The 69,447-nt window shown below is 39.9% G+C and overlaps 6 protein-coding genes across 9 annotated transcripts in view; 2 read left to right on the top strand and 4 right to left on the bottom strand.

Moving 5' to 3' along the window:
- Positions 1-11,829, top strand: part of rpn2 (ribophorin II) — a 13,708-nt gene extending 1,879 nt beyond the window's left edge. The window contains exons 3-18 of one of the 2 annotated variants that reach the window (XR_013808214.1): positions 320-415; positions 919-1,094; positions 1,184-1,259; positions 1,639-1,773; positions 2,402-2,578; positions 2,853-2,971; positions 4,253-4,358; positions 4,604-4,695; positions 4,786-4,900; positions 5,887-6,081; positions 6,170-6,256; positions 7,082-7,177; positions 8,137-8,212; positions 9,648-9,777; positions 10,209-10,318; positions 11,262-11,829. Coding sequence is in view for 1 of the 2 variants with exons in the window: in XM_079681388.1 (XP_079537514.1) it covers positions 320-415; positions 919-1,094; positions 1,184-1,259; positions 1,639-1,773; positions 2,402-2,578; positions 2,853-2,971; positions 4,253-4,358; positions 4,604-4,695; positions 4,786-4,900; positions 5,887-6,081; positions 6,170-6,256; positions 7,082-7,177; positions 8,137-8,212; positions 9,648-9,777; positions 11,262-11,277 (1,692 nt within the window). In the remaining variant the exon portion in view is untranslated. The remainder of the gene's footprint in view (positions 1-319; positions 416-918; positions 1,095-1,183; positions 1,260-1,638; positions 1,774-2,401; positions 2,579-2,852; positions 2,972-4,252; positions 4,359-4,603; positions 4,696-4,785; positions 4,901-5,886; positions 6,082-6,169; positions 6,257-7,081; positions 7,178-8,136; positions 8,213-9,647; positions 9,778-10,208; positions 10,319-11,261) is intronic. The other variant, XM_079681388.1, reaches the window with a different exon arrangement.
- Positions 11,830-14,408: 2,579 nt separating this feature from the next.
- Positions 14,409-18,814, bottom strand: ghrh (growth hormone releasing hormone). The gene is made up of 6 exons (XM_079683874.1): positions 18,692-18,814; positions 18,389-18,479; positions 16,167-16,262; positions 15,426-15,530; positions 14,648-14,773; positions 14,409-14,561 (listed from the first exon to the last, which is right to left on the bottom strand). The coding sequence occupies exons 2-6, from the start codon at positions 18,463-18,465 to the stop codon at positions 14,549-14,551; spliced, it is 417 nt and encodes a 138-aa protein (XP_079540000.1). The 5' UTR covers positions 18,466-18,479; positions 18,692-18,814; the 3' UTR covers positions 14,409-14,548.
- A 1,524-nt stretch (positions 18,815-20,338) lies between these two features.
- cdk5rap1 (CDK5 regulatory subunit associated protein 1) lies at positions 20,339-28,477 on the top strand. Its single transcript, XM_079684373.1, has 13 exons — positions 20,339-20,842; positions 21,087-21,190; positions 21,266-21,300; positions 21,947-22,047; positions 22,130-22,340; positions 23,310-23,430; positions 24,376-24,606; positions 24,859-24,956; positions 25,084-25,139; positions 25,544-25,674; positions 25,779-25,928; positions 27,362-27,502; positions 28,206-28,477. Exons 1-13 carry the CDS (start codon positions 20,563-20,565, stop codon positions 28,329-28,331), a joined length of 1,785 nt encoding a protein of 594 aa, XP_079540499.1. The 5' UTR covers positions 20,339-20,562; the 3' UTR covers positions 28,332-28,477.
- On the bottom strand, positions 27,997-38,179 carry LOC307041055 (bactericidal permeability-increasing protein-like). 2 transcript variants are annotated; one of them, XM_079684377.1, is made up of 17 exons: positions 38,123-38,167; positions 37,858-37,947; positions 35,072-35,179; positions 34,884-34,995; positions 34,585-34,713; positions 33,862-34,017; positions 33,699-33,762; positions 33,490-33,550; positions 33,319-33,410; positions 31,836-32,012; positions 31,695-31,754; positions 31,220-31,387; positions 31,068-31,135; positions 30,943-30,985; positions 30,799-30,862; positions 29,991-30,067; positions 27,997-29,839 (listed from the first exon to the last, which is right to left on the bottom strand). In XM_079684377.1, the coding sequence occupies exons 3-17, from the start codon at positions 35,172-35,174 to the stop codon at positions 29,798-29,800; spliced, it is 1,416 nt and encodes a 471-aa protein (XP_079540503.1). In that variant the 5' UTR covers positions 35,175-35,179; positions 37,858-37,947; positions 38,123-38,167; the 3' UTR covers positions 27,997-29,797. The 2 variants fall into 2 exon arrangements, with proteins under 2 accessions (XP_079540503.1, XP_079540502.1); XM_079684376.1 differs by lacking the exon at positions 37,858-37,947 and having other exon boundaries at positions 38,123-38,179.
- Positions 38,180-47,828: 9,649 nt separating this feature from the next.
- LOC307041054 (bactericidal permeability-increasing protein-like) lies at positions 47,829-57,029 on the bottom strand. 2 transcript variants are annotated; one of them, XM_079684374.1, is made up of 16 exons: positions 56,885-57,029; positions 53,850-53,957; positions 53,662-53,773; positions 53,286-53,414; positions 52,551-52,706; positions 52,388-52,451; positions 52,196-52,256; positions 52,025-52,116; positions 50,542-50,718; positions 50,401-50,460; positions 49,926-50,093; positions 49,774-49,841; positions 49,648-49,690; positions 49,504-49,567; positions 48,706-48,782; positions 47,829-48,554 (listed from the first exon to the last, which is right to left on the bottom strand). In XM_079684374.1, the coding sequence occupies exons 2-16, from the start codon at positions 53,950-53,952 to the stop codon at positions 48,513-48,515; spliced, it is 1,416 nt and encodes a 471-aa protein (XP_079540500.1). In that variant the 5' UTR covers positions 53,953-53,957; positions 56,885-57,029; the 3' UTR covers positions 47,829-48,512. The 2 variants fall into 2 exon arrangements, with proteins under 2 accessions (XP_079540500.1, XP_079540501.1); XM_079684375.1 differs by lacking the exon at positions 56,885-57,029 and adding an exon at positions 56,604-56,622.
- Positions 57,030-64,099: 7,070 nt separating this feature from the next.
- The window catches only part of LOC307041056 (bactericidal permeability-increasing protein-like), an 8,368-nt gene continuing 3,020 nt past the window's right edge, over positions 64,100-69,447 (bottom strand). Inside the window, exons 4-16 of the mRNA XM_079684378.1 lie at positions 69,374-69,447; positions 68,639-68,794; positions 68,480-68,543; positions 68,271-68,331; positions 68,100-68,191; positions 67,065-67,241; positions 66,924-66,983; positions 65,713-65,880; positions 65,561-65,628; positions 65,436-65,478; positions 65,292-65,355; positions 64,569-64,645; positions 64,100-64,428 (exon numbers count right to left, since the gene is read on the bottom strand). The exon at positions 69,374-69,447 is cut by the window's right edge and continues 55 nt beyond it. Of these exons, the coding sequence (XP_079540504.1) occupies positions 64,387-64,428; positions 64,569-64,645; positions 65,292-65,355; positions 65,436-65,478; positions 65,561-65,628; positions 65,713-65,880; positions 66,924-66,983; positions 67,065-67,241; positions 68,100-68,191; positions 68,271-68,331; positions 68,480-68,543; positions 68,639-68,794; positions 69,374-69,447 (1,146 nt within the window). The 3' untranslated portion in view covers positions 64,100-64,386. The remainder of the gene's footprint in view (positions 64,429-64,568; positions 64,646-65,291; positions 65,356-65,435; positions 65,479-65,560; positions 65,629-65,712; positions 65,881-66,923; positions 66,984-67,064; positions 67,242-68,099; positions 68,192-68,270; positions 68,332-68,479; positions 68,544-68,638; positions 68,795-69,373) is intronic.

Raw genomic sequence — 69,447 nt, 5'->3', positions numbered from 1 at the left:
AAAATGAGCTGATCAGATTTTGGCCACTTTATGATGTCATAACGATGTGTTGGCTTGTGTAACCATTAGCCAATCAGCAACCAAGGTAACCCCCCCCCCCCCCCCCCCCTTATCACCTGAATCTCCGCCTAGAGCACCATTGAGTTCTTTGTAACCAAATCTCTCTATATCTGAGACCTGTAATATATTGATGAGAAACAGTAAAATGAGGACCTTTTAAGACACAACGATAACAACTAGTCATTTTTTCTGATACTGTATTAAATATCCAATTGTGATCCTCCGTGTTTTTTGACTCATGACGTGCTTTTGTTTGCAGGGAGTCTGCCAGTTCATCAAGTCCCAGCTGGACCCCACTAGTGTTGACTCGCTCTTCTTTGCCTCTGAGACCAGTCAAGCCATTTCAGGATGTGAGGTAGGCCTACCTCTGAACTCTCTGCTGCTCTACATGTCATTTGCATGTGTCGAAGGGCTGGACAATGTGTTGCATACAAATGATAAAAACCTTCTTGTCACAAATCACAAATTCTTGTTAATGTTGTCATCATAGTCTCAGATGTTTAAGCAATTCTTTACATAAGAAAATTCCGAATTGAATAGTTGTTTACGAGATCATTGTGGATTTTAGTTTGACTTCTTATGTTTGTATACAGATCTTTATTTTATTTATTTTATTTTTATTGCATATTATTACTTTAATTGTGTATTATTTTTATCTTATATTGAACTAATTCTTACTTCTTTAGTTTATATACCTATCTGTATTTTATATTATTCTACATGTTCATGTCGCTTTCTTTATATAGATATCTTTACTCTATTTTTGGATTGATCTCCTATTTATTTCACTCTAAAACCGAGTCATGAAACCCGATTTCCCGTCGGATAAACACACGTTTCTGGTTCTGCCTTCCTTAGATCCCCGTGTCCAATGAGACGCGGGACATCCTGCTGGCGGCCGTCAGCGAGGACTCCTCCATGACTCAGATCCACCGAGCGGTCAGCGCCCTCAGCTCTCTGGGCCTTTCTCTGACCTCACAGGAAGTAGTGGGAGCTCTGACCGGCCGCATCAACAAGGAGGACAACGTCATGGCGTAAGTAGAGGGCGTCACCGTGCTGTGTCATTCTTACAATGCTTATCGGCAAGTTTCATTTACAACTAACGTACCTTCTCTCCGGACAGAATCACTTCGGCTCTGCTAACGGCGGCCCGTCTGTCCCAGGACGCAGAGCTCGGAGGAATCCTGGAGGAAATCGAGGTGAGTTTTTTTTATCAGTTAAATTCAAATAGCTTTATTAGCATGACCATAATGACATACAGTATGGACACACCTCTGTACTGTTGTGACATCTATACATAAACATTCATAAACCTTTTGAACAACAGCAAAAACAACATGTTTTCTTTCCATTAAAACAATATCCTTTTTGAACATGAACTATAACATTCATTTAAAAGTAGGGAAAACACAGAACAATAGAAAAGTTACGGTGAGTTATTGATTATTGTGCATTTTATGTTGTCTTCCTGTGTTTTGACTTAGCGAATGTCAAACACAATGGACTCTAAATGATGCACACAGATTAATGTATTGCTTTGAATAAATGAAACCTATTAATTTCCTGTTTTCCCCCCAGGATCTGACCGCTCGCTTGGATGATCTTGGAGGCATCTACCTGCAGTTCGAAGAGGGACTTGAGGCGACCGCCATGTTTGTGGCCGCTGCTTATTCCCTCTCTGATCACGTGGACATGGAGCCTCCACTGAAGGAGGTACGGTCCGCTCTGTGGAGGCATGTCAGGATACCCCATACATAATTAAGATCGATGATATTCGGTTATTTTAAGACCAGAAATGCCTCTGGTATAGTGATCATCAAATACAAGTACACCCTTTCAAAGAGATATTCACTTTTGAATCTTAAGAATATACAAAGAATATAAAAAGACTGAGAAAAGTGTATTTATTACTGAAGTTAAACCGAACCACGTTTGGTACAGGAGTAAAGTCATGTATTCCTTCAATCCAGTTTCTCCGTGGTTAGGAACGTTTAACATTATCCAAAGTGACTTAGGTGCAGCGGTATTTATTTTAAAGAAAGTGAAACGTACAAATAAATTAGTTTCAAGTTGGATATCCACTTTTGGTTTTGCCTTTTTTGAAACAAAGTCAAAAATACTGGCTTATTAATTTTTAACAAGCTCTTCACTCTCTGTCTTCCTAAACCCCAAAGCCCCCTGTTCCCCCTGAGCTCAGCGATGATTTGAGAGCATACAAACGGTCAATGTCATGTCCACACATCGCACCAACAGTAGTATAGATATCGTCACAGGCATACTGCGGTGGCTTTTCTCTCTGACCCTAACAGACGATGTGTTCCCCCCCCCCCCCCCCCCACAGGACCAGGTCATCCAGCTGGTGAACTCCATCTTCGGTAAGAAGTCCTGGGACTCTCTCTCCGAGGCGTTCAGCGTGGCCAGCGCGGCCGCCGCTCTCTCCAACAACCGCTTCCACGTGCCCGTCATCGTCAGCGCTCAGGGCCCGGCCACCGTGTCCCACAGCCAGCCCACCCTGCAGGTACACATGTGGAAACTAAACCCAGATACATTCATGTAAATGTGTTATCAATTTGCGTTGCAGTTTTGTTATGCATGACTGACAGCCAATTACATGTGAGGTTAAAGCCACGCCTCCAATGTGAGCTCCCTGTCTCAGATGCTTTATTTACTTTGGCAACACTTGGTAGTTTTAGGGTGCTAACAGAACGTCGAGCTTCACTCTGCTAACAATTCCTGTGTGTTTTTGTTCATTTAAAATGCGCTCACAGTGACGCTGTTCCTCTGATTCTCAGCTCCTCGTCACTGACATCATGTCTCAACCTCTGACCGCCGCCAACGTGCTGGTGGAGTCTGCGTACGCTGTGGCCTCCAAGAGCATCATCCTCAGCCAGACTGCTTTCACACTCAACGAGTATGTATCCTGAGAGAGATGAGGGGTGGCTTTGTTATATATTATGCCTGGTTCCTCTCTACGTGGAAATGATCCCAAGAGCTCAGTCACACACAAGCTTTTTATAACACGATTAATCCCATCACACAATGCACATTTTTGATTAATCAGTTTAAATTAAAGCATATTTTAGGGACCCATAATTAATCAACATTTTCTAGATAATCGCAATAGAGAGGCGAAGTCCCGCCCATCTACTTCCGACCCATGGACCCGGAAAAATTATGTATTGAATTCAATGGAGAGAGAAAGATTATCTTTCTATCCCGTTTGAATTGTGCAACGAATTACACACATGATGTTTGTCAATCTTAAAAAAATAATTTCCATGTCAAAAAAGTCACCGTTTGTCGTAAAACTGTTGAAATATAAGACTATGAAAAATACGCAACTAGAAAGACTACAAATCCCAGAATCCCCCGGTCCCGCATGCTGGCTCTTACGGAACCGACTAACTCCCCTTGTGTGTATGTACAGCTCTCAACAAACCCAGACTTGGAGTGATTTTCACCTCTTTTAATATTTTCCGCCTCATTCTGAAAGAAAGAAGTGAAATGTGCCAACGTGACGGCCGTCTGGGTGTGTGGTGCGAGACGGGAGATGTAGTTCATTGAGCGGTTTCACACAAAAAAGTGTTATTTCACAGTTTTACTACACATTTAAAAAAAAAAAATGTATCTTTTAAATTGACAAACATCATATGTGTAATTTGTGGCACAATTCAAACGGGATCGAAAGATAATCTTTCTCTCTCCATTGACTTCAATACATAATTTTTCCGAAATAAGGTCCCATGGAGCTCCCCCGGTAAGGGGAGGGACTTCCCCTCTCAATGGGACTAGTTCTAAAGACATGATATTTGTTAAAGGGTAAATATGTGTTAAAATGTCATTATGAATAAAGTATTATGTAGCCGTAGCGATATCTGGGTCTACAAATAATTGTCTGCAGAATTATAAGAAGCTATTGTGTTGGATACAGATCCTCTTAAAAACATCAAACTTTGATCATTTAATATAATTATCAAGGATAGTAAGAATTATGAATGAAAACGAATCAATCCCTACAATATCGTGAATAGTATTAAATTATATTTGTTCCCAACATTTGCTGCCCTATCTTATGTGTATCTAAGCACATTACATTTATTTTGTTTATTATGAATATTTTGAAGGCATTTCTTCAGAAGTACTTTGTTTTTGATAGAAAGTTCACTTATTTATATTTCTTTCCTATTTTCAGCGGCGTCTTTGAACTGAACTTCATGTCCACCCAGCCAGCCAGTGGGTATTACCAGTTCACTGTCGCAGTGACCGGGGACTCCCGTCTTGTGGCCAATCATGTTGAGGTGAGGGGGCGGTCTGAATGAAGGACATATCATTTAAACTTTGAAAACTGAAGTAGAACTGGATCAGACCGTTTTAATGCATGTAGTCATACCTTCTTCACGTGTCTTTTGGAGGAAGGGATGCAATTTAAAATGGGTGCCTTAGCTGAGTCTGAGTCAGAGGTCGCCTGCCCTTGTTGGTGGTCAATGTGAATATGAATGTCTGAGTATTGGTTTTTAATTGATGTGTCTCGTTCCACCTGCAGCTCAAAGTGAAGGTGTCCACCGAGGTGTCCGTCACCAGCATGGACCTCTCTGTGGTGGATAAGGACCAGAGCATCGGCACAAAGACCGTCAGGTGCGGGGACATGTTTTGATAAGTGAAGCCTCTTCTTCTCTGAGCATTAGTAACAATAGAATACTAAATGCTTCTCTTGTTTAAACTCAGGGTGGACTATCCTTCCAAAGCCAAGGTCTCCTTCACCGCAGACAGCCACCAGAACTTTGCCATGGCCTTCCAGCTGGTGGACGTGAACACTGGAGTGGAGCTGACCCCCCACCAGGTATGACACTCAAGGCTTTTATTGTCATTTGAACACAGCGTATATCTCACCTTCTCCTAACTGCATCTGTCGTCTAAATGATATATCCTTGTGTGAACCTGTCCTACCCCTTATTCCATCTTATTCATTGTGCTGCTCAATCACCTGAGTTCCCCTACGGTGGGTCGGTAAACATGTGTCTTAAGCTGCATCTCACTTCGGTTAAATGGAATCCTTGCGTCCCTCACTTGCGTCGTTTCCCTGCGACTAGTCCCTCCCACCAGGGAAGCATGGAGGGACGCAAGGAAACCACGAGAAGCAGGGAACTTAGTTTTAAGAGCAATGGGACGTCGTTTCCTCCGGAGCGTCACGTGAAGCGACGTCCGTTAGTGATGACGCCGCACAGCTGATCGTCCCACAGCAGCTAGATCAGTGCATGCGCCACATCGTCCAATCAGTGAGCGATACACAGTAAGGGGGCGGGGCGAGTGTCTGAGGATTTCACCGGAGGATGGTCTTGTGGTTCCTCGATCCTCGGTCCTGGGACGCTACTCAAGATGGCGCAGACAAATCAACTTCCGGTGATACCGAGCCCGAGGAGCGAGGAAATAAAAAATAAGAGAAGTGAGACGCAGCCTTAGCCACGAAGCCTGAAAAACGTAGTCTTACTCGATTACAGACAAGTATGCGATCACACTTTATATAAAACTCCATGTCTCAGAACATTAATCGGACTAACGGCATATAAATACTTAGATTAGGTACTTGTTGCTATCTCCATCTACCGTCATATTGATAGGAGTATTTTTGTCCTCTGATCTATTATTTGAGAACTTGTGGATGTGTTGATTACACCTAATACCCGGGACAAAATGGTTGCACTCAAAAATGTGTTTCTACTAAGTTCGGGGTGCAAATCATTTCCATGTTTGATACATTTGAACACAACTCTTTTGCTTTTGCCTACCCCAGACTCTTATACCCATTTCTCTTTGTCTCGTTCACAGACTTTCGTCCGCCTGCAAAATCAGAAGACGGGTCAGGAGGTTGTGTTCGTGGCCGAGCCCGACAGCAAGAAACTGTACAAGTTCGAGTTGGACATGGCAGAGCGCAAAACTGAGTTTGACTCCATGTCCGGCACCTACTCCCTCCACCTCATCGTCGGGGACGCCACCTTGGAGAATCCCATTCTGTGGAACGTGGTGAGCGTCCCATCGGACTCAGAGGCGGTAGTGAGGATTATTCACTGAAGGTAATATTGATTTCTAAAGTTCTTATCCCTCTCTCAAGGCTGATGTTGTTCTGAAGTTCCTGGATGAGGAAGCTCCGGTGGCCATTCAGCCCAAAACTCTCTATGTGCCCAAACCAGACATCCAGGTAACCCTTCAGCTCGCCTTCTACATCAGCCTCACTGCCTGAGGATGGAAAATCAAGCAGCATGCACAACAGCTGTTTAAAATCTTCCCCTGTCTCCTCTTGTCTCCTCTTGTCTCCTCTTGTCTCCTCTTGTCTCCTCTTGTCTCCTTCTGTCTCTTCTTGTCTCCTCCTGTCTCCTCTTGTTTCCTCTTGTCTCCTCCTGTCTCCTCTTGTCTCCTCCTGTCTCCTCTTGTCTCCTCTTGTCTCCTCTTGTCTCCTCTTGTCTCCTTCTGTCTCTTCTTGTCTCCTCCTGTCTCCCCTTGTCTCCCCCTGTCTCCTCCTGTCTCCTCCTCTCTCCTCTTGTCTCCTCCTGTCTCCTCCTGTCTCCTCTTGTCTCCCCCTGTCTCCCCCTGTCTCCTCCTGTCTCCTCTTGTCTCCTCTTGTCTCCTCCTGTCTCCTCCTGTCTCCTCCTGTCTCCTCTTCTCTCCTCTTCTCTCCTCCTGTCTCCTCCTGTCTCCTCTTGTCTCCTCCTGTCTCCTTCTATCTCCTCCTGTCTCCTCTTGTCTCCTCTTATCTCCTCTTGTCTCCTCCTGTCTCCTCCTGTCTCCTCCTGTCTCCTCTTGTCTCATCTTGTCTCCTCCTGTCTCCTCCTATCTCCTCCTGTCTCCTCTTGTCTCCTCTTGTCTCCTCCTATCTCCTCCTGTCTCCTCTTGTCTCCTCTTGTCTCCTCTTGTCTCCTCCTATCTCCTCTTGTCTCCTCTTGTCTCCTCTTGTCTCATCTTGTCTCATCTTGTCTCCTCCTGTCTCCTCCTGTCTCCTCTTGTCTCCTCTTGTCTCCTCCTGCAGCATTTGTTCAGAGAACCAGAGAAGAAGCCTCCCACGGTGGTGTCCAACGCCTTCACTGCTCTCATCCTGTCCCCCCTCCTGCTGCTGCTGCTCCTGGTAAGACTCCAATCTCCAATGTTTTCAATTCATTTGACATTACATTAAATCACAAGAAATATGGGGACATGTGGGGACATGTGGGGACATATGGGGACATATGGGGACATGTGGGAACATATGGGGACATGTGGAATGGGACCCCTAAAAGCTATCCAGAGCTTAAGAATAAGCACTCTTACTACTGTAGTGTACTACTTACGAAATATAGGACTAACACACCTAGAGGTTTGGAGAGTTAATACTTCTACTATACACAACAATGACGAGCTAAAAACCACCTAACGCTAAGCAAATATCCTGAAACTAATCTAACCGTAACTACTGAATGGTCCTAAAATATGACATGTTTCAGTCACACATTAGTTTAAAATAGGTAGAATATCACAAACATAGATATGAGACAAATAATAATAGTACAAATTAAATGAATTTCAGATTAAAGTAAGACTTATTTAGCCACCAAATGTGTTCAAGCTTTGAGGTATTTGCTTAACAACGCCTACCTGAAGCTCGTTGTAAAACAGAGTTGAGTTTATAGGATGCTTTCTCCTACTCTTAAACCAGTTGAAATACGCTCTTTCCTGTAAAGCAGCGTTTGGGTGTCCTATTTTAAAGCCCCCCTTTACACTAACCTACTTCCAGTATTACTCAGAAGTACGTGTTGTTATTGTTGCGTGTGCACACTTTCCACAGAAAAAGCTCTTCACTCGAAGCCTTCATAAAGCAGTGAAAGCGGCTGCACGAACATAATGCCGCTTTTAATTTGAAACCACAAAAGCTGTGGTGTGTCTCTACAGCGCTGAGTAACCGTTATTGTTGCGGTGAATCAGTGCATTGTGTGCTCGGCGGTAAACAAACATTCAGCCTCTTTGTTCGCGGCTCTTGCAGCGGATGAAAATATCATTGTGTGTGTTTTTTTTTAATTCCCCCCCCCCCCCCCCCCTCTCTCTCTCTAGTGGTTCAAACTCGGAGCCAACGTCTCCAACTTCAGCTGCACCCCCAGCACCGTCATGTTCCACGTGGGACACGCAGGTGAGTGCGAAATGTTCATCACACATTTGTTTAGCCGCCTCTTCATCCTCCATTCATCGACTGTTGTTCAGGATGATGGGCGAATTGCCCTAATGACTGTGGGTGACATTCCGCATTAACATAATGAATTACACACATGCATTATTCATACAATTCCACATGTACAAGCGCTCAACCCAGAACACCGAGTCACTTCGTCACAGCGACGGTTCAATCCACATTTCCAAAAAAAACTAACGGTTTTGACAACACATTTTTCCATCAGGTGCTTTTAATGTATTGTAGGAGAAGGGATGATGTCATTAACAGTGCAGTGTGCAAACCTCAGACAGTGTAAAATGCATATAAGTACATACAAAGAAGTTTGGTTTTGTTTGTTTGTTCCTTTAAGTGTTCTCATCGCTCCACACAGATCTGATGTGTTATCTATTATAATGTAGAGTGGTGCAGTGATGACGTAGCTTAGCAAAGGGTCCATTAACAAAAAGCATTGGGGAAAATGGGAGAATCTCTTCAACCACAGACCTTATTTCAGACGTGTAACTATAAACATGTGGACTGGAACCGAAAGTGGTTCAATGCTAACTTATATCCGGGTTTTAGGACTCATCACTGCACCACTCCTTGTAGCAGAAGCTTGTGTGATGTTTAAGTCACATGCTTCAACATTTATTAATGCAGTCTGTTTACATTGGTCGCATTTAGTTTGTATCTACACCTAAACGTGAATTCAGTCATTTGACTCCCTGTGCTTCGGCTCTGGTTTGAACCAATAGAAATCGCCCATTCAACCGGTGGTCGGCGTTACGTGCTTGCCTCCTTTAGGGCGGGGCGTAACAGTCGGAAAAACACTTACAGTTGTTTACCTGATGAATTATACAGGACTCCTTAAATACACACAATGCAGCCATTCATTAAACGAGTGCATATGAATAAGTATTTCATATACTTTTGATTAGGGCCGCTCAATTAATCGTATTTTAATCGCAATTACGATTTTGGCTTGCAACGATTACGAAAACAACGTAATCAAAATAAAAAGATTATTTATTTTATTGGTTTTTCAGTTGAATTAAAAAAAAAATAATACTCTTCACATACATTTTTTCAATAAATGGATGTTTTCAAAGTAAATGGATAATCGTTTTTAATAATCGTGATATCAATTATCGACCCAAATAATCGAGATTATGATTTTTGCCATAATCGAGCAGCCCTACTTTTGATATAACAAACCATTTTTAAATATAACATTGATTTCACTCATATTTAATTGATTGATTAAGATGACATGCAATGCTGGCCCTCTTTATATTCTTAAATCTCAATATTTGTTTCTTAGCTTTGGCTTATATCTAAGATGTTGATATGTTTCAAAAGGTAGTATGGCTTTAGATCTCGTGTGTGGATGTTAACGCCCCCTCTGTGTTTCCAGCCATCATGGGCCTGATGTACTTGTACTGGACTCACCTCAACATGTTCCAGACTCTGAAGTACCTGGCCATTATCGGGACCCTTACCTTCCTGGCCGGAAACCGCATGCTGGCACAGAAAGCAGTGAAAAGGTACGTCTCCTGATGGGGGGGGGGGGGCTCGGCACAAAATGACCCCCCAGAGAGTCCTTATTACCCCGAGAGAAAGATCCGAGTTTCTCAGGGGTCTCTCCGGCTCGTTCTTAACCTCAAAACTCTGGTAAAAGTGCGTTTAGCTCCTCAGCCGGTCCCCAGACGCTGATGCCAGGAGCAAGACCTCTAAGAGTGAGGCTCTAAAGTGGGCAATTTCCCCTCCATCAATATGTAGAGCCCTCAAGGGCCACAGGGAGCCATTTCCCCTTCTCAAGACGTCACTCTAATTGTTCTCCTTTACTTCTGACGGACCCTTTTGAAATCAATCTGACTATGACTGACTCCTCCTGTCCTGCTAGCCTCTGTCTCCTTTGCAACTGTGACTCTTTTTAACCCCCTCTCTCCTACACCTCTGTACTCCCTTTTTTCAGGATTGCCGCCGAGCAAAGTAGTAGGTTGGCAAAGTATAGGAGCCTTCGATAAAACCCCCCCCCCCGGCCCCAATTTGTAACTAAAGAGTCGGCCGTGCTTCAAAGCCGAAGTAAGGGCATCCTCCAGAAAACTGCATCTCCATCCTGGCTGCAGCGTGCATGGCTGAGCTGCTCCATCATTTTAACTCCGAGTGTTCACGTGTACTTGAAGCCCCCCCCCCCCCTCCGTCTGGTTTGCCTCTCACTCATCCCACCTCGATCATGGCCGCTTGGTGATCCCTCCATTGTGGACTAACACTCATGGTTCTGGTTGTGCCGTTTACATCGAGTGACATGTTTTGTGTGTGTTGGATCTTAAGAGGTTTCTCCGTGTTTCCCGCCATTACACATTGTTTGATGTGCATTTGAACGCATGATACAGCCTGTGTGTGAACTGTTGAAGATCAGCTGTTAAAGGAATATTTCACACTCAAAAGGACCATTTTGATATCAATATATCAAAACCTAGAATTCCTCCAGAAACATCTCCTATGCCACCGGGAATGAAGAATCCAAAGTGTGAAATAAATGGAAATGAATTGATAGACACATCAAAACTTTATTAGAACAACTGTTTACAAACGCTGACACAACTCATGCAGCTTAAACCAAGTCTCACTTATTTCACATACGGATGCATTTTGACTAAAAACCCTTTTTAATATTTAATAACGTAACGGTGACTCACAAGGATGGGTAGACTTTGCAAGAGTGAAATGATATGCGGTACTTGTGTTCAGGAAGTATTTAGCATACTGCAAGATAAAGTAAAGATTGTAATCTTACTACAAGAGTTTGTTTACTTACGATTGGATGTACGGTATGTGTGCTTTTATCAAACACTGCCCCGCCCTAATTGACTTGGATTCGTTCATTTGAAATTCTTTGTTCACCTTTTGGGGAGTTCAAACCGAATGACCAGTTTGTGGGTGAAATACTCCTTTTGAATAATGTCACAAAGGTTTTCATTCATCTTGATTTTATTAATGATTACTCTCTCTCTTTCTTCCACAGACTCGAAAACAAATAGAGCAAGAAAATTCAAAGAAGACACCGACGAAGCATTTTTTCAATAAAGTAAATTCAATAAAATCAGACTTTAAAAAACGTCCCGACCAACAGTTTAACATGTCCTCCGTGTTAATGAGAGGAAGAAATCCCACGAGGACAAGCGCTCAGCGACAGGTCCTTACTGCAAAGCTACTGATCACTGCACTTCCTGTGAGATTCTTTTTTCTGATGCCGTGTTTTCTGAGTCAGCTGGGTTTTTTATTTGTGGTTCATTGATGGGTTTATTTGTCATTTTTTTTTTGTACATTCCTCTGTTTTCACACCCCGCCCGTTTCACCTCGCCACAGCTTGTTTCCTCTGATTAAAAAAAAAAAAAAAAGAATCAAACATTGGCAGTGGCACTGATATGTTGACTAACGATGAATGTGTTTGCCTGTTTGCTGCGTCAGACGTGTCCCCCTTATTTGATTTGTGTGGCCGGAAGAAAAACAAATGATAATGAAATGTGGGCAATTTGAGAAAAAGATATGTTTTTGTAATGAAGAAGAGGAAATAAAGAATTAGAGGTGAATCGTGGTGTCTTTTTTTTTATGTTGATAGATTGATTAAATCTTAAGTATCCCTTTTTGGATGAATGAAAAGCGACAGGAAAAAAATGTCGTAATCAAATTGTTGAAAGTATTCAGATTCTTAAACCCTAATCTTTGAAATATCAAAAGGGCTGGAGTTAAATTGAGTGTCATTAGAAGGAAAGTCTTTCTTTGTTTCCCTTAAAGTGATTTCTGTGTAGGGTGAGCTGTTCTCATGAAGAGAGAATTTATTTGTTTTATTTGAATCCCAATTTCTATCAATAAAATACATCTAAACTAATAATTTATTTAGAAAAAGCCACTTCAACTCACGCTGCTAAAACCGAAAACATGACTGGATTGTTCTTTTGTGTTTTCCTTATTTCTGAAACCCGTTAAGACATAACTCTTCTGGTTGGTACGAAGCGAAACATTAAAATACATATCACATTTTTAGATCATTTCAACATTTGAGCAGAAGAGGTACAAATAGTTTAAGAAGACATTCTGCTGATGTTCAGATGTATATCAGTAGTGTCTCTACTTTAAAGAGTCCTCTCCTGCTGATGTTCAGGTGTATATCAGTTTGTAGTGTCTCTACTTTAAAGAGTCCTCTCCTGCTGATGTTCAGGTGTATATCAGTATGTAGTGTCTCTACTTTAAAGAGTCCTCTCCTGCTGATGTTCAGGTGTATATCAGTATGTAGTGTCTCTACTTTAAAGAGTCCTCTCCTGCTGATGTTCAGGTGTATATCAGTATGTAGTGTCTCTACTTTAAAGAGTCCTCTCCTGCTGATGTTCAGGTGTATATCAGTTTGTAGTGTCTCTACTTTAAAGAGTCCTCTCCTGCTGATGTTCAGGTGTATATCAGTATGTAGTGTCTCTACTTTAAAGAGTCCTCTCCTGCTGATGTTCAGGTGTATATCAGTATGTAGTGTCTCTACTTTAAAGAGTCCTCTCCTGCTGATGTTCAGGTGTATATCAGTATGTAGTGTCTCTACTTTAAAGAGTCCTCTCCTGCTGATGTTCAGGTGTGTATCAGTATGTTGTGTCTCTACTTTAAAGAGTCCTCTCCTGCTGATGTTCAGGTGTATATCAGTATGTAGTGTCTCTACTTTAAAGAGTCCTCTCTTGCTGATGTTCAGGTGTATATCAGTATGTAGTGTCCTTACTTTAAAGAGTCCTCTCCTGCTGATGTTCAGGTGTATATCAGTATGTAGTGTCTCTACTTTAAAGAGTCCTCCTCCTGCTGATGTTCAGGTGTATATCAGTATGTAGTGTCTCTACTTTAAAGAGTCCTCTCCTGCTGATGTTCAGGTGTATATCAGTTTGTAGTGTCTCTACTTTAAAGAGTCCTCTCCTGCTGATGTTCAGGTGTATATCAGTATGTAGTGTCTCTACTTTAAAGAGTCCTCTCCTGCTGATGTTCAGGTGTATATCAGTATGTAGTGTCTCTACTTTAAAGAGTCCTCTCCTGCTGATGTTCAGGTGTATGTCAGTATGTAGTGTCTCTACTTTAAAGAGTCCTCTCCTGCTGATGTTCAGGTGTATATCAGTATGTAGTGTCTCTACTTTAAAGAGTCCTCTCCTGCTGATGTTCAGGTTCATATCAGTATGTAGTGTCTCTACTTTAAAGAGTCCTCTCCTGCTGATGTTCAGGTGTATATCAGTATGTAGTGTCTCTACTTTAAAGAGTCCTCTCCTGCTGATGTTCAGGTGTATATCAGTATGTAGTGTCTCTACATGTCTCCATGCTTTAATGTTCAAAAAGCTCTTTATCTTCTCATACTGCCTGTGCTGCAGCACCTCTTTTCACCCTGTGGGTGTTTCTCAATGTCGAGGACGCTTGCTTGGTAACACATATCTTCCGATTCACTTCCTTCAGAAGCGAGGCAAGAATCCTTCCTAGCCTCGGAAAACGAAGAATGGTGGAAAAGGCTAACAGGTGTGCGTCATATGCGAGGCCCCGCCTTAAATGGAGCGCGATTTCCGCCAACGATTTGGAAATTGGTCCGTGCGCAAAGCATTGTGGGGATTTTAAGACCGCGGAGTCTACACATGTGCAGCCTAGAAATTTCCCGCAACGAAGTACGCCGGCCTCGGTAGAATTCCAAGTATCCTGGACATTGGAACAGTCCTTCGGCGGGACTCGATGACGTAGCATGCTTGAAATAGTGGCTCTAGAGGAGCCTTCCTCGACATTGAGAAACACCCTCTGTCTGAAACCAGAGCCCAGTCTACTCTGATTGGTTATCTGGTCAGCTCTGTTGTGATCAACCGCTCAGAGATGTCCCGCCCCTTAGCCTATCACGCACAATGTGTTACATAATGATTTCACTTTGTCATGGAAGTAAACAAATTAGTCTAATGGAGGATTTTCCGGCAGGGGGGGGGGGGCGGCCTTTTGAGAGAACACAGTGAGTTTAGTCTTTGAAGACCGTTTACATGCACTAAAACCTATAGAACACACGACAGGAAAGGGCCCCTTTAAAGCAGCAAAAAAACATTTGCATAGAAAACAATATGTAACTATAACAACGCACCATTTATCCCAAAGGCATGAACTGAGCTGCAGGTTTTTTTAAAGCTTTAATGGGAACTCAATAAAAGACAATAAACTTTACATCTTTAAATAAGAAGGTAAGGGAAAACAAGCGGCGGTGGTTATGGAAAGTGAAGTTTGCGAGGAGTGGCAGGATTCAATCTGTCCGATCCACCAATCTTAACTCAGCAGTCTGTGGAGAGCAAAGACTCAAGCTTAGCGAGAAATAAACACAACGTTATAATTTCATAGAACTGAGAGTGTGTAATATTTGTTGACCTGGGCCTCATGATGATCCCGTGCACTCCTCTGTATCTCTGGTTGCTCTGGATGGAGGTTAGATCTTCTTTAAAGATCCCTTCGTAGATGTCTGACTGACGCTTCACGTAGCTCTCACTTTTATCTCTGTGACAAAACAACGACACTTGTGTTCATTGTGTATTTCCGCTAAAAACACACACAAGCAGTGTGACATCATGGAGCGTTCAGTGATTTTGAAGATAGATTAGTTAGTTAGCATATCCAGCAACAGAAAGCAATGGGAATTTTCCATTGGATATTGCAGAAAATAAGCAATGTGGCAAACACACATTTATAATACTTTCATGTTTTGTTCAACAAGATAAACTCTACATATTTAAACAAATTGTAGGATTTTTAAGTGTTAAATTGGAGTAAAAAGCTAGCATTATATAGCATCTATAAAGGAACTACATCACGGTCACATGGCTACGCATAAACACCGCTAAGCTAACGGCGGCTAATGTTCGGCAATATGGCGTTAAGTAGTCTAATTTAGCCACTTGTTAGCATCTGCCGTTTTTAGGACACATAGAAGCTTCGGATATTCATGAGTGGGGTAACCTCTGATGTATTTTATGTCGTAGAACAAAACTTGGTCATCTCTTCAGCTTGTGTTAAGCACAGACCTTACTTCAGGATTGTTCCAAAAATTATTGATCCCGAGGGGAGCGAAAGTGCTCAAATGCTAACTCATATCCCGGGTTTTAAAACTCATTCCTGCACCACTCTCTTGCTCTCCTCTCGAGCTACCCACCCCCGCCGTTTGCCCATGATTGTCTGAAGGAACTTCCTGGCAGAGACTTGTCCCAGGACCTTCCTGTAGCTGTTGGTGAATATGGCGTCAGCGTGGCGTCCCGAGCTAAAAACACAAAGAGGACAAGGAGACCGTTGTTACGCTGCTGTCGTCTCGAAAAGCTAATAAAGTGAGCAACATGAAAACCACACATCTGTTCTACAGTCCAGTTACAAACAAGCCGAGCAGATGGTTCAGATTTTACCTTTCTCTGGAGCCACTAAAAACTGTTCAGAGCAGGTCTGTAAATTGTTCACAGTGACCTTTACACCTGTATCTGAAGGCATATGCAGATGACTGTTGGTCTGTTGACCTCTACTGTGTCGGGGTGGAGGCAGACATCTTAAAAAACCAATACAACTAGGTTTTTTGTAATTAAAGCAACTCTTGAAGCCATATTTTTGATCAGAGACAAGATAAGATAGAACTTTATTAATCCCTGTGGAGTTTAAGCAGCAACAGAGTGAGTGAAAAACTCGACAGCACAGATTCACACAAGATTAATAAAATTAAAGATTACATTAAAATTACAATTATATACAGGTAGCTAGTAACTGTCAACATAAGAAATGAATTAAATGAACATACATATTTGAGTCCAGATTGTGAAATATATTTACATGTATCTGTGCCGGAAACAAGTTATTGTGAAAACAGTGTGTATGTGATGTACAGTAAGACGTCCTGTATTAAGGGACTGACCGTGACCCCGCTGGCTCTCCTGAGTCGTCCTCCAGCTGATCTGCCGGATCCTTTAAAGAGGACGTCATAAGGATGGAGGTGTCCCTTCTGCCAAACCTGAGGAATAATAACAGATAACAATAATATAATAAATATATTTAAATAGCACTTTTCATATAGTGCTCAAAGATGCTTTGAAAGCAAATAACAATAAAATATTAAAAAGTAATTTTCCTTTCCGTAAATGAGTAATAATAATAATAATATTAATAATAATAGTAATAATCATAATAATGATAGTAATAACAAAAAAATCTAATAAATAAATAAGCAAATAACATAAATGAAAAATAATTACAAACAATAATAATGATATTAATAAAGGTAGACAAAATGCAATCAAATCATCCAAAAGATAACACACTCGGTAAAAGTGAGACAGAAATAAGACACAATTAATAAATACTATTATAATTATTACTACAATGACAAATACAGACCAATAGGAAGGTTATATTAATAACTAAAGCTAAGATGTTGCAGTCACTTAAAAAGGTCTACCTCTGTAATATTTCTAGGTATTTCAATCATTTTGGAGCTTAATAAATAAAACCATATACTCAAAAGTCTGATTATTACAATATCCTCAGTCTCACAGTAAAATGCTCTCTCTCTCTCGCGGGATGATTTATTCTGCTGCCTAGACGCAACAGGACTGTAATTAAAGTCCTGCGTGAACGCAACGCAGTGACTAATGCGCACATCTTGACCCTCGTTAGCATAACAAGTGCAGAGGGCAGCGCTCTGACACGAGGAGATCCTCAGACGCAGAGAAACGAACATCCAGCTCCTTCAGCCCCACACGATGCTCAAGTCCCTGTCCCTCACCTTCAGTTGTCCTCTTGTTTACATTCTGTACATTGTCTGGATCAAATCCTTTCTTATTGAGAGGAATCAAGACTACAAAACATGGATGTGTACATACAATCTGCACTGTTTGTATCAATGGCATCTGCACATATACACGTAAATATATCTAACAATCCATGTCCAATATGTAAATATGTTCATTAAATTATCAACCTTGTTGTGATATCTCGTTTTAAAAGTTACTTATATAATGTTATTTTGTATTATCCTCTTGTCTACCGTCCTATTTTTCACCCTCACTCTGTTGCTGCTTTAAAATAAAGGTCCATCTTATTGGGCTTATTTTCCATTTAAACACATTTCATTTCAAAAGACACAAGAGACATTTAAAAAAATAAAAAATAAAATAAAAGTCAAAAATGAGGACAAAACCAAAAATGAATACTAAAAACCACAATAACAATAATAATATTTATATAATAAAAATAATAGTAATATTAATAGTGAAGTCAGGCACATTTTTTATTAAAAATAATATAATATCAATAATACTACTTCCACTAATAACATCTTCAATAACAACACAAATAATAATAACACTAATAATAAAAATTATAATAACAATAATTGAAAACATAAAATAATGGTAATTGTTTTTATTACATAGCACCAAATAACAACAAAATGTATAATAATGATTTATACAAATAAATTAACTAAATATCAGCATTACTTCTACCATCTAAAACTCTAATAACAACAGGACATTTTTTTAAATCCAATTCATGTACATACTTTTGGTGCTTCACTTAAAATAATAAAATATTGAAAAGAGAAAACGCTTTTAGAAACACCTCTTATCCCTGAGCAGCCTCACTCTCCCTTATCTCCCCCTCCCCAGATTGCAGTTAAGATTAATGTCCGTTTGTTCAGGTTGCCTCACATCAAAACACATTTTAACTTGTGTTTAATCAGATATCAGATTCCCTCGAGGTGTGCCCATCAGGTCTGTGAGTCATATCATTTCAATAGTGGGACTCTGTTGGGATACATTTCAAGTATGAGAGGAAGCGTTGGTGTGCCAGTTTAATTGTTGCATGTTTAGCTATCCCCAGAATTATTCAAATTCGGTCCGGGTGTTAGTTTTCTGCTTTGAAATGTTTAAAAGATGTCCATTTCACTTGATGACGCTTTCTAACCACATCAGCTGTTCTCTGAATCTGGGAAACCATTTATGATTAACATCTTGTTACCTTTATCGTTGGGCATCTTCACATCTTAACAGCTGAGTTTACCAGTTCTAAAACATGTGAACAACACTGAAGAAAATAATTTGATGGTAAATAATGGAAGTAAAATGTGTGAGGACTTACCTAATGGATGGGTAGAGAGGGGAGCCTGATAAAGACATGACCAGGCAACAAAACAGCAGCAGCACAGCTTTCTCCATCCTCACAGCGAGTCCTGGAGAAGAAGGGACAGCCAGAATAAATGACAAGAGTAGAAATTACATTAGAAAAAACGCTGAAGCCACAGTTTCCCTGAAACAGACTCATCGCTCTGCAGGAGGCTCTGAAGTTACAGCAGGCAGAGATGTATGAAGGAACATATTTCATCTACAAAATGTTGGGAATTGTCCAAGCTTTGACACTACGTCTACATTGAATTGAATGTACCTTGTTCGAGTCACTTCTGAGCGTCCCTGCAGGTCCTTTTTATTTGGAGCCCTCCGCTGTCATCATTTCACTCTGCCAGGAAAAGGCAGGACTGTTTGTTATACCTACGTCCATGGTCAGTTTATACTGAACCTGTAGCTGCCCGTCACTCCCACACCACACGCACACAGTCACCCACATGCGCACGCGCACACACACACACACACACACACACACACACACACACACACACACACACACACACACACACACACACACACACACACACACACACACACTTTTCTTTCTGTATCCTTGAACTGCAGTCAGCATGTCATTGAGTCCTTGGGAGAGACACTTCACTCCAAATTGCTCCTGAGGGGACCGTCCACAGTGTGTAACAAATGGTTGGCAAAAAAAACTAAGATTGAGAATAAATAATGTAAACAAAATGATTATTATAATTGACAGAATGATATATGGTTTACACAATGTGTAGGAAAATGAATTTAGTAGTAGTTTTTTGTGTGTACAACTGTTGCCTCTCAATGAAATACAAATACATTGAAACCAGAAAATAAATAGATAAATATATAGTGTCCTGGACATTAAAACAATGTTTGGATTTGGTATGAAATAGAAAGAATGCACAGCTATTTCAAAACAATAGTAGTAGTTTAAATAGATTATGTATTTGAAATGTTCCTAATGAAAAGACGTTAGTTAAAGGTAGGGTAGGTAAGAATGGCTAGAAGTACGCAGCCGAAAAAAATCTGCCCCTTCCTTCAGACTTCCTTACAGAGCCCCTTTGTGCACAGATGGAAGGCTGACAGGCAGGTAGGCAATCCAGTTATTTTAGCTGGGCCGGCTCAGATGATTGGTTGTGCTTTTTACAGCACCACGGCTTCCACAGTTGACATTTTTTAATGTATTTATTGTCAAAGCATTTCATGTATTCATTGCTATCGGGATGTTAAGAGCATTCCATGGAATATAACAACAATTGTTTCTGAAGTGAATTACCTACCCTACCTTTAATGATGTCATTATGATAGTTTGATAAGTTAATGTCCTTTATTATGTATTCCCCTTTGGCCTGAGTTTAGGACCATACATTGAAAAGAAAAGTGTGACATGTTTTAAATGTTATCACTACTAAGTTTCCAGGAGTTGATTTATTAAAAACTCATTGTGAAGCCTTTGCTGACTTGCGGAACTATGTTTTACGTCAAGAGGTTATTTTAGACGGACCCTGAAGATGGACGTACTCGGGGACATCTCTGGCTAACGGATTCTGGAGATGCAAGATGAGTCTCTGCCCGTACTTCCGTCTTTGTTAAACAGGACCGTTTCCTCAACATTTACCATCATTGTTTAACTAAAATGAACTTCAGAATATTAATAAACAGTGTAATAATAAAAATGCCTAAGTAGGAAAATACATTAGTTCCTCCTGACATGACAAACAAAAAACGATTAACAATTGCATCATTTTACGCCCGTGTACCTGAATAAAGCCAACTAATATCAAATACAAATGTCATTAATTAATGTCGAGGTAGTTATGCTATACATGTTCATACAAATGTACCTTTTCAACTATCGTTTTTAACAGCTCAATGTTATTTCCTGGTTGATATAACGACATCTTGGAAATGGCAGATATTCTTCTTGGTACAAAGACATCTTTGGCCACACATGAGAAGCTGAATGACATTTACTCAACTCTTCTAGCACTTACACAGTCATTTATTTAAAAAGATTAAAACGATACATGCAGTAAGCTACTTGAATAACGTTAGGAGTAGCTAACTAAACTATATGGTTGTTCAGTCAGAGCTACATCCTACAGTAGCTGCAAAGCTCCTGTAGCTACCATTAGCTAACTGAGCATGGAGTCCCTCAGGAAACCCATGTTTACTATCCTGCAACACTGGAGACCCCACAGAGGTGTTAGACCCAGATATTGTTCTAAATTAGCCAACACTAGTGTCACTTCCAAGGAGACGAAGACAAATGTAGATGCGTTCAAGAGTCAGTTATCCTGTGGGCCAAGTTTTCAGGATTTTATCAAAGGAGCCTCAGTGAAGAAGAGCTTTGCTGCAGATGAAGATCTCTATGATAACCACAGCTATCTGTCTGGGGACCTGGAGATGGGAAACTCAAGGAAAGGTGTGTCTGCATCACCAATTAGTTAATTTTAAATGTTTGGTAGTGGTTAAGCACATTTTTCCTTTGTATTTTTGTTTTATCTTAGTTGTTCCTTGATGTGATTTGCCTATGGTATATGCAAACACATGTGTTGGTATTCTGAACAAAGTGCATCTGTTTAATTAATCCAAAATAAAAAGTATTAAAACTAAACGTTAAATGTCTGGTATCAGTGTTGAACTGGGTATTTGTGTTCCCATCGCAGTGTATTTTGAGACCTATGGGTGTCAGATGAATGTGAACGACACGGAGATAGCCTGGTCCATCCTGCAGAGGAAGGGATACCTCCGCACAGTGGAGTTAAATGAGGTATTCAAGAGAAATAAAACAATTAAACACCATTTATGATTACACAGTTAACTAATTATATTGTTTTGCTTACAGGCAGACGTTGTTCTCCTGGTGACATGCTCCATAAGGTAAGGCAATGTCATGCTTTTAGGAATAACGCGAACAATGTTGTTTTAAATGTTACACTTATGCTTCACTTTAAAAAAAAAAAGTTGTCCTCTGATTAAAAAAAACCCGCCATAAAATGTGATATTTTAGTATTTTCCACTTAGATTAGATTCGGTATACTTTATTGATCCCTATTTAGGAATTTTTTTCGTCACAGCAGCATATAGATAAGACATGAAAAGATTAACAAATAGTAAATGTAACTGAGTTTAATCCATTAACCAATTTCTGATGATATCCACCAAACATTTGTATGAATTTCAACCCTTTCCGTGTCAGTGAGTTAATATAATGGCAACATTGTTTTGCACATTGGAAAAATAAATAAATTCTATGGACAGTTATTCACGGTCTGGGATATTTCAATTTATGTATTTTTATTGTTGTGAGGAAAACCAGGAAAATGACCCACATTGCAAACTGAAACACAAATCTACAACTTTTTGGGGATATTCTTGTCCTCCTTTAAGTTCTTAGTGTGGGTATTTTCTCTACACCTAGTGAGGCATAAGGGTTAACCTGACTAACTTGGTATTTCAAGGCTTCCATACAACCATTCAAACTAAATATGATTCCTAACTAATTAACCAAATTCTTTCTTAACAGAGAAAAAGCTGAACAAACTATTTGGAACAGACTAAAACAACTAACAGCCATGAAGAAGAGACGGAAAAAGAGCCTCGCTCCAATGAAAATCGGGATTTTAGGTAAGATTGTTGACTGAAATCAAGCCATTTTCACACTCTTACAGAGACTATGAGATATGTAATAATGGCTGTGTTGGTCCAGGCTGCATGGCAGAGAGGCTGAAGACGGAGCTCCTGGAGCGGGAGAAGCTGGTGGACGTCCTTGCCGGTCCAGACGCGTACAGAGACCTCCCCCGCCTGCTGACGGTCGCTGACGGAGGGCAGCAGGCCAGCAACGTGCTGCTGTCCTTAGAGGAGACCTATGCTGACATCATGCCCGTCCACCACACCACGCACGGGAACAGTGCTTTTGTGTGAGTGTTTCTGGAGGATTCATATCCACATAATATTATCATTTTTATCTTGTGGGAAAGCGTTATCTCCTTTCCTCTCGTTAAGGATGGTCCAGTGTTTCCTAAGTAAAGAGATTATAAAGGAAGCATTGAAGCGCCTTTCCTATCTTAGAGAATCCAAACAGCTCTTATCATGGCTGACACTTACGGCCCGTCTAAACAGCGGCGTGCGTTGAAGCTTGCCGGCGGGCATGTCTGAAACTCGACCAACAACCAATCACATGAATCTCCCGCCCCTGACACACAAGCAGCGGTTTGATTGGCTAGAGCTTGTACTGGCATATGATTCGATTGGCTGACGCTTCTACCGAGACTTCAAAAGTTGAACATTGCTCAACTTTTGCAGCGAGCCACGCCAGCAAAACTCCGCTTCCCACAATGCAGTTTGGCGAAAAGCGACGTCACCCCATTCAAAGTGAATGGTGAAGCTTTCAACGCACGCCGCTGTGTGGACGGGCCGTTACTGTAGGTCATTAAATAAAAATACAATTTCTTGTATATTTTAATCTTTGGGATGGTGAGAAACGGCATTTCAGTCTTCCTGTTTGGATCACACACTCAGAGGTAACTTTGACCTCTGATGTTTTGACCACCACGGCCCCTGGTAGACCCCCACACACACACACAACAACACAGACTATAACCCTCCTTGTTGTTAACCACCAACTATGTGCAATATATAAATATACCGTTAAAAACTGTGCGATATATACCTGGCTGCTAAATCCTCAGAACTGTTACAGGATATGTATTTTATAAATTGTAACTTTTTTTATTATAACTTTAATACTTTCTTATGCATGCTTCTTAGGTAACATGAAGCTGTCTCTGGCTCTTTTCTGTTGCAACAATGTACATGTCCCCTCTGTGGGGCTAATAAAGGGATTCTGATTCTGACTCAGATGATTTCCTGTGTCTTCCTGCCGGCAGCTCCATCATGCGCGGCTGTGACAACATGTGCACGTACTGCATCGTCCCCTTCACCCGGGGGAGGGAGAGGAGTCGCCCCATCAGCTCCATCCTGGAGGAGGTCCGGATGCTCTCTGACCAGGCAAGAGCTGACAGAACAAATACAGCTGCACACCACCTCTTTATTACAAGTAGACATGCACAGGTTTCTTTTTTTATTACTGCCGATTTTTTATTCCATATTTTATTCCATCCCATGTCATCTCATGTAAATACTGTTATATTTTACTCTATTATTATTTTTTAAATATTTTTCTAGTTCCCTACCTATGTTTTTAATTTTTGTTTTACTTTTATGCATGCACCACGACACCAAATCAAATGCCTCGTACGTGTCAACCTACCTGGTAACAAACCTGATTCTGATTCTGAGAGCAATGCAAGGGCCTTTCCTCAAACATTCTGCAAAACGGTGATGTGCAAAATACCAATGTATTAAATCTGAAAACACAACATTTTTGAGCTCTGGACTTAACTTGAAAAGAATATTACATCATCCATCAGAAGTTTTACTTTATCAGACATTTTATAGCATAACGGTCATACTTACAGTATGACATACAGTAATGACTCTCACATGTCTAATATGTGTAATCTGTATTTGTAAAGCGCTTTGAGCACCTGTAAAAGTGCTCTAATAAAAAAAATGTAATCCATTATTATTATTATTATTATACTTGTTTTGGTTTAATTGAGTTAACATTAGGGTAGACGCACATTTTATAATTATTTTAATGATTTAACCGCAAACACCTAAAAGAAAGAAAGGGGTCTGAGGGAATTCCAGAGCCTAGGAGCTGCCACTGAAAAGGCTCAATGAATGAAAACTATCCCCTGGATTTAAAGTAGTACGTTGAAATGAAGAGCAGTGATTGGTCAGCAGAATAGGGGACAAGAAGGTCAGAAATATAAGAAAGTGAGATTTTCGCAGTCCTTTCTTATTCTTCCCATAGTTGCATATATTAGTGGATTAACTGATCCCTGCTCTCCTTCACTAACATATACACGGTGTGTCTTTTGTCCTCAGGGCGTGAAGGAGGTGACTCTTCTGGGTCAGAACGTGAACAGCTACCGAGACGCGTCGGAGGACCAGCTCTGCAGCTCGGGGGCGACCCGGCTCAGCGAGGGCTTCCAGACCGTCTACAGGAGGAAAGAGGGAGGCCTGCGCTTCTCTGACCTGCTGGACCGAGTGTCCCGCATCGACCCCGACATGAGGGTCAGGTTCACCTCCCCTCACCCCAAAGACTTCCCCGATGAGGTACGTTATCACTCAACTGAACACATTAAAGGTGAATGGGGCTGAACAGCTGATTTTAGAGCCTTTAAATAGTCAAATCAGGAGTTATGTAATGAGAACCGTGGGTGACTTAAGGAGAAATGTACAGATGAGCGTAGATGAAATGTATTAAAGAGGCCCTATTATGCTTTTTGGGGGTTTCCCTTTCCTCTGTTTTATAGGGTTTGTTTTGTGCAATGTACAGACGTCCTAATGTCCTCTGTGTTTTCAAAGGTCCTTCATCTGATTGCGGAGCGAGGGAACATCTGCACACAGATCCACCTCCCGGCTCAGAGCGGCAGCAGCAAGGTCCTCAAAGCAATGCGTCGTGGGTAAGACAACTCAAACTAAATCATCAAAGCAATTCTGTTTGAAAGGTTTTGGGGGAACTCTAACCCTAACCCTTTAAACATGTCAGGAAGTTGTTTAATAAAATGTATTCTCTTATGAAATACGCAGCTACACTAGAGAGGCCTACCTTGATCTTGTCCAGAACATCAGGAGAATTGTCCCAGGTAAGATATACTTAATAATATATTGTTTCTCTAAAGAGGTTCTTTTATGTTTTTTCCTGTAGTGTGTCATGAAGATTTTAGTGCATGTAAAGGGTCTACAAAGGCTAAAATCACCGTGTTCCCTTTCCCTCCCATACACAGTGCCTCAAGCGCCTCCATTGGACTCCTTTATTTACTTTATGAGATTATAAGTCAATTCTATTTGTTACTTACAGCTTTGTTCATTCGCCACACGTCTTTAGGTAACACTATGAGTAATATCTTATAACACTAGCCTGACTTCATAAAATACAATTTATTGATTAAATCCCAGCCATCTCCTAAAGGCCTTTTCTTTCTTATTCTCTTAATAGATGAGTGTGTGCTATGTGTTTGACATGAATGATTGTGTTCATGTGTTTCAGAGGTGAGTCTCAGCAGTGACTTCATCTCAGGGTTCTGTGGTGAAACGGAGGAGGACCACCTGCAGACCCTGTCTCTGATCAGAGAGGTGGGCTACAACGTGGGCTTCCTGTTCGCCTACAGCATGAGGAAGGTCCGTTACGTCCCATTTCACAATGAAATCCAAGCTGTTCTCTTCGGTCGCTCCGTCAATGATCGAGATTCTAACCTTACCGTCCTTGTGGTTTCCTTCCTCAGAAAACGCAGGCCTACCACCGTCTGGAGGATGACGTTCCGGCCGAGGTGAAGAAGCGCAGACTGCAGGAGTGTATCACAGTTTTCAGGGAGGGGGCAACGAGGGTCAACGCTGCTCTGGTGGGCAGCAAACAGCTCGTCCTGGTGGAGGGGGTGAGTACCGCACGCATAACACAGCTTCATCGTTTCTCTTTTCTTACCCGGACGGCACCCTGTTTTTCCTCTTTCAATAATAATAATAATAATAATAATAATAATAATAATAATAATAGCTTAGATTTATATAGCGCCTTTCGTGGGACCCAAGGTCGCTTTACAAGAACCCTAACTCAACATTTTTGCATCTCTGGTTCCCTCATCCCAAAGTCCCCCTATCCTGTCAATCTTTGGCTGCATTATATGACAAAGGCATGAAGCCAACACAAGACATCTTAAAATAAAAAAATCTTTAATTTGTGAAGATTATCTGGCTAAAGCGTCATAAAAGTTTATTTTCCCATTTTCCCCTTATTTTCTGCGAAAATCTGGAATCTAATGGAAAACTCCCATTGGTTGACTTCCTGGTTGGTCTCCCTGCAGCGGGCTATTAGACTGTTTTCCACAAAGTAAATGGGCGTCTGCCAATCAAGGCGTAGTAATCAGCAGCGAACCGCTTCAACTCGTGTATTTTGGTGTATTCACGGCATTCATTTTGTTATTCTACACAGTATTGTTGTTTTATAGTTATTAACCCAATTTGTGTTCTTTGAAATGGAAAAGGATATCGCATTGTGTTTGTTACTTTCGTTGCAGTTGTATATGTCTTCAGTGTAATTTGGCTTGGCTTCCTGTTTATGGACATGCTTTTATTTTGAAGGAGAGGTAGCGCTGTTGACAGGAAGTTGTGGTTGCTATGGAAACAACGTGACGGAGATTAACGGAGAAAAGTAATATCTACATATAAAGACGGAGAAAGTAAACGATAACGTTTAGGGTTAAGTGTTAGCACCCCCCGAACAAGCTCTTGCGTTAATATTGGAGATTTCAATAAATTCAATTTGAAAAAAAAACGGGGAAAAAAAAAAAAAAACGAATATCCGAATAACGAAATTGAAACCCGAATAGTACTCCAACGAACGAATATTCGGATATTCGAATATTCGGGTACAGCCCTAGCGTCTACCAATCAAAGGTTGGGTGGTTTAATCTCCACTAGTACTGCACACATGACACATCTTCATAGTTTTGTTAGTTTGTCTTTTCTTACCCAGACTGCACCCTGTTTTCCCTCTTTCGAGAACCCTAACTCTTCATTTGTATATATTGTATGCAAATGAAGGTGGCAGCGGTTTGATCACCAGCTCCTGCAGCTACATGTTGAAATGTCTTTGGTAAAGAACATAACAAAACTCAATGACTTTTCCTCGAGCACCACCATGAAGTTCATATTTGTGGTTTTAAGTGAAAGGTTTCAACAACTGTGGGTGACTGGCATTGATATTTGACAAACTGCTCACCATAGATGGAAGTACTTGACCTGTACCTCATAACTGGGTTACCCTAGAATAACTAAGCTCTTCTTTGCTCTCCACTTTCTGTTCATGCAGGAGAGTAAAAGATCTGCCAATGACCTGAGTGGGAGAACCGATGGAAACACCAAAGTCATTTTCCCCAAAGAGGAAGTTGCTGTTCAGTCTGCAGAATCCAACAGAGCACCAATCAGCGCTGGAGACTACGTGCTGGTGGAGGTACAGATACATCTTATACACATCTCGAGACTGATCGATGTTTATTACAGATATACTGGTACATGCCAGAGATGCATTTGTCACTTTAATATTCCCATCAGTGTATTTGAAACAATAACATGTCCCACTCACTGGCTGTAATCAGTATATCCAAATGATTTAATAACCACATTTAAAATCCCTGATATCTTATTTTTCCAATCAGCTTCTCGATTTCTATCACAATTTGAAAACATTTGAATTACAATCGGGTGGCTACTGATTTGTCGTTTGATCCTTGTCAATTCGCAACACAGTCACAGTCCCAAGGAGGCAGGTTTACAGATGTACCTTCAGTCATGATTATTTAATGTAATAGACTAACACTTCAAGATTCCACGTGTGATTTGTGTTTATGGTGAAAAAGTTCTATTGCTGTCACCCCTCAAACCCATGTCACTGTCAGGCTGTACTTCAAAGATCGGGAACATTTAGCTAAAGATGGAGATGAAAACTTTTGGTTTGAAAGTATTTCTTTATTTATCCTAAAATGAAAAATACACAGGTGTTCCAGTGTTTAATACAATCATGTATTATCATGGATTCTGCTACTGCTGTAACAAACCAACCATTATAAACAAGCTTAAGCATGCAAAGATTAAAGAATAAACAAATATTTTAAGGCATTATCTGGTTCTCTTCATGGTTTGTTTCTCTGATATAGATTTTGTCGGCCAACTCCCAGAGCTTGAGAGGCCGAGCCCTCAGTCACAGCTCCCTGACAGAGACGGTGAAGAACTACGATGAACATGTGTCCTCGAACACAACCATGACCGAAACAGGCCCATGATGGACACAAGAGAAACCACTGGAAAGATGGGGGAGCTAGTGCACCGCCATCTTTTTTGGGAAGGCACACTGTGGCTGTTTTTCATGGACTCTTGGTCACATTGGACTTTTGTGATGAGCTATTAAAACCGCAATATGTTATTTAAACTGTCGGTACTAAGTGTGTTTATTTACATATTGAACTGATGATTCTAATACAGCTATTATATTTGGAAAACCTTGAGAGCAGTGTCTTTATTCAGAAATAATGACACATTCTTGTGAGCGGATTAATGTAGGAACTATTTTCTTCTACTATTTCAACCTAACTTCACACATCATCGATTGAGCTCCAGCTTCTTGTCCATGAGTCGATGCGAGCTTCGTTAATCACATTGGCACGTGTCATTTGGTAGAAAGAAAATAATTCCGACGACAAAGTGCTCACAAAAATGTCTGTGGATTATGTTAAGTAACTGGGTCTCGATTTCTGGAAAGAGACATCGTGCTGGTGAGTCTTATTCAAATGTGTTTTATTGGGGCTTTGAGCAGAACGAACTAAGTGCTGGAGAGTGTTTTTATATTCAAGGGAAGGCAGACTTACGGTACGTCCACACGGCAGCGTCGCGTTGAAGCTTGCCGGTGGGCGTGTCTGACGCGCGGCCAACAACCAATCACGTTAATCTCCCGCCCCGGACACACAAGCAAGTGGTTTGATTGGCTAGAGCTTGTACTGGCATATGATTTGATTGGCTGGCGCTTCTGTCTACGCTTGAAAAGTTGAACTTGTCTCAACTTTCGAAGCGAGCAACGGAGGCAAAGTGACGCGACCACAATGCAGTTCGGCAAAGCATGACGTCTCCCCATCCTGCCGTGTAGACGTACCGTTACCTCCCCTCCGAAATCTCCACAAACAGTAACTCACACCAAAACATATTTAGATTGAAAAATTGCATTAAAGCTAAAAGAAAACAATGTATTTTTTTATTTTTGTGTGAACCGTCCCTTTAAGAAGCTACAACTGGTTTGGATAATGTCAATTATAACGTTTGTTTAGCACAAACTACTGTGACCTAGTTTTTGTTGGACTGATGTCATAATGTCTTTCATACGGCTCTCAAATCTGCTACAGAAAAGTCATGAATCAGCACATTTGAAGCATCGCTCTGTGAGATACAGAATCCGAAACCTTTGAGTTATACATTTTTCATAAAGTTGGCAGCAGAGAGTGCTGATCCACTTTAAAAAGGAGTGTTTTGTTTCAAAAAAGATGATCGTGGTGACAACTGTTAACAGACTGTGCCCTTTCTACATTGTACATAAGATTTATATTTTAAAAGAAAAATAGTATGAAAACCTGAGTTGATATCCGAGGCAAACAGGTGATCAGGATTTGACGGTAATATTTCTACATCATTCATTTGTTTGTTGAGTTGAACTGTGATTGTGTCTTCATGGTGCAGAATTGGAAGCTTCCAGAAATCCCACTCAACCCGTGAACTGAACATCGGTCCCAATCATCACGTGGTCCTAGAGAGAAATAAACCAATATTAAAAACAGCTTAAAATCAAATAACTCGATTTGATTGTCCAGATATTACAAATATTTTCTTCTGAGTTATTAGCCCTCATAAAAATCCATGTCATATAATGAATACAGCTTTATAGGAAACAGTCTGACCTTCAGGACCAGCAGCTGAGTGTTCACCAGCTTCATCTTTCCAAGTGTCGGGAGAGGGTATCCCTTTGCAAGTTGAACTATGAAGCAAAATTCAGACATTTAGAAAAACTAGTCCCAAAAATCTAATGTGGGAAACGTGGTCATGATATAATCGCAAAAGTGTTATATTAGGATTTAAGTGTATTGGACATTTCCTTCATTAAATGCAGATTGAATTGCTTAAAATAGAAAATAAAATAATCATCAAAAAGAAATGAATGCAACACACAAGATTTAACTGAAAAAGTAAAGGGGACGAATTATGACTTTAAAACTTGTTCAATATCATTTTAATGAAAATGAAAAGATAAAAATACACACTAGCAATATGCAACACGATTAAATAAATATGAATAATAGATAAACATTTTAAATGGGCAACAAAGTGTGCCTTTCTGTCTTTTATAGAATGCCAGAGGGGCCTGTAATGTAAAATAGAAAATGAAATATTACTCCACTCTACATTTTACGTATATGTAGCCCCTATGTGTTTTTTAAATATTTATAATTGAGTTTATTATAAATTTCAGTATTTTTTTACTATTCCTGAAATAACTATTTAAGTCACAATTTAAAATAAAATGCAAATTTCTGTCGATTTTCAAATGAAAATGGCATTTTAATTTTGTTTTTGAGGACTTAACCTGCAGTACAGTGGACAATATTACAATTCAAAGAGCAAAACAGTGTCACAGTTCATTGCATTCACATTTCAATCCATCAGTCCTCTCATCAAGGCGGGTCTTAGTAGTTCATAAAGAGTACTCACCATTCATTCTAGGTATCACCACGAAATTGAGGACCGTTTGGAAGATGCTGTTGAGGGTACTGACCTGCAGGTTAGGGTTAGGGTTAGTTAGTTATGTTGGTACTGAATGTGCACACTGTGACTTGTGTTAGAATGAGTTCTCACCTGAAAGTCTCCGACATCGCTCGTCCCCAGGGTCAGATCCATTCTGTGCAAATGAGGCAAATTAAACTGTTATGCTCGTCTTCACAAAGACCTTTTGGCCCCTTTTTTTGTTTTTAGTTACTCACTTGTTTAGGGTGACGGCTCCGGCCAACCTCATTCCACTGACAAACACTCGGGCGCTGACACTGGAGACCTGTAAAGACAATATAGTGAGACAGTTCCCAACGTAGAACCAAACAAAAGGCTTTTTATTTATCACACCAGCTGTGTAACCCACCAAGTTCAGGACAAAGAGAGGCGTAAGTGCGGCGTTGGGTTGGATAGCGTAAGCTGTCATCGAGGCAAAGCTCTGAACTGTCGCGTTGTTGGGTTCAAACGTGATGACTGGAGCTTTTGACATCTTCAACAGAAGTTTCATCATCATACCTGGGAAACGCTTGGCAATCTGAAAAAGAAGATATATAGCTGAAAAAAAACTAGTAAACTTGTGCTGAAATGAATCCTTAAGCATTTTACCACTTCTAGTTTCCTCGTCTTTACTTTTGCATTTTTTGGACCAGTTAGATGCCTGAAATAAGGTCTGTGGTTAACTCAAGCTGAGGAAATGTTTACGTTTTTTTCTTTGACAAAATTACGTCAGCAAATAATCCCATTATAATTCTAACTTCCGCTTCGGCCTATAAAAATACGTCATCCCTGCACCAATCTATAAAGACAATGCTTTGTATCAAATGAGTAGAATCTGTTTTCACCTGCGGGATGAAAAATCCAAACGTTTGGGTGTTGAGTCGGACGGGAGAGCTTTTTGGGATCTGTTGAGAGTCAGAAAGGTTGAATATCATTGTGACGTCATGTAAGAAGATAGATGAGTGAACAAGGAGGATTTAGCTCACCATGTCGTCAGTGATGTCCAGGCTGAGGGCTCCAGCTGTGTTGTAGACGAAGGCCGCAGATTCGAAGGTGAAGGAGGAAACGCCGATGTACAACATGTTGTTGATCTGGGGCGGCAGGGAAAAGACTGCGGGGGAAAAGGGAGGCTCCTGATGCTTCCCGATGTTGTAGAATTCGCCCTAAAAGACAAAGAAACAGCAAAAACAGAACATTTGCAACGCAACCAGGACTTTCTATTTCTTAATAACCAAACTGCAGAGGTGGGAAGCGGTGGAGTACAAATACGTTGTTACTGTACTTAAGTACATTTTTTTGGTATCAGTTCTTTACTCCACTTCTTATTTTTCTGACAACTTTTTACTTTGACTTCTTACATGTTGAACACGAATACCTGTACTTTCTACTTCTTACATGTTGAACACAAATACCTGTACTTTCTACTTCTTACATGTTGAACACAAATACCTGTACTTTCTACTTCTTACATTTTCCAAACAGGCTGGTTCCTTTAGTTTGAATGTGTGTTTGGTGGCGTGATCATTATTATTTAGAGTCATTGCGTGCCTATTGATTTGAACACGATCCGTGTATCCATCATTTCCTGGTCTTCTCTAAAGAAGAGGGACCAATGAAAACGTTGTCATGTTGCCGTTGTTCAGCATGGAAACATTCATTAGCTAACAATGACATTATTGTTCTATTAATATAAAGGGAGGTCAGGTACTCTTTAAAACAGCTGCTAGTTATGGGTACTTTTGACTTAACCCTTATGTTGTGTTCGGGTCTCCCGTGACCCGTTTCAAGTTAAAGTTATATAATAACCACGCTCTGGTTGTTTTTGTATCGGAACAAGGCTTCATGATATCCTCCACAACAGCTATATAAACACTACAAAACTGATTTTGATAATTTTAGCCAAGTCTGAAGGTCTCTAAAACATAAAGTGTATAATTTGGTGTTCGGGTCTGGGGGGACCCTGCAGAATTGTTTTGGGTGACTCGGGGTCAAACTTGGCCCAATCAAGAATCATCTTTGACTTTACCCACCCCTCCATCCACTGTAACAAGATTTTTTTCGCAACATACACCTGGTCTCCCCTCCCTCTGCCCCCCCTCCCCCCACGGGAACTCCACCTTTCTTAAAGAATATGTTATGAATGCATAATAACTTAGTTATGATATAGTTAAAACAATATTGGATGATATTCATTTTTTGTTGTGTTTTGAACTGAAATAAATCATGGGTCAAAATGTACCCCCCAGGACCATGAACGGTAACAGCTTTCGGACACAACCATTTCTAAGTCCATACTTCTTTACTTTTACTTGAGTAAAGAAGTTTAGTCAGTACTTCTACTTTTACCAGAGTATTTTTAAACACGAGTATCTGTACTTATTCTTAAGTAAAGGATGTGTGTACTTTTGCCATCTCTGCCAAGCCCTAAGAAGCAAGTGAGCAAACAAAAGCATCGGGATGGTTTCTCACCTTCAAGCCAAGGTCTATGGAGGTTGTTGACACTGCAGGCGATGCCACCATGGAATATTCAATCTCTGCAAACTTGTCCACCTTGGCTAGAACTGCAATAAGACAGAAAATCTCTCACATATTCAGCATCAATGAAACATACACATATTTGACATAAAGATAATGATTTACCATTGAGAGTTTTCAAATTGTTGTTCAAATCAGATACTGCATTGGCCACCAGAGGGCAGATCTGCAAAAAAAAAGAGCAGAAAAATTCCAAAACACAATAAATTAGCCCAGTGATTTCTGAATGGGGAACATATTATTAAAAGAACCCAACATGGATAAAGAGCAGTTTGGAAACCAGCTAGAGTCTGTAAACCTAAAGCAGTCCTCACCTTTTTCTCCATTGCATTTTGTATCGCACGACTAATGGATTTCTTGAAGAGATTGTACAACCAGCTGAAATGAAAAAAAGGAAATATGGCAGCACGAAAAGAAAAGAAAATTGTATTCTTTCAAATCGGTTCAAAAGTTGTTTCTAGTTTTTTTTCGTCTTACCTTGCTCCACCCCTAAAACGGACGCTCATCTTGCCAACATTGGCTCCACAGTCGACACTCCTAACCGCAGGTCGGCCGGTCGGATCAGTCATGATGGAGAGACTTGTACTGAAACTGATGTCGTCGGCGTTCAAATTAAAAGAGCCGCTGTCCCTTCTGTTGAGAGAGGGGTGGGGTTAGGGTTAGGGGTATATAGGTCCCCAAATATTTAACTTTAAAGGTCCTCTATTATCCTATTTTTCATCAATATATTATAGGTCTCAGATATATACAAAACAGGTCTCTGAAGTATTTGGCTCCAAACACCAAACAGATCATTGCAGCATCCCCCTCTGTTTCAGCCCTGTTTCCAAAGTGCTGATTCTCTGTCTGTTACTTTAGATGAAAATAAGGAGCCCTTCCCCACGCCCCTCTGAGAGACATTTGAATAAAAATAACTCAATGGTGCTCTAGGAGGAGATTCAGGTGATAAGGGGGGGGGGTGTTACCTTGGTTGGTGATTGGCTAATGGTTACACAAGCCAAAAAATCGTTATGACATCATAAAGTGGCCAAAATCTGATCAGCTCATTTTCAGTTTTTAGAGAGACAAAAAGAGAGAGAATCTTTGTTCCTGAAACTTTCAGAATCTATTAACACAGAGGGGACACATGTTTATGTAGAAAAGACATGAACAAGTGGACATAATAGGTGACCTTAAAGGAAGAAATCTGTTCTCACTTACACAAAGTGATACCTGACCCGCCAGTTTCCATGCAAACGGAAGTTAGCGTTGACAATGGACAGTTTGGGACCGGTCCCTGGCACCAGATCCAGCGTAGCCGTTGGCAATCCCACATCCACCATGTTCATACTGATAAAGACAACATGAAAGTTATTTTTCAGTTCCGTATTTGTATTTTGTACTCTCTAGTCTAGTGTGACATGCTTCCATGCCTTAAGCACAGAAAAGGGAAAACCCCACAGATCTTCTTTAAGTATCCAATTTAAGAATTGACGGTGATGAATGCACTGCTTTCTTACTTTTTCAGGCTGTACTTGACCTTGCCGATGGACACCCTCTCTTTTCCTGACACATCATCAAGTTTGATGGTTTTGAGTTTCTGCAAGATCGAAGCCATTGCCAGTTGTCTGCCTAGGGAAATCAAGGGAAATTGATGGTAAAATCTCAGGAGAAATCAGCGATTTAAAACTAAAAGTACAAACCTTACCATATTCAATGCCTTTAGCTGTTAGCTTGACCTTTACTCCAGGGTTGGTGCTCGTGGTCAAAGGGATTAAAGCCACCAGAGATAGGCACCAGCACAGAAACATCTTGACTGTTGGGAGGAAAAAGGACAGGATCATCAGCACAATGTTTATTTATTTGTTCTCAAGATATGTTGACATGTTTATTTGTTCCGCAAATGATGTTTGGGAATCTACCAATCAAGGCTTCCTCTTCTAGATTAATGCTTTGTTTATTTGATACTCGTTTCTTATTTGTTGTTATAATCCATAACCATCATAACTTTTGACATCAGTGGTTTCCCCTTTAGGCACATTAACTTCTGTTTTGTTTATTTTCAACATACAAAAATGTTTTTTACATGACTAAGACGAGAAGATGACGAGCTAAAAATAGATTGTTGATAATAAAAAATAATGACTAAATGTATATTTTGTTTTCTTTGATGAGACAAGACGGGACTAAGGTGTTAATGGTGGACTATCGGACATTCAAAATGTCGGATATATCCCCCCAATTGTCCGTCTTGTCTGTCAAAATGCATCTTACGTTTCTAATATATCATTATTTCCGCTCTCTTCACTCCAGAAGAGCGATCTCCCACAGCAGCGTTTCTCAAACTTTTTCATACCAAGGACCAATTAACCAATAAAAAAACACTCGCGGACCACCTAACTCCAAAAAATATCCAAAATCATATCGTTTTTCTAGAACAGATTATAAATCGCCTGAAAATGGTACAAACAAGTGGCTACATGTGTGATGAAGGTGTTGCAATTAAAACTTAAGCTCGCTCCATTGCGGAGATATTCCCGCGAGGGTGCGGAAAACTTACATTTATTTATTTAAACTGTGAAATGTTACCAATATACTCACGGACCACTAGGGGGCGCTCACGGACCACCAGTGGTCCGCGGACCACACTTTGACAAGCACTGTGCACACACAGGCATGTCTCTCTGTCTGCGGGGGCGGGGCTGGCGGGGCCTAACAGACAAGCTGCAGCGGCACACATAGATCGTAGTACCCTCAATGGAGTGCGCAATGCCTCAACATCTCAACGTGGGCGGGAGCTCAACGTGGGCGGAGCTCAACTTTTGAGGCACGTGACGTCCCGACTCCCGTGTTGTGTACTTACCCAGTCACAAAAGTAACATATTATATCTTATATTATTAATATATACATAATTCTGATGTCTGTGGTTATTTAAACATTCCCTGATAAACGTTATTTCAGCGTCAATCAATACATGAGTGTTAATCCCAGTGTGTTTATTGTACAACATCACATGTAATTTCACCTTCAATTCACGGTTTTCAAAACGTTACCCACATGCTAATGCGAAACCGGAAATGAAGAATTTTTGGAATAAAAGTGTTAAATTAATAGTTAGTGTGAACTTCCGTTTTTTTCAGAATAAAACTGCTTTAAATTAAAACCCTGTATTTAATTTAAATCACGTCATATCAACATTGATTTTAATTTCTTACAGTAGGAGAGGTTTTGGGGTTTAGGTTTGGGAGGGAGGAAGGAAGATTAGGTAAAAAGGTAGGGAGTGGTTAGGGTTAGGATGGGGGGAAGGGAAGGGTTAGATTGAAGGGAGGGAAGAGAACTGCAACCCGGGAAACAGGATGCAACGCGTCATCTGTGAAGCTGCGCCCACATTGAGCTCATTGAGGTATTGCGCACTGTATTGAGCGGCTTCGACGGATGGCTCGTTTGCCATTAGTGTTTTCGCGTAAGACACGAGCAGTCTGTCCAAACAGTATCATATTCAGTCGGAGAAATGCACAATTTTCGACTTCCTTAACTCGTAGCTCCAATTACTATTAACGTTATTTCATTACATGTTACTTGTTAGACGCTTTTATCCAAAGCGACTTACATACTCAATACTGGTGGCAATCATCAGGAGCAATTTGGGGTGAAGTGTCTCAGGGACACAACTACATGCTGACTGTAGTGGGGATTGAACCAGCGCTCCACTGATCCGAAGATCAGTGCACTAACGCCAGCCACTGAGCCACTGAGCCACTGAGCCACATCCTCCCATATTATTGATCATTGATCAGTGTTCTCAAAGCTGGTAAAGGTGCAGCTAGTTTGAATAACTTTGTATACTACAGGGTAGCTTGTGAATTTACTCCAGGTGGAACTAAAGTCTGATTTAACACTTGATTATGTTTCACATCATTCATCCACATCTGTAAAGTAACTAAAGGTATTAAATACATGTAGTGGAGTAAAAGTACATCATTTACATCTGAACTGTAGTGGAGTACAAGTAGGCTACTAAGGAGCAAAATACTTAAATACTCCAGTAAAGTACAAGGACCGTAACATTTTATTCAAGTACAGTACAATATAATAACATAATTAAATATATATAATTTATAACTTATATAAATATAACTTAATTAGTTTAAAGAGAGGAAACATTTTGACTAAAAGTTGACTAAAATGTAAAGATTTTTCATCGACTAAAACTTTTTGAGTTTCGTCGACTAAAACTATGAAGGATAAAAAGGACTAAAATGTGACTAACACTAATAACCATTTTCGTCTAAAGACCATGACTAAATCAAAAATAGCTGCCAAAATGAACACCGTGAGGATCAGAAGTCTGGTGCAAGACAAAGTGTGCTTTTATTAACCAAAGTGTATGTGAAAACAGAATAAAGAGGCTGCTTATTAAAAAGAAAATCATCTTTCACCATTGGAAACCAAAAAACATGAATTATATTTGAAAGTAACAGATTAGCACTTACTTCCAAAGGTAGTTTTGTAGGGAAGCAATATTTAATGTCAATGCAATATTTTCGAATATGCAGCCTCTTAACACTCTTTATCTGAAATCACTGCAATTGAGGCAGAAGAAGAAACCGACATGTTTCATAATACAAGAATCATCTACCTGATGTGAAGAAGGATTTCTAGACTACAATTCAAGGCTCCTTCACATATTGAAGTTAACTCAGAACAAACATAAGAAGGTTTTCTTATCTTTACATATTAACACATATAAGCTCTTACCCGAAGCAGTAGTCTGTCAGGTTTCTCCTGATGTCTGAGTCTCACTGCAAACAAGGCAGAGTATAAGAGGAAGGGAGGTACATGGCCTGTAATTCATTTATCCAATCAGAAACTAAACTATGGCATTGGACTAACCCACATGAAGCAACATTAACACATGTTGGTTTTCCCACTTATTCACTGTGCTAATCTTTTATCACCTGACATGTTACAAAATACTAACCGTGTCCTTATGTTAGTGTTGCATTATGATATCTCAATTATTGACTCAGAATGTTCCTCTGAAGCAAATTGCAAAACTGTTTGCAACAACCAGCATTTATTTAGTTTTAGGAAACAAGAGGTGGAAGAAGTACTCAGATTATTTACGTAAAAGTAGCAATACTACAGTCTAAACATACTCAGTTAACATAAAAGTCCTGCATTCAAAACTTTACTTAAGTTCTGTTTCCAACATATTGAGATCAGAACATTTTATTATAGAAATGGTACAACAATTAGACCTCTATGATACAGTTGATCTTTTTTATTTAAAGGCTGAGACAAATCAATAAAAAACATCACAAGAAGGATAACATAAGTACATGTGTAGTAAGATATGCAAAATATCAGCTGTCCCACAAAAGAGGAAGCGTGTTTGAAATGCAACTGTAAATTAATCTGTTCACGCCTTGTGTTTGTAATCCACAGTGATATTTCACACTTTAACTGACTTGTTGGGGTTATTTGGACACATTGTAAATTCTGATGTGTGTTCAGACCGATATAGCACTCTGTATTCCTCACGGGGGAGAACACAAGGCTGAAGACGGGTTCACACAGTTCACACAGAGTTCACACAGAGTTCACACAGAGTTCAGTTTAATGCTCTGCTCTGCTCCTGCCTGCAGGCTGTCATCACTCAGGACTAACATAGACTTTCCCTGCATCTGTAATCCAGTGGTGTAGTCCAGGGTATACGCAGGTATACGGCGTATACCCACTTATTTTTCAGACAGCATGGCGTATACCCACTTCTCAATCACCGCTGGTGCGCATTATTTAGTAGTGGCTCAATGTCATTTCATAGTACTGTGAAGACTCATGACACAAACCTACTCTGCCTCATATTGGCTAACTCTATGCCTTCGCTGGTTAGATTGGTCAGGTTTTCAGCGCGAGAACTGATTAAAAACCAATCAGAGGCAGAGTAGGGCGGGTCTTAATAAGGGAAAAAAACTGCATATAGACAAATGTTAATTTACTTTCAACTATTTGCCATTACAAAAATTGTATGAACTGTTAAAATGAAGCGAGCCATTCAGACTAAAATTTCCTTTTACAATAAACGTCCTTGTGGAACTACATCGGCCAGCAGCTCAGCTACAGATAGTGAGGCTAGAACACCGGAGCTGTTAGCTGATAGCCCTGTTATCATCAGCCCTGACATCAGCCCAACACCTGCGCTCCCTCCGTCCCCCTCATCCGTTGAAGAGGATGCTGACAGGGAAGGAGATGAAGACGACAATAACGGTGGGTCTCACTTCTATATTTTAAGATTTTTGTAACAAATCGTAGCTAGTGTTAGAAATTAAAATCAATGTTTTAATGGGGAAATGTAGTTTAAACATGCCGTCAGTTTTAATGCTCTTTTATACTGAAAAACCAGACATTCTTGTGCACAAGCAGTTAAGCTTTTATTCTGAAAATCCTTCATCTACGGTTAGCATTTAGCATGTGGCTAATATACGATTTCCTAAAGAGGTGAATTTAGTAGCGAAATGATATAGAGTGGTGCAAACCGAAGCCTACTGACTTAACACTACATCTATAGATGTCGAGATACTACCATGCTGAATATTTAATGAAGGTACAGTTTATTTGAATACATTATTGTTTACAGACGAGAGTAGCATGTGACAACATCCGGAATGACCGGAAACCAAACGAGCCGAGAATTATTGTTTAGAGTATTGATTACAGCGTTTAGAATGTGTTAAATGAAAAGTGATGAAAGAGAATATGAGGAGAAACGGCGTGTTAAGCATATATTGAATGTGAAAAGAACCAATCCTCTGTTTAAATGCAATAACGGACATTGGAGACGAGGTGAGCCGGCTGGCGGGGAGGAGCCAGCAGAGGATATATAACAGCACCGGAGGAGAGATCCATTCTCTTCTCTTCCCTATCGAGGAGTGGATCACAGCTGTTTGTCTGACTGAACAATATCATGCTTGTGACCAACCCGCGCCTTTTTAAATTAAAGTACCCAATTGAACTTTCACAGAGACTCCATTTAGTCTCCTTTTAAAGCTTCTCTCCTGGACGGGAAAATAACGAACACAGTTAACACTAGGTAGTCATATATACTAACATAAAAGTAGTAATAGCATTATTTTCGTTAATAGTTGGTTTCAACTTTTAAATTGAGTATTTCTGATTCTAGTGGCGCTAGTTAGCTATTATAGCTTCATGGCAATGAGCACAGCACACCTTAGTGAGACAGAAAGACATTTGGAAAATACATCCATTATTTGCTGCAATCCATATTTATTACTCTGAACTTTATTGTGTCCCTTATGCTAAGTGTCTGCCCCAACTTTATTTTCCCGACATTTACATTTATCTTGTACACAAAATCCATCCCCATACACCAGAGATAGCCTGAAGGCTTTTCAAGAGCATAGCTAGGTACCACGCAATCTGAAGAACGTTAGCGCTTAGCTAACGTTAGCTAACATAATGCTAAGATCATCGTGTGTTTGGTGACGTGACACAGCTATCTGCTTAATTGTAACATTAGCTGTGGCAACTGAAGATTAGTGTTTTGGATTGTCAGCGTTTTCCTGTCAAATGGAGATAAAAAATTAGCTAGCTAGCACTAGCAGCTACATAATTTGAGGTCAAATGTAGCTAGTGCTAATTTATAGGAGACTGCACAATCTGAGGGTAGATGTTGGCTGCCAGTGGTCTCTTCTAATTAAAGACAGCCATTTATCCCGCCGATCTACCTCTTTTAGGATTGAATAAAGTCTTATATCTGTGTTACTTTGGCGACTGTTGTTTCAGCCAACAGCTTAAAAATAGCAAGGGCATTTTGACCTTGTGCGACGCACAGCCAGATTCGGGCATAGCGACGCTACGTGGAATCCACGAATTTGGATACATTATGAAAACGTGTACTTTTATTTTGAAGGCAGGATGCGGTAGGAAGTAAAAGACGTATATGACGGTAAAAGTTTAAAAGTGCGTCTTCCTCACGAAAGGAAACGTGCTGTTGTTTACCAAGGACCTGGTTGAAAAGGGCACAAGGTTTGTCTGTGTTTAGGTCTAATTTGTGTGCAACATTGAGTCACGTCATAACGCCTTTTCTTAGAAGAGTTTTCACACTTTGTATTGACACAGCCATGGATAAAGCTACAGCTAGGCCCTGTGTAATTGACTATTTGACTATTTGGGGGCTAAAATGAAAAAATCTAATAATGCAGATTATGAAGGTGACAACTTTACACTTTTGAATAGGTTATGGTCATTGTTCCCCTTTTATAGCCTATAATTCAATAACTTTTGTTGTTCTTCCCTTAGACATCAATAATGACTGGCCTGACCTGTGGACTGTCAATCAAAAAGAGGATTTTAAATCCAAGAACCCCTGGTTGGGATCCAAAAACAAAAAACTTGGTAAGTTTAGGTATCTTGTTAGTTTAGGTAGCTTCTGAAACAGTGGACACACATTAATATTGTGTGCGTGTGTGTGTCCTTTTATGTATATGGGAAAAATAGACCATGCACACATACAGCTGTGGATACAGTAGTTACATTGTATGTTTATGCTTCACAGGATGTCTGGTTTGTAGCAGTGTGAACTCCATTGGGATCAACAAGGAGCAAGGTGTATCACTCTCAAGAGAATGGATGAACTTTGAAATTCAAGTGTCTTCTCAGGGAAGTAGAGAAACAAGTCTGTAAGTCTTGAGAAATAAGATCAGGAAACATGCTTTGTCCAAGGCACACTCTCAGGCTGTGAAGGTGGCAGAACAACAAAAAGAATCGGCCATTGAGAATTCAGTGGAGGTTATGACTGAGTCCTACAAGAAGGAAACTGATGCTGTGTTCCGAACAGCCTACCATTTGGCCAAAAAGAACAGACCCTTTTCTGACCATGAGAGCCTCATTGAGCTGCAGGAACTGAATGGTGTTAAGATGGGCTCAATACTTCATTCACGTTACAGTGCAACACAAATCATACAACATGTTGCCAGTGAGATGCAGAGCAAAATTGTGAGTAACATAATAGCATCATCCACGAAGTTAGCTGTCCTTATTGACGAGGCCTCTTCTTTAAGTCACAAACCTGTCATGACAGTTTCTGTAAAAGCGTCAATTGAAGGAGCAAGCCCTGAGTTCATTTTCCTTGATCTAGTTGAATTAGACAATCAGAGAGCAGATGGCATAGAACAGGCTTTACTCACCTGTTTAATGAAGGCTGGCTTTACAGAAGAGTGGCTTCTTGAAAACTGGGTAACATTTGTGTCTGATGGAGCCAGTGTCATGCTAGGAAAGAAGTCAGGAGTAGCAACCAGGTTGACCTCGAGATTCCCAAGGCTCTTTGTGTTGCACTGTATGAACCATAGGCTGGAACTAGCTGTGTCAAATGCTGTTGATGAGGTGACGGGTGTCAACCACTTTAAAATATTTATGCAGAAGCTATATTCACTTTATAGTATGTCGAACAAAAATGAGCGTGAACTCAAAGATGCAGCAGCTGAAGTAGGCTCACAACTTCTTCGCATTGGCAGAGTTTTAGATGTACGCTGGGTGGACAGTAGCTTTCGTACTGTTCGTGCTGTGTGGACATCCCTGGGAGGTCTTGTGCAGCACTTTAAGAATGCCTCTTCCGATGAGATGAGGTCCACCAAAGAGAAACAAATGTACAGAGGTTTATTATACCGTCTTCAAAGTCCTGAATTTATCTGTGACCTTGGGCTCATGTATGACACTCTCCATGAACTAAGTGTCCTGTCACTGGAGCTTCAAGCTCATTCTATAACTCTCCTCAGAGCAGAGCATCTGCTGAAACGCTCAATCAGAGTGATACAGTCTTTCAAAGAGAGTCCAGGTGAAAAATACTGTGAGGCTTTAGAGGCAAAAGAGGCTGGGGAGTATCGCTCTATAGCTCTAGTAGGAAATGCAAAGCTGAAGTCAATCAATCCAGGCCAGTTCTTACAAAGCCTTGTGAACAATCTTGAGCAACGCTTGTCTTTCGAAGATGCGGTCATCAAGGACTTCAGCATCCTTGATCAGAGTAAATGGCCATCAAGCCCCAGCATTCGCCATGGTGAAGACCAGGTTAAGCGACTGTGCAAGCGATTTCACTTGTGCACAGACCAAGCACTGAATGGGATGCGAGACCTACTGGAAGAGCCCAATAGTGAGCCCAAGGACCTAAAACCACTCATGAACTGTATGAAGACATTCCCTGTCAGCACAACAGAGTGTGAGAGGAACTTTAGCCTTATGAACAATATAAGCTCAGACAAAAGGGCTGTACTACTGATCTCAAACATATCAAACTTGATGATGATTAATATCAACGGCCCCCCTACTTCTATGTTTGATCCTCAAAAGTATATGAGGACCTGGTTGAAGAGACACCGTGCTGCCACTTCTATGCGTTCAAGGCAATGCGGTGTGAAAACTCCTGCAGAAAGCAAGTCTGTCTGGAAAATACTGTAATATGAGCACTTACTTAGAAACCCAGCACTGGGTTGAGAGAGTCACTTTGGTTTTCATGGATATGTTGTAAAATGTATATATTTTTGTTCATTGTTAACTATATATTGTTGTTTTGTAACATATCGTTTTGAATTTATTGTTGAATTATTTGAATGATGATATTCAATATTTGTGGTGATATTTATTTATATATATGGTGATATTTATCTATATTGCCAAAAGTATTGGGTCACCTGCCTTGATGTGCATATGAACTTAAGTGACATCCCATTCTTAATCCATAGGGTTTCATATGACGTCGGTCCACCCTTTGCATCTATAACAGCTTCAACTCTTATGGGAAGGCTTTCCACCAGGTTTAGGAGTGTTTTTATGGAAATATTTGACCATTCTTCCAGAAGCGGCAACTGAAGTTGGATGAAGAGACTGGCTTTCAGGCTGTGCTCCTAATTCATCCCAAGGGTGTTCTATTGGTTTGAGGTCAGGACTCTGTGCAGGCCAGTCAAGTTCATCCACACCAAACTCTGTCATCCATGTCTTTATGGACCTTGCTTTGTGCACTGGTGCACGGTCATGTTGGAACATGAAGGGGCCATTCCCAAACTGTTTTCAAAGTTGGGAGTATGGAATTGTCCAAAATCTCTCGGTTAAATTACCTCACAAATGCGCTTCTGGAAGAATGGTCAAAAATTCCCATAAACACACTCCTAAACCTTGTGGAACGCTCTGCTTATTTATATAACAAATAATTCACTCATGAGAAGGAACGACAGATGTCCCGTAATGTAGTGGAGTAAAAGTAAGATATTTTACTTTGAAATGTAGTGGAGTAAAAGTAAAAAGTCCCCCAAAATGGAAATACTTAAGTAAAGTACAGATACTTCAAAAAAGTACTTAAGTACAGTAAAGAATTACATTTACTTCATTACTGTCCACCACTGTGTGTAAGTAATACTGAGTAACTATACTGGGTTAATATTTTTGGGGTGAACTAAATAGAGTATGTCACTATAAAACAGGGCGATAATCCTTTGCACTATGGGCTGCTTAACATTTTTTGCAAAACTAAGAGTATACCCACTTCTCCAGGGACCACTACACCACTGGGTACATATAAATAAGGTTTTTGGGGGATTGGTCTCCTAACTTTAATAATGACAGAAAAGTATAAACATACCTTTTGGATTTTTCCTTTCAAATTTAATTTCCGCCTAAATTGTATCAGTGTTTGATTGTATATTTTACAAACATGGGCAAAGATATTGGTACAAAATGTGCTTTAGTGTATGCTTTGCCTCACCCTGAACATATAAATCAAAGTTGGTGACATTGTGATCATTATTTCCAGATATACACGTGATAAGGTTGACATGGCCCCCTTCAGAGGAGCCTACATTTTCACTATTTTCGGTTATCGGAAGATTCCATACATCAACCAATTTTTTTTATTTTGCAGTAAAATATTTGTATACAACAATCCGTTTAATATATTAAAGATATTAAAGTAATGAAAAAACATGGTTGTGCTTTTTTCTACCTCGGGTAGGCGTATCTCGATAACTAAAGCCTTTTTGGGGGTGCAGCGAGACGGTCATTATGGGGAAAAGAACACCCGACATGAAGGGTGTTCTTTTCCCCATAATGACCAAGTCGCTGCACATTATCCTTCTTATTACACGGCCAGATTCTAAACAATAAAGAATCGACTCCCAATATTAATTGAAATGATTTTATTGACTTATTATTGATAAATGATCGTATTTCTTCCTCTAAGGAAAAAAAACTTGCAGCACCAACGGCTGGAACTGCGACAACAACAACTTTACGGCACAACTCTGTTCACAGTTTTTGATCCACTAACAAGTCCTTAAACACTGCAGAGCCAACCCAGTCTCACAAAAAAACGTGTAATAACTACGTTGGTCCACAACTTGGGACGTAGTATTTCTACAAAAACGCCTCTGAAATTGTAAGATCCCTACGTTATTTTTCACCATCTACTGTATGTCACGTGATCTTCAAATTTCTCCCTGCAGAAAAAAACATGGCCGACCTTCGTTTTATTCTCGGTGGAAAATGCCTATTTTAAGGTTAGTTTGGCCATTAAAATGCGTTTTGATGTCATTTGATGCGAGAAATATGAGTTGTTATTTCAGATTATGTGTGCAGTGGATGTACATGATCTTTAGTTTGCTAGTTATTACGAAGATTACTTCAGGAAATTGTGTCCATTCAACGTTTTCATTGTTACCAAGGTGGTTGCTAGGGACGCTGCTATCGATTTGTGTGTTTTAGACAGGAACGGGAGTAGCGAGACAGGCCTGTAGTTTATAACATCAGACGGGTTGAGAGTGGGTTTCTTTAGGAGAGGGTTTACTCTTGCCTCCTTGAGACTGTTTGGTAAGTGACCAGAAGTTAGAGAAGTGTTGATGAAATGGGAGAGAAACGGTAGAATATCAGGAGCGATAGTCTGAAGGAGGTTTGAGGGGATAGGGTCCAGAGGACAGGTGGTAGGACGGGCAGAGGTAACGAGGGTAAGAACCTCACTTGGAGAGAGAGGGGAGAAGGAGGTCAGTGTGTGGGTGAACGGTAGGTCTGGTGACCCAGCGGTGAGTAAAGGTGAGTCAGAAAAAGAAGAGCGAATATCATCAACCTTTTTTTCAAAGTGGTTAACAAAGTCGCTTGACAGTAGGGAGGAGGGGGGAGGGGCTTTGGGGGGGGGGGGGTAAGAGAGGGTGGAGGGGGAAGGGGCTTTGAGGGGGTCCAAGAGGGTGGAGAAGATGGAAAATAGTTTTTTGGGATTGGAATAGGAAGATTGGATCTTATCTTGAAAGAAAGTGCTTTTTGCCTGAGAGATGGAAGCAGAGAAAGAGGAGAGGAGAGCCTGATAGGTTAGGAGGTCGTCATGGTGTTTGGATTTCCACCGTTTCCGCTCTAGGAGGGAATGGACGCTCACATTGCCTTTAAGAGCTGCCGACATAAATGGATGCGGTGCTTCCCTCAAATACCGCCGCCGATGGGAATACATTGCAATCAGTTGAAAGCTCTTTGCGTCCGTCCGTTTATGAAGCTGAAGGAGCCTCGGCGCGTCACAACTGGACGCCACGGGACCCTGACCAAGCGTCGCTCCTGGACGCTTAGGGAGTGAGAGTGTGTTGAAACAGGCTTGGGGCTTAACAGGCTAGCAATGCAATTTGACAAACTGCTAACCATGGACGAAGTAATAGACCTGTACCTCATAACTGGGTTACCATAACGTGTTATCAAGTACCGCCGCTTATCTTTTCTACCCAATCTGTCGGTTGATCCTTGTCAATTCAATATGATCAAACCACACATTCACAGTCCCAAAGATGCAGATTAACAGAGTGTTTTAGTTTTAATAAACCCCATTAAGCATGATTATTTAATGTTATAGAGGATTATTTCAAGATTTCTCGTGTGTGTTTTGTGATTATGGGGAAAAAGTTCTATTGCTATCACTTTTTAAACCATAGTTACTGTCAGGCTGTACTTCAAATATCGGGAACATTTACCTAAAGATGGAGATTAAAAACATTTGGTTTGAAACTATTTATTTATTTATCCTAAAAGGAAAGAAACGCAAGTGATCCAGTGTTTAATACAATCATGTAAAACTCATTATCATGAATTCTGCTACTATTGTAACAAACCAACCACTATATAAAAACAATTAAAGCATGTCAAAGCAAAGTCAGTAACAATCATCAAGAGCTAAACAGATTTTGAAAAACTCGAGAGCAGTGTATTTTTTTCAGAAAACATAACATTAATTGTAGGAACTATTTTCTTTCAACCAAACCTCGCCCATCGACGATTGAGCACCAGCTTCTTGTCTATGAGTCGCTGCACGCTTCGTTAATCACATTGGCACGTGTCATTTGGCAAAAAGAAAATAGTTCCTACAATTAACGGCTCACAACAATGTCTGTGGATTATGTTAAGTAACTGGAAAGAGACATTGTGCTGGTGAGTTTTATTGAAATGTATTTTATTGGGGCTTTGAGCAGAACAAACTGAGTGCTGGAAAGTTTGTTTGTATTCAAGGTAAGGCAGACTTATCTCCCCTCCGAAATCTCCATAAACAGTAACTCACACCTAAACACATTTAGATTTGGAAAACGGCATTAAAGCTAAAAGAAAACAATGTATTTTTTTATTTGTGTGTGAACCGTCCCTTTAAGAAGCTACAACTGGTTTGGATGATGTCAATTATAACGTTTGTTTTGCACAAACTACTGTGACCTAGTTTTTGTTGTATTGATATCATCATGATTTTCCTACGGCTCTCAAATCTGCTACAGAAAAGTCATGAATCAGCACATTTGAAGCATCGCTCTGTGAGATACAGAATCAGAAACCTTTGAGTCATACATTTTTGATAAAGTTGGCAGCAGAGAGTGCTGATCCACTTTAAAAAAAATTGTTTAAAAAAGATGATCGCTGTGACAACTGTTAACAGACTGTGCCCTTTCTACATTGTACATAAGATTTATATTTTAAAAGAAAAATAGTATGAAAACCTGAGTTGATATCCGAGGCAAACAGGTGATCAGCATTTGACGGTAATATTTCTACATCATTCATTTGTTTGTTGAGTTGAACTGTGATTGTGTCTTCATGGTGCAGAATTGGAAGCTTCCAGAAATGCCACTCAACCCGTGAACTGAACATCGGTCCCAATCATCACGTGGTCCTAGAGAGAAATAAACCAAAATTAAAAACAGCTTAAAATCAAATAACTCGATTAGATTGTCCAGATATTACAAATATTTTCTTCTGAGTTATTGGCCTTCATAAAAATCCATGTCATATAATGAATACAACTTTATAGGAAACAGTCTGACCTTCAGGACCAGCAGCTGAGTGTTCACAAGCTTCATCTTTCCAAGTGTCGGGAGAGGGTATCCCTTTGCAAGTTGAACTATGAAGCAAAATTCAGACATTTTGAAAAACTAGTCCCAAAAATCTAATGTGGGAAACGTGGTCATGATATAATCGCAAAAGTGTTATATTAGGATTTAAGTGTATTGGACATTTCCTTCATTAAATGCAGATTGAATTGCTTAAAATAGAAAATAAAATAATCATCAAAAAGAAATGAATGCAACACACAAGATTTAACTGAAAAAGTAAAGGAGACGAATTATGACTTTAAAACTTGTTCAATATCATTTTAATGAAAATGAAAAGATAAAAATACACACTAGCAATATGCAACACGATTAAATAAATATGAATAATAGATCAACATTTTAAATGGGCAACAAAGTGTGCCTTTCTGTCTTTTATAGAATACCAGAGGGGCCTGTAATGTAAAATAGAAAATGAAATGTTACTCCACTCTACATTTTACCTATATTTGTGTTTTTTAAATATTTATAATTGAGTTTATTATAAATGTCAGTATTTTTTACTATTCCTGAAATAACTATTTAAGTCACAATTTAAAATAAAATGCAATTTTCTGTCGATTTTCAAATGAAAATGGCATTTTAATTTTGTTTTTGAGGACTTAACCTGGAGTACAGTGGACAATATTACAATTCAAAGAGCAAAACAGTGTCACAGTTCATTGCATTCACATTTCAATCCATCAGTCCTCTCATCAAGGCGGGTCTTAGTAGTTCATAAAGAGTACTCACCATTCAATCTAGGTATCACCACGAAATTGAGGACCGTTTGGAAGATGCTGTTGAGGGTACTGACCTGCAGGTTAGGGTTAGGGTTAGTTAGTTATGTTGGTGCTGAATGTGCACACTGTGACTTGTGTTAGAATGAGTTCTCACCTGAAAGTCTCCGACATCGCTCGTCCCCAGGGTCAGATCCATTCTGTGCAAATGAGGCAAATTAAACTGTTATGATCGTCTTCACAAAGACCTTTTGGCCCCTTTTTTTTGTTTTTAGTTACTCACTTGTTTAGGGTGACAGCTCCGGCCAACCTCATTCCACTGACAAACACTCGGGCGCTGACACTGGAGACCTGTAAAGACAATATAGTGAGACAGTTCCCAACGTAGAACCAAACAAATGGCTTTTTATTTATCACACCAGCTGTGTAACCCACCAAGTTCAGGACAAAGAGAGGCGTAAGTGCGGCGTTGGGTTGGATAGCGTAAGCTGTCATCGAGGCAAAGCTCTGAACTGTCGCGTTGTTGGGTTCAAACGTGATGACTGGAGCTTTTGACATCTTCACCAGAAGTTTCATCATCAGACCTGGGAAACGCTTGGCAATCTGAAAAAGAAGATATATAGCTGAAAAAAAACTAGTAAACTTGTGCTGAAATGAGTCCTTAAGCATTTTACCACTTCTAGTTTCCTCGTCTTTACTTTTGCATTTTTTGGACCAGTTAGATGCCTGAAATAAGGTCTGTGGTTAACTCAAGCTGAGGAAATGTTTACGTTTTTTTCTTTGACAAAATTACGTCAGCAAATAATCCCATTATAATTCTAACTTCCGCTTCGGCCTACAAAAATACGTCATCCCTGCACCAATCTATAAAGACAATGCTTTGTATCAAATGAGTAGAATCTGTTTTCACCTGCGGGATGAAAAATCCAAACGTTTGGGTGTTGAGTCGGACGGGAGAGCTTTTTGGGATCTGTTGAGAGTCAGAAAGGTTGAATATCATTGTGACGTCATGTAAGAAGATAGATGAGTGAACAAGGAGGATTCAGCTCACCATGTCGTCAGTGATGTCCAGGCTGAGGGCTCCAGCTGTGTTGTAGACGAAGGCCGCAGATTCGAAGGTGAAGGAGGAAACGCCGATGTACAACATGTTGTTGATCTGGGGCGGCAGGGAAAAGACTGCGGGGGAAAAGGGAGGCTCCTGATGCTTCCCGATGTTGTAGAATTCGCCCTAAAAGATAAAGAAACAGCAAAAACAGAACATTTGCAACGCAACCAGGACTTTCTATTTCTTAATAACCAAACTGCAGAGGTGGGAAGCAGTGGAGTACAAATACGTTGTTACTGTACTTAAGTACATTTTTTTGGTATCAGTTCTTTACTCCACTTCTTATTTTTCTGACAACTTTTTACTTTGACTTCTTACATGTTGAACACGAATACCTGTACTTTCTACTTCTTACATGTTGAACACAAATACCTGTACTTTCTACTTCTTACATGTTGAACACAAATACCTGTACTTTCTACTTCTTACATTTTCCAAACAGGCTGGTTCCTTTAGTTTGAATGTGTGTTTGGTGGCGTGATCATTATTATTTAGAGTCATTGCGTGCCTATTGATTTGAACACGATCCGTGTATCCATCATTTCCTGGTCTTCTCTAAAGAAGAGGGACCAATGAAAACGTTGTCATGTTGCCGTTGTTCAGCATGGAAACATTCATTAGCTAACAATGACATTATTGTTCTATTAATATAAAGGGAGGTCAGGTACTCTTTAAAACAGCTGGTAGTTATGGGTACTTTTGACTTAACCCTTATGTTGTGTTCGGGTCTCCCGTGACCCGTTTCAAGTTAAAGTTATATAATAACCACGCTCTGGTTGTTTTTGTATCGGAACAAGGCTTCATGATATCCTCCACAACAGCTATATAAACACTACAAAACTGATTTTGATCATTTTAGCCAAGTCTGAAGGTCTCTAAAACATAAAGTGTATAATTTGGTGTTCGGGTCTGGGGGGACCCTGCAGAATTGTTTTGGGTGACTCGGGGTCAAACTTGGCCCAATCAAGAATCATCTTTGACTTTACCCACCCCTCCATCCACTGTAACAAGATTTTTTTCGCAACATACACCTGGTCTCCCCTCCCTCTGCCCCCCCTCCCCCCACGGGAACTCCACCTTTCTTAAAGAATATGTTATGAATGCATAATAACTTAGTTATGATATAGTTAAAACAATATTGGATGATATTCATTTTTTGTTGTGTTTTGAACTGAAATAAATCATGGGTCAAAATGTACCCCCCAGGACCATGAACGGTAACAGCTTTCGGACACAACCATTTCTAAGTCCATACTTCTTTACTTTTACTTGAGTAAAGAAGTTTAGTCAGTACTGCTACTTTTACCAGAGTATTTTTAAACACGAGTATCTGTACTTATTCTTAAGTAAAGGATGTGTGTACTTTTGCCATCTCTGCCAAGCCCTAAGAAGCAAGTGAGCAAACAAAAGCATCGGGATGGTTTCTCACCTTCAAGCCAAGGTCTATGGAGGTTGTTGACACTGCAGGCGATGCCACCATGGAATATTCAATCTCTGCAAACTTGTCCACCTTGGCTAGAACTGCAATAAGACAGAAAGTCTCTCACATATTCAGCATCAATGAAACATACACATATTTGACATGAAGATAATGTTTTACCATTGAGAGTTTTCAAATTGTTGTTCAAATCAGATACTGCATTGGCCACCAGAGGGCAGATCTGCAAAAACAAAGAGCAGAAAAATTAGCCCAGTGATTTCTGAATGGGGAACATATTCTTAAAAGAACCCAACATGGATAAAGAGCAGTTTGGAAACCAGCTAGAGTCTGTAAACCTAAAGCAGTCCTCACCTTTTTCTCCATTGCCTTTTGTATCGCACGACTAATGGATTTCTTGAAGAGATTGTACAACCAGCTGAAATGAAAAAAAGGAAATATGGCAGCACGAAAAGAAAAGAAAATTGTATTCTTTCAAATCGGTTCAAAAGTTGTTTCTAGTTTTTTTTCGTATTACCTTGCTCCACCCCTAAAGCGGACGCTCATCTTGCCAACATTGGCTCCACAGTCGACACTCCTAACCGCAGGTCGGCCGGTCGGATCAGTCATGATGGAGAGACTTGTACTGAAACTGATGTCGTCGGCGTTCAAATTAAAAGAGCCGCTGTCCCTTCTGTTGAGAGAGGGGTGGGGTTAGGGTTAGGGGTATATAGGTCCCCAAATATTTAACTTTAAAGGTCCTCTATTATCCTATTTTTCATCAATATATTATAGGTCTCAGATATATACAAAACAGGTCTCTGAAGTATTTGGCTCCAAACACCAAACAGATCATTGCAGCATCCCCCTCTGTTTCAGCCCTGTTTCCAAAGTGCTGATTCTCTGTCTGTTACTTTAGATGAAAATAAGGAGCCCCTCCCCACGCCCCTCTGAGAGACATTTGAATAAAAATAACTCAATGGTGCTCTAGGAGGAGATTCAGGTGATAAGGGGGGGGGGGGGGGGGGGGGGGTTACCTTGGTTGGTGATTGGCTAATGGTTACACAAGCCAAAAAAATCGTTATGACATCATAAAGTGGCCAAAATCTGATCAGCTCATTTTCAGTTTTTAGAGAGACAAAAAGAGAGAGAATCTTTGTTCCTGAAACTTTCAGAATCTATTAACACAGAGGGGACACATGTTTATGTAGAAAAGACATGAACAAGTGGACATAATAGGTGACCTTAAAGGAAGAAATCTGTTCTCACTTACACAAAGTGATACCTGACCCGCCAGTTTCCATGCAAACGGAAGTTAGCGTTGACAATGGACAGTTTGGGACCGGTCCCTGGCACCAGATCCAGCGTAGCCGTTGGCAATCCCACATCCACCATGTTCATACTGATAAAGACAACATGAAAGTTAATTTTCAGTTCCGTATTTGTATTTTGTACTCTCTAGTGTGACATGCTTCCATGCCTTAAGCACGAGTGCGAGAGAAACTCCCTCTAGACTACTACGGGATTTAAGCCTTTGCAGATCACTTACATGCACACAAACAAAACACATTACAGAAAAGGGAAAACCCCACAAATCTTCTTTAAGTATCCAATTAAGAATGACGGTGATGAATGCACTGCTTTCTTACTTTTTCAGGCTGTACTTGACCTTGCCGATGGACACCCTCACTTTTCCTGACACATCATCAAGTTTGATGGTTTTGAGTTTCTGCAAGATGGAAGCCATTGCCAGTTGTCTGCCTAGGGAAATCAAGGGAAATTGATGGTAAAATCTCAGGAGAAATCAGCGATTTAAAACTAAAAGTACAAACCTTACCATATTCAATGCCTTTAGCTGTTAGCTTGACCTTTACTCCAGGGTTGGTGCTTGTGGTCAAAGGGATTAAAGCCACCAGAGATAGGCACCAGCACAGAAACATCTTGACTGTTGGGATGAAAAAGGACAGGATCATCAGCACAATGTTTATTTATTTGTTCTCAAGATATGTTGATATGTTTATTTGTTCCGCAAATGATATCTGGGAATCTACCAATCAAGGCTTCCTCTTCTAGATTAATGCTTTGTTTATTTGATACTCGTTTCTTATTTGTTGTTATAATCCATAACCATCATAACTTTAGACATCAGTGGTTTCCCCTTTAGGCACATTAACTTCTGTTTTGTTTATTTTCAACATACAAAAATGTTTTTTACATGACTAAGACGAGAAGATGACGAGCTAAAAATAGATTGTTGATAATAAAAAATAATGACTAAATGTATATTTTGTTTTCTTTGATAAGACAAGACGGGACTAAGGTGTTAATGGTGGACTATCGGACATTCAAAATGTAGGATATATCCCCCAATTATCCGTCTTGTCTGTCAAAATGCATCTTACGTTTCTAATATATCATTATTTCCGCTCTCTTCACTCCAGAAGAGCGATCTCCCACAGCAGCGTTTCTCAAACTTTAGGACCAATTAACCAATAAAAAAACACTCGCGGACCACCTAACTCCAAAAAATATCCAAAATCACATCGTTTTTCTAGAACAGATTATAAATCGCCTGAAAATGGTACAAACAAGTGGCTACATGTGTGATGAAGGTGTTGCAATTAAAACTTAAGCTCGCTCCATTGCGGAGATATTCCCGCGAGGGTGCGGAAAACTTACATTTATTTATTTAAACTGTGAAATGTTACCAATATACTCACGGACCACTAGGGGGCGCTCACGGACCACCAGTGGTCCGCGGACCACACTTTGACAAGCACTGTGCACACACAGGCATGTCTCTCTGTCTGCGGGGGCGGGGCTGGCGGGGCCTAACAGACACGCTGCAGCGGCACACATAGATCGTAGTACCCCTCAATGGAGTGCGCAATGCCTCAACATCTCAACGTGGGCGGGAGCTCAACGTGGGCGGAGCTCAACATTTGAGGCACGTGACGTCCCGACTCCCGTGTTGTGTACACTACTTACCCAGTCACAAAAGTAACATATTATATCTTATATTATTAATATATAAATAATTCTGATGTCTGTGGTTATTTAAACATTCCCTGATAAACGTTATTTCAGCGTCAATCAATAAATGAGTGTTAATCCCAGTGTGTTTAGTGTACAACATCACATGTAATTTCACCTTCAATTCACGGTTTTCAAAACGTTACCCACATGCTAATGCGAAACCGGAAATGATGAATTTTTGGAATAAAAGTGTTAAATTAATAGTTAGTGTGAACGTCCGGTTTTTTCAGAATAAAACTGCTTTAAATTAAAACCCTGTATTTAATTTAAATCACGTCATATCAACATTGATTTTAATTTCTTACAGTAGGAGAGGTTTTGGGGTTTAGGTTTGGGAGGGAGCAAGGAAGATTAGGTAAAAAGGTAGGGAGTGGTTAGGGTTAGGATGGGGGGAAGGGAAGGGTTAGATTGAAGGGAGGGAAGAGAACTGCAACCCGGGAAACAGGATGCAACGCGTCATCTGTGAAGCTCCGCCCACATTGAGCTCATTGAGGTATTGCGCACTGTATTGAGGGGCTTCGACGGATGGGTCGTTTGCCATTAGTGTTTTCGCGTAAGACACGAGCGGTCTGTCCAAACAGCATCATATTCAGTCGGAGAAATGCACAATTTTCGATTTCCTTAACTCGTAGCTCCAATTACTATTAACGTTATTTCATTACATGTTACTTGTTAGACGCTTTTATCCAAAGCGATTTACATACTCAATACTGGGGGCAATCATCAGGAGCAATTTGGGGTGAAGTGTCTCAGGGACACAACGACATGCTGACTGTAGTGGGGATTGAACCAGCGCTCCACTGATCCGAAGATCAGCGCACTAACGCCAGCCACTGAGCCACATCCTCCCATATTATTGATCATTGATCAGTGTTCTCAAAGCTGGTAAAGGTGCAGCTAGTTTGAATGACTTTGTATACTGCAGGGTAGCTTGTGAATTTACTCCAGGTGGAACTAAAGTCTGATTTAACACTTGATTATATTTCACATCATTCATCCACATCTGTAAAGTAACTAAAGGTATTAAATACATGTAGTGGAGTATAAGTACATCATTTACATCTGAACTGTAGTGGAGTACAAGTAGGCTACTAAGGAGCAAAATACTTAAATACTCCAGTAAAGTACAAGGACCTTAACATTTTATTCAAGTACAGTACAATATAATAACATAATTATATATATTTTATTTATAACTTATATAAATATAAATTAATTAGTTTAAAGAGAGGAAACATTTTGACAAAAAATCGACTAAAACTTCGACTAAAACTTTTTGAGTTTCGTCGACTAAAACTATGAAGGATAAAAAGGACTAAAATGTGACTAACACTAATAACCATTTTCGTCTAAAGACCACGACTAAATCAAAAATAGCTGCCAAAATGAACACCGTGAGGATCAGAAGTCTGGTGCAAGACAACGTGTGCTTTTAATAACCAAAGTGTATGTGAAAACAAAATAAAGAGGCTGCTTATTAAAAATAAAATCATCTTTCACCATTGGAAACCAAAAAAAGAAGAATTATATTTTAAAGTAACAGATTAGCACTTACTTCCAAAGGTAGTTTTGTAGGGAAGTGATATTTAATGTCAATGCATATCCTAAAATGCAAAAAAAAATCAAATATGCAGCCTCTTAACACTCTTTATCTGTAATCACTGCAAATGAGGCAGAAGAAGAAACCGACATGTTTCATAATACAAGAATCATCTACCTGATGTGAAGAAGGATTTCTAGACTACAATTCAAGGCTCCTTCACATATTGAAGTTAACTCAGAACAAACATAAGAAGGTTTTCTTATCTTTACATATAAACACATATAAGCTCTTACCCGAAGCAGTAGTCTGTCAGGTTTCTCCTGATGTCTGAGTCTCACTGCAAACAAGGCAGAGTATAAGAGGAAGGGAGGTACATGGCCTGTAATTCACTTATCCAATCAGAAACTAAACTATGGCATTGGACTAACCCACATGAAGCAACATTAACACATGTTGGTTTTCCCGCTGCTTCACTGTGCTAATCTTTTATCACCTGACATGTTACAAAATACTAACCGTGTCCTTATGTTAGTGTTGCATTATGATATCTCAATTATTGACTCAGAATGTTCCTCTGAAGCAAATTGCAAAACTGTTTGCAACAACCAGCATTTATTTAGTTTTAGGAAACAAGAGGTGGAAGAAGTACTCAGATTATTTACGTAAAAGTAGCAATACTACAGTCTAAACATACTCAGTTAACATAAAAGTCCTGCATTCAAAACTTTACTTAAGTAAAAGTAAACAAGTATGACCGAAATGTACCAAAAGTAAAAGCACTTTTTATGCGGAATGGCCCAATTAGGCATCAAATATTTAAAATGATTGTATTATACAGCCTCCAAAAAACTACCAAATAGGTCGATTGTTCAGCAGCTTATTACGACCTATAGTCAGGTTTTAAAGTTTAGCACCTACAGTGGTCGTGTAAGAAGCAACAATTTGCGGCATATGGGCTGATGCTCCCGTTGATTGAAAAATTTCCGGAGGGTCATATATTCACAAATAACCCTCTCTGGAAAGTCCTACATTGTAGGATAGTTTGACATTAAAATGCTTTTTGAATAGATTTCTAGCAAGAAGTGTATATTGTATTTTTAGAATCTACGTCCAGCTGATGTATAGGATCTATAGTTTGATAGATATTACGAAGATGATTTGAGGTCTCGCCAGGAGAACGTCAATATACTACGCCTTCCCCCTATTCATTTCAATTGACCAGTGCCCATGTAAAGTTAGCGTCAACCCCTCTATGGTCAACCCTCACGTGAAAACAGTATTTCCGCTCTCAAAGTTTTCATTGTAAAACCGGAAGTATTCCCTTCACTGTTAAACACACAGTGATATCTGCAGTACTCATCCACTAAAAACATCAGTTTATCCTTGTTAAATACACAACATTGATTGGTTTAAATTGTGTATAATGCTTTCGTGTTTTTCCTTCGATTCAGAGAAACAAATAGTTTTGTTGGAGTTTAGGATAGCCGCCGAAGACACTACACTACCCACAATCCTCAGCTATCGTTTGGGACTACCCTTTTCTTGACAAACCCGTGATTAGTCCTCAAGCTCTGTGATTGGATGTTGGAGTGGCAGTGCGCCAAGGTTACGCCGAGCGTCAAACAGCACTGTGAAATGGAATGAAGCCGCCGCGGCACACTATCCAAAACAGGATTCAAACTAGTCCCCGTCCCCCCCCCTCCCAGAACTACACATGTTGGCTATGTGTGGGTTTCGCAACATGTTCTATGGCACGTCTCTACTGGGAATTGTAGTTTTAAAAGACGTTTTCGTATTTCCCATAATTAGAAGTTGCCAGTATTAAACTGTGTACATCCCTGGAGGTTTAGGGGATGGGAAAGACATTGGTGGTATCAAATTTAAAACATATAATTAATAAATGGGTGATAATAACATAATATTACTATTAACTTTATTGTGAAATTAAACAGAATGGTAAAGAAGAATACAGTTTCAGTCTCTCGATTTGAATCTTATGCATTGTACCCTGAACCTGAATACACCTGTAACAGTCAACTGCATGAGGAGTTGGAAAGGTAGCTACAAATAACACACAGCATACAATACCATAATAACTTTGTATTATTAGTGTAGGAAACTTATGTATGTATAACATCTGAATATGTATAGTTTTATTTATGTTTTCACATAATTGTATAGGATATTGCTATATCATTTCACATATTGTAGTTCTACACATTAATATCTGATTTGTAAAACATCAAAGACAGAAAGGTATATCCGTCATTTAACGGTAAGCTATTGAAATTCTGATTCCTTAGATTTGTGTCCCATCACCCAAAACCCCTGACTATTCTCTCAACTCAGTATTTACATTCTTATATTCAAAGAAAATCAGTAATATATTTTCATTTCGCATAAACACCATATCCCATAAAACTTGGAGTTTCAGGCACTGCACTTTCCCTTCTCACCTCATACCTCAAAGACCGTACCTACAGGGTAACTTGGAGAGGGTCTGAGTCCGACCCTTGTCAATTAACTACAGGGGTCCCTCAGGGCTCTGTTCTTGGTCCCCTCCTCTTCTCCTTGTACACAAACTCGCTTGGATCAGTCATTAGCACGCATGGTTTTTCATACCACTGCTACGCTGATGAGACCCAACTAATTCTGTCCTTTCCCCGCTCAGAGACCCAGGTCGTCGCAAGCATCTCTGCTTGTCTAGCTGACATCTCTCAGTGGATGTCTGCTCATCACCTCAAGTTCAACCTCGACAAGACTGAACTGATTTTCCTTCCGGGAAAAGATTGCCCCACTCTTGACCTAACAATCAACATCGGTACCTCTGTTATTTCCCCGACTCAGACTGCAAGGAATCTGGGTGTGGTCCTAGATAACAAACTGTCCTTCACTGCAAACATCGCTGCTACAACCCGCTGCTGCAGATACACTCTTTACAACATCAGGAGGATACGTCCCCAGCTGACCCAGAAAGCGACGCAGGTTCTGGTCCAGGCTCTCGTCATCTCACGCCTAGACTACTGCAACTCCCTCCTGGCTGGTCTACCTGCATGTGCCATCCGGCCTCTGCAGTTCATCCAGAATACAGCGGCTCGTTTGGTCTTCAACCTTCCTAAATGTTCCCACACCACGCCGCTCCTCTGCTCCCTTCACTGGCTTCCAGTAACTGCTAGAATCCACTTCAAGACACTGGTACTTGCGTACCATGCTGTGAATGGATCTGGCCCTTCCTACATCTAGGACATGGTTAAACCGTACACCCCAGCACGTGCACTTCGCTCTGCATCAGTCAAACAGCTCCCTGCACCCGCACTGCGAGGGGGACCCAAGTTCCCATCAGCAAAAACACGTGGGTTTGCTATCCTGGCTCCAAAACGGTGGAATGAGCTCCCCATTGAAATCAGGACAGCAGATAGCTTACACATCTTCTTCAGACTGAAAACTCATCTCTTTAGACTCCACTTCGAGCGATAGAATTAGAAGTAGAGCAATGTTCTACTTTTGAAGCTTTGACGGAAGTGTCAGCCAATCAAATCATATGCCAGTACAAGCTTTCGCCAATCAAACCGCGTGCTTGTGTTTCCGGGGCGGGAGATTCATGTGATTGGTTGTTGGTCGAGTTTCCGACACGCCCGCCGGCAAGCTTCAACGCACGCCGCCGTGTGGACGCTGCATAATATCTATCAAACTATAGATCCTACACATCCACTGGACGTAGATTCTAAAAGTACAATATACACTTCTCGCAAGAAATGTAATCAAAAAGCATTTTAATGGCCAAACTATCCTACAATTTAGGATTTTCCAGAGAGGGTTATTTGTGAATATACGACCCACTGGAGCGTTTGCAGTCAACGGGAGCACTAATAATAATAGATTAATTTTGTTAGCGCTTTTACAGGTGCTCAAAGACACTTTACAGAGATACTGAAAATAAAAGAACAACAAATAAATATAGTTAAAGTCAAGTTAAAATCAAGCAATACAAAAACAATCACACATAAAAAGCCAGATTGAAGAGGTGAGTTTAGAGGTTGATAACTTTAAAACGTGATTATAGGTCGTAATGAACTGGTGAACAATCAACCTATTTGTTCGTAGGAGTTGAAGGACTTGTTGCAGCGGCATTATAACTATTGATGCGTACATTTTTTGCGTCACTTCAATGTTGCGCTGAGTAAACATGTGGTAGATTTGAATGACTAGATGATACAACTAGGTGGTTTAACTTGTTATAATATCATGAACAAATTAACATTTTGTATTAATAATCTAAATCTGCAAAGTAAATAACCAAATCTGTAAAACAGTGTAGTGGATAATAAAGTAAAAGAAAATCCCCAAACATGTAGTGCAGTTAAAGTATCGAGTAGCATAATCGTAAAATACAAAAATAAAGTACAATTACCAGCAACCATTGCACAAATTAACAAGTTGTAGCAGCGTCAAACAGATGCTTTAGGAAGCAATGCCTATATATTTATTTATCAACTTGCTGATTTGTTCATGTTTGTATTAGTGGATTTTAAAAGTGATGGATCACAGTGTACTTTTTAAAGATTTGTATGTTGTTTAAAAATGTGTCTCACAATGCATCGTGTCTTTTACCTGCTGCAAACCAAATCTACCTGTGGGTGCAAATAAATAACTTGAATCTGATATAGTTTACAGGTTTGGTGTCAACATATTTGTCTCATGTGCTTTTGTTGGTGTTGGCAACGTCAATGTCCCATAAAGAAAGAGGAACACATAAATCAGCGGAACTGGCCAATAGCAAACGGGAATCATGATGATGAAAAGGGAACAAAGCAGTGAGCTGCGTATTAATCATACTTGTGCTAATGTGTACTGCGGAGAGTGTGGTGTAATGTTAGAAACTTCACTTGTTGTTAGGTGTTTCCAGTATTTGGTTTCAACAGATTTAAAATAGTGGAAAAAAGCTCTGATAGAATTACATGTCATTAAAAAAAAAAAATGCTACTATATAATATTTATTGGACATTTTAAGATACATTCATCCAAAAATATAAGTTGTACACATGACTTACCTGTCGATGTATGTCCTTTTATCTGTAAATATTGATGCAAAATACAACAGTTACGGCTTTTACCACCATACATACAGTGTGACGGAAATGACTGAGCAATGTTAGGATGTAAAATGAAAAATGTCTGCATTTTCAATTAAAGCCACTTTATAAGTGAGTTTATTGCCAATATAATTACTCCTGCTGCTGGTTGGCCTTTATATGGAATCAAAGCTTCTTCTTTTTTTTTTACTTAAACCTGTTAAACTATTTCAAACATTAAGGTTAAAAACAGGCAAAGCCAAAGAAAGCACCTTATAGCTTATCTTTAGATAGTTTTGTTTCCAACATATTGAAGTCAGATCATTTTATTTTACGAATCGTACAATCATTTATCCTCTATGGATATAGTTGATTTTTAATGAATGGCTGAGACAAATCAATCTCAATCCTCACAAGAAGGATAACGATATGCAAAATATCAGCTCTCCCACAAAAGAGGAAGTGTTTTTGCAATGCAACTGTTAATTCATTTGTTCACGCCTTGTGTTTGTAATCCAGTGATATTTCACACTTTACCTGAGTCATCTCTGACTGGTTGGGGCCATTTGGACACATTGTAAAGTCTGATGTGTGTTCAGACCGATATAGCACTCTGTATGGAAAAAATCGAGGATAAAGACAAGTTCACAAAGAGTTCAGTTTCTCCTCTCTTCTGCTCTGCGAAAAAGCCAGTTAAAATATTCTGCTGCTTTTTAAAGCATTTTTACTTTCTTTTCTCTTCTTAATACACATTCATTCACTACTACTTACATTTAATATCTAACTCCTTCAGCCTACTTTCAGCTACAGAAAACATTCAACTATAGGCTATTATTCAGCTATTTCAGGACATTGAGGCTATACATTTATTTTTTTATACCTTTTTTAAACCTTTTTATTTTTCCAGTTTAATAATAATAATAATAATCCTTATATTTATTATAGCGCTTTATCAATGACTCAAAGCGCTTTACAAATACACATTACATATACAGATCATACATACATGTAATGGTCATCTACTGTGGACAATACCGACAGGAGCAAGTTCAGGTGAAGTGTCTTGCCCAAGGACACAGTTTTACATTTCACTTTCAAGTTTTCAACAAAGTCATTGCAATGCATTTGAGCTGTAACGATTTTGATTCAAATCATTTCACTTTTCTGCATTTCTCCGCTAAGTTCAGCAACACACTTACTTGGTTTTTTGTAGCTAAAAGCAGCTACTATTCAGCTAATAACATATTCAGCTTTTTCTGCATTTTCAGCTAAATTCAGCAACAAATGTACACACTAGTCTACAGTAAATGTGTTACTCAGTAGGATTTCTACCTAATGTATTGCCAAGCTGATGGTGCACTGCGACCCCCTTGAGGCTGAAGGCAGTATTGCATCAACTTCTGGGCATTAAAGTTGTTTAAATGCTAGTGTTTAATACAATAATGGTAAACTCATTATCATGAACTCTGCCACTACTTTATGAAAAACAATTAAAACATGTCAAAGTAAAGTCAGTAACAATCATCAAGAGCTTTAAGGCTTTATCTCAGGGGTGTCAAACTGAAGGCCCGGGGGCAAAATCCGGCCCGCGACTTTACAGGTTGGCCCCACAAGAGCTTGCAAAGAATATAATACGTTTATTATACGGTTACATGCCGATTTACAGAAGCACGTTGCCCATACTGTACACTACATGTCCCACAATGCATCTCGTTTTGTGCCATGTGCACTGAAGAGACTTGCAATTATTTGCCCTGGACTTCTGCTTTCAGACGTAGTTATTTAATAAGTTATTATCCTATCCGACAATAATCCAATTCAGAGGCCATAATGTCATATAATACATTATTTTATCAAATATATTTATATATGTAGTATATTTATATAGTCTTAAAAGTTACAACCGGCCCTTTGAGTCCAACCATAATGCTAATTTGGCCCAGGATGAAATTGAGTTTGCAGGAAGACCTTCTTTACTCATTCACTTACTATATGCTATGTTACTACTCGCTCTCCTCTCAATAAGTGATCGGGGGCGTCATTCTCCAGCTTAACCAATCACTTCGCTCTATTCTCACAAGCCTACTGTATCATAGCGCTCCGCTAACCGTTTTAAATCTGCTCTCCCCCCTCTGACAGCTGTCATTTCAGGTGACTCGACGCAACCCCCCTCCACCCCTTTTCACCTCCTGTCCCTCTGAATCCAGGGTCAATCTAAGCCCCTCCCCTTCAGACCGAACCCAACTATCCATTCACCACCACCAGCGTCTAGACCCCGGGGTCTTTCATCGGATCGGTTTTACCCTCCCGAATGAGACCCCTGCACAACGGGGCTTAAACACCAAAACTCCATTACATTCATTTGTGTATTCCTGGCAATAAATATATATTCTTACATCAAAACCGTCTCTCCTGATTGAAACAAAATCAGAAACCTTTGAGTTATAAATTGTTCATAAAGTTGGCAGCAGAGAGTGCTGTTCCACTTTAAAAGAAGTTTATTGTTTAAAAAAAATATGCAAACCTTCTCCAGCAGACTGTGCACTATCTACATTGTATATGAGGTTCATATTTAATAGAAAAGCAGTATGAAAAACTGGGTTGATATCCCGAACAGGTGATCAGCATTTGACAGTAATATTTCTTCATCATTCATTGTTTCTCATTGTTGAACTGTGATTGTGTCTTCATGGTGCAGAATTGGAAGCTTCCAGAAATGCCACTCAAGCTGTGAACTGAACATCGGTCCCAATCATCACGTAGTCCTAGAGAGAAATAAACCAAAATTAAGAACAGCTTAAAAATCTAATAATTATGTAAATTGTCTGGATATTTGAGTTATTGGCCCTCGTAAAAATCCATGTCATATAATAAATACAGTTTTATAAGAAACATGCAGTCTGACCTTCAGGACCAGCAGCTGAGTGTTCACCAGCTTCATCTTTCCAAGTGTCGGGAGAGGGTATCCCTTTGCAAGTTGAACTATGAAGCAAAATTCAGACATTTAGAAAAACTAGTCCGCAAAATCTAATGTGGTTGTGATATAATAGCAAAAGTGTTTTATTAGGTTTTAAGTGTATTGGACATTTCATGCATTAAATGAAGCTTAAATTGCTTAAAAGATAAAAAATGCAACACATAAGATTTAACTGAAAAATGTAAGGGGACAAATTATGACTTTAAAATTGGTTCAATATAATTTATATGAAAATGCACACTAGCAATATAAACACGATTAATTAAATATGAATATGAAAAGGTTTGCCTTTCTGTCTTTTATGGAATCCCATAGAAACCTCACTCTAAATCTTACATTTCCCATATATTTATGTATATTTTAAATATTTATAATTTATTTTTTATTATTTAAGTATTATTTACTTTTCCTGAAATAACTATTTAAGTCACAATTTAAAATAAAATGCAATTTTCTGTCGATTTTCAAATGAAAATGGCATTTTAATTTAGTTTCTGAGGACTTAACCTGCAGTACAGTGGACAATATTAAAATGCAAAAAGCAAAACATTGTCCCAGTTTATTGCACTCACAGTTAAATCTGTCAGTCCTCTCATCAAGTCGGGTCTCTGTATTTCATATAGAGCACAAAGTGATAATGCAATATCTCACCATTCAATTTAGGTATCACCACCATTTTGAGGACCATTTGAAAGATGTTATCGAGCGAGCTGACCTGCAGGTTAGGGTTAGGGTTAGTTAGTTATGTTGGTGCTGAATGTGCACACTGTGACTTGTGTTAGAATGAGTTCTCACCTGAAAGTCTCCGACATAGCTCGTCCCCAGGGTCAGATCCATTCTGTGCAAATGAGGCAAATTAAACTGTTATGCTCGTCTTCACAAAGACCTTTTGGCCCCTTTTTTTGTTTTTAGTTACTCACTTGTTTAGGGTGACGGCTCCGGCCAACCTCGTTCCACTGACAAACACTCGGGCGCTGACACTGGAGTCCTGTAAAGACAATATAGTGAGACAGTTCCCAACGTAGAACCAAACAAATGTTTTTTTATTTATCACACCAGCTGTGTAACCCACCAAGTTCAGGACAAAGAGAGGCGTAAGTGTGGCGTTGGGTTGGATAGCGTAAGCTGTCACCGAGGCCAAGCTCTGAACTGTCGCATTGTTGGGTTCAAACGTGATGATGGGAGTTTTCACCGTCTTCACCAGAAGTTTCATCATCAGACCTGGGAAACGCTTAGCAACCTGAAAAGCAAATATATAGCTGACCAAAAAACAATTGACTGGTGTGGAAATGAGCCCTAAAACCCAGAAATGAGTTATTATTTTACCACTTCTAGTTACCTCGTCTTTACTTTAACGTTTTTTGAATGGTTTGATGCCTGAAATAAGGTCTGTTGTAAACACAAGCTTAAAAGGTGGGGTAGTTAAGTTTGAGAGACCGGCTCGAGATACACCTTTTTGTTATATTCCATTAAATGCTCTTAGCATCCCGATAGCAATGAATATCTGAAGTGCTTTGACAAAAAATCCATAAAAAATGTCATCTGTGGAAGCCGTAGCACTGAAAAAGCACGATCAATCATCTGAGCCGGCCCGGCTAAAGTAAGTGGATGGCCTACCTGCCTGTCAGCCTTCCATCTGTGCACAAACTTATCTCGTGCCCTCATTGGTCATGTGCGCGTTCGTGTGTGTTGGAGGAGGGGCTCTGTAAGGAAGTGCCAGATTTTTTCCGGCTGTGTATTTTCAAATTCTAGCGCACTCGAGCTGGTTTCTCCAAAATTACATACCCCACCTTTAAGAGATTTTAAAGTTTTATTCTTTGACATAAATAAGGTCAGAAAATAACCCACTTGTGAATATCCGAAGTTTCTTTGTGTCTTATAAACAGCGGTTGCTAACAAGTGTCTAAAAGAGGCTGCTAAACGTCATCATGCAGAACATTAGCCGCCTTTAGCTTAGCGGTGGTGATCTGCAGCAATGTAACAATGATGAAGCACGTTTATAGCCTAACAATAGCTTTTAGCTTCCGGTGATTTCAATTACGCTTCAATCATAATAATGTAAATATTATCGTGCTGAACAAAACATGTTAGTATTATAAAGGTGTGTTTGCCAAATATCTAATTTTCTGCAAAACACTGAAATCCAATGGAAAAATCTCATTGCTTTTTGGTGAGGGGAGTCCTTGCGATGCTAAGTTCTGCGTCGGCCTACACAAATACATAAAAAATACACCAATCTATAAAGACAATGCTTTTTATAAAATGAGTAGAATCTATTTTCACCTGTGGGATGAAAACTCCAAACGCTCGGGTGTTGAGTCGGATGGGAGAGCCTTGTGGGATCTGTTGAGAGTCAGAAAGGTTGAATAGCATTGTGATCTCACGTAAGAAGATAGGTGAGTGAATCAGGAGGATTTAGCTCACCATGTCGTCAGTGATGTCCAGGCTGAGGGCTCCAGCTGTTGTGTAGACGAAGGCCGCAGATTTGGCGGTGAAGGAGGAAACGCCGATGTACAACATGTTGTTGATCTGGGGCGGCAGGGAAAAGACTGCGGGGGAAAAGGGAGGCTCCTGATGCTTCCCGATGTTGTAGAATTCGCCCTAAAAGACAAAGAAAAGGAACATTTGCAACGCAACCATGACTGTCTATTTCTTAATAACCAAACTGCAGAGGTGGGAAGCAGTGGAGTACAAATACTTTGTTACTGTACTTAAGTACATTTTTCTGGTATCAGGACTTTACTCCACTACTGATTTTTCTGACGACCTTTTACTTTGACTTCTTACATTTTGAACACAAATACCTGTACTTTCTACTTCTTACATGTTGAACTCAAATACCTGTACTTTCTACTTCTTACATGTTGAACCCAAATACCTGTACTTTCTACTTCTTACATGTTGAACTCAAATACCTGTACTTTCTACTTCTTACATGTTGAACACAAATACCTGTACTTTCTACTTCTTACATTTTCCAAACAGGCTGGTTCCTTTAGTTTGAATGTGTGTGTGGTGGCGTGATCATTATTATTTAGAGTCATTGTGTGCCGATTGATTTGAACACGATCCGTGTATCCATCATTTCCTGGTCTTCTCTAAAGAAGAGGGACCAATGGAAACGTTGTCATGTTGCCGTTGTTCAGCATGGAAACATTCATTAGCTAACAATGACATTATTGTTCTATTAATATAAAGGGAGGTCAGGTACTCTTTAAAACAGCTGCTAGTTATGGGTACTTTTTACTGAAGTACATTTCAAAGCCTCTTTACTTTCACTTGAGTAAAGAAGTTTAGTCAGTACTTCTACTTTCACCAGAGTACTTTTAAACATGAGTATCTGTACTTCTACTTGAGTAAAGTATGTGTGTACTGTTGCCATCTCTGCCAAGCTGAGGCTCCAGTACAGAAGCCTTAATAATCCAACGAGCAAACAAAAGCATCGGGATGGTTTCTCACCTTCAAGCCAAGGTCTATGGAGGTTGTTGACACTGCAGGCGATGCCACCATGGAATATTCAATCTCTGCAAACTTGTCCACCTTGGCTAGAACTGCAATAAGACAGAAAGTCTCTCACATATTCAGCATCAATGAAACATACACATATTTGACATAAAGATAATGATTTACCATTGAGAGTTTTCAAATTGTTGTTCAAATCAGATATTGCATTGGCCACCAGAGGGCAGATCTGCAAAAAAAAAGAGCAGAAAAATTCCAAAACACAATAAATTAGCCCAGTGATTTCTGAATGGGGAACATATTCTTAAAAGAACCCAACATGGATAAAGAGCAGTTTGGAAACCAGCTAGAGTCTGTAAACCTAAAGCAGTCCTCACCTGTGTCTGCATTGCCTTTTGTATCGCACTACTAATGTATTTACTGAAGAGATTGTACAACCAGCTGAAATGAAAAACAGGAAATATGGCAGCACGAAAATTAAATAAAATGGTATTCTTTCAAATTGGTTCAAAAGTTGTTTCTTTTTTTTTTCTTACCTGGCTCCACCCTTAAAATGGACGCTCATCTTGCCAACATTGGCTACACAGTCGACGCTCCTAACCGCAGGTCGGCCGGTCGGATCAGTGATGATGGAGAGACTTGTACTGAAACTAATATCATTGGCGTTCAAATTAAAAGAGCCGCTGTCCTTTCTGTTGAGAGAGGGGTGGGATTAGGGTTAGGGGTTTGAATGTCCCCAAATATTTAACTTTAAAGGTCCCCTATTATACTCTTTTTCATCAATATATGATAGCTCTCAGATATATACAAAAGATGTATCTGAAGTGTTTGGCTCCAAACACCAAACAGATCATTGCAGCATTACCCATAATCCCCTCTGTTTCAGCCCTGTTTCCAAAGTGCTGATTCTCTGTCTGTTACTTTAGATGAAAATAAGGAGCCCTTCCCCACGCCCCTCTGAGAGACATTTGGTTACAAAGAACTCAATGGTGCTCTAGGAGGAGATTCAGGTGATAAGGTGGGGTGGGAGGGTACCTTGGTTGGTGATTGGCTAATGGTTACACAAGCCAAAACATCGTTATGACATCATAAGGTGGCCAAAATCTGATCAGCTCATTTTCAGACAGGTTTTTATAGAAATGGATCGGGACAAAAAGAGAGGGGGTCATTTTTCCTGAAACTTTCAGAATATCTTTACACAGAGGGGACACATGTTGATGTGGATTTTGCATAATAGGTGACCTTGAAGGAAGAAATCTGTTCTCACTTACACAAAGAGGTACTTGACCCGCCAGTTTCCTTCCAAACGGAAGTAAGCGTTGACAATAGACAGTTTGACACCGGT

The sequence above is a fragment of the Notothenia rossii genome (assembly GCF_949606895.1).
Source record: "Notothenia rossii genome assembly, chromosome: 5".
NCBI lineage: Eukaryota > Metazoa > Chordata > Actinopteri > Perciformes > Nototheniidae > Notothenia > Notothenia rossii.
This window is presented reverse-complemented; position numbering and strand designations above follow the sequence as displayed.

Bases quoted from the DNA above. Each gene is read 5' to 3' on its own strand.
- ghrh (XM_079683874.1), bottom strand. From the start codon at position 18,465: ATGGAGAAAGCTGTGCTGCTGCTGTTTTGTTGCCTGGTCATGTCTTTA. The intron at 16,263-18,388 runs GTAAGTCCTCAC...ATTATTCCTCAG, and splicing joins CCTCTCTACCCATCCATTAG to GTTTGGCAGAAGGGACACCT. The intron at 14,774-15,425 runs GTGGGTAGCTCG...GTTTTGTCACAG, and splicing joins ATCATGGGCAAACGGCGGGG to AGATAAAAGTGAGAGCTACG.
- cdk5rap1 (XM_079684373.1), top strand. From the start codon at position 20,563: ATGGAGTCCCTCAGGAAACCCATGTTTACTATCCTGCAACACTGGAGA. The intron at 24,957-25,083 runs GTAAGACAACTC...TGAAATACGCAG, and splicing joins CTCAAAGCAATGCGTCGTGG to CTACACTAGAGAGGCCTACC. The intron at 25,140-25,543 runs GTAAGATATACT...CATGTGTTTCAG, and splicing joins CATCAGGAGAATTGTCCCAG to AGGTGAGTCTCAGCAGTGAC.
- LOC307041055 (XM_079684376.1), bottom strand. From the start codon at position 35,174: ATGTTTCTGTGCTGGTGCCTATCTCTGGTGGCTTTAATCCCTTTGACC. The intron at 33,763-33,861 runs GTAAGACGAAAA...TTTTCATTTCAG, and splicing joins CGTTTTAGGGGTGGAGCAAG to CTGGTTGTACAATCTCTTCA. The intron at 30,863-30,942 runs GTGAGAACTCAT...CCTAACCTGCAG, and splicing joins GCGATGTCGGAGACTTTCAG to GTCAGTACCCTCAACAGCAT.
- LOC307041054 (XM_079684374.1), bottom strand. From the start codon at position 53,952: ATGTTTCTGTGCTGGTGCCTATCTCTGGTGGCTTTAATCCCTTTGACC. The intron at 52,452-52,550 runs GTAATACGAAAA...TTTTCATTTCAG, and splicing joins CGCTTTAGGGGTGGAGCAAG to CTGGTTGTACAATCTCTTCA. The intron at 49,842-49,925 runs GTGGGTTACACA...TTGTCTTTACAG, and splicing joins CTCTCTTTGTCCTGAACTTG to GTCTCCAGTGTCAGCGCCCG.